General features: G+C 38.3%; 3 protein-coding genes across 4 annotated transcripts; 2 read left to right on the forward strand and 1 right to left on the reverse strand.

Moving 5' to 3' along the window:
* Positions 1–6,888: 6,888 nt before the first annotated feature.
* On the reverse strand, positions 6,889–34,295 carry LOC108679155. Its single transcript, XM_047880959.1, has 16 exons — positions 34,239–34,295; positions 33,705–33,757; positions 28,281–28,408; positions 24,403–24,528; positions 20,603–20,788; positions 18,702–18,870; positions 17,798–17,969; positions 16,661–16,769; positions 15,057–15,309; positions 14,140–14,289; positions 11,744–12,171; positions 11,289–11,505; positions 10,694–10,852; positions 9,233–9,811; positions 7,168–8,215; positions 6,889–6,910 (listed from the first exon to the last, which is right to left on the reverse strand). The coding sequence occupies exons 1-16, from the start codon at positions 34,250–34,252 to the stop codon at positions 6,889–6,891; spliced, it is 3,813 nt and encodes a 1,270-aa protein (XP_047736915.1). The 5' UTR covers positions 34,253–34,295.
* Positions 34,296–60,792: 26,497 nt separating this feature from the next.
* Positions 60,793–66,807, forward strand: LOC108679157 (nucleoside diphosphate kinase homolog 5-like). 2 transcript variants are annotated; one of them, XM_018167739.2, is made up of 5 exons: positions 60,793–61,089; positions 61,455–61,581; positions 61,914–62,099; positions 64,924–65,109; positions 65,661–66,807. In XM_018167739.2, exons 1-4 carry the CDS (start codon positions 60,979–60,981, stop codon positions 65,088–65,090), a joined length of 591 nt encoding a protein of 196 aa, XP_018023228.1. In that variant the 5' UTR covers positions 60,793–60,978; the 3' UTR covers positions 65,091–65,109; positions 65,661–66,807. The 2 variants fall into 2 exon arrangements, with proteins under 2 accessions (XP_018023228.1, XP_018023227.1); XM_018167738.2 differs by lacking the exon at positions 65,661–66,807 and having other exon boundaries at positions 60,794–61,089; positions 64,924–65,526.
* A 1,652-nt stretch (positions 66,808–68,459) lies between these two features.
* Positions 68,460–70,015, forward strand: LOC125178049. The gene is made up of 3 exons (XM_047880960.1): positions 68,460–68,700; positions 69,568–69,724; positions 69,994–70,015. The coding sequence occupies exons 1-3, from the start codon at positions 68,463–68,465 to the stop codon at positions 70,013–70,015; spliced, it is 417 nt and encodes a 138-aa protein (XP_047736916.1). The 5' UTR covers positions 68,460–68,462.
* The last annotated feature ends 2,074 nt before the right edge of the window (positions 70,016–72,089 follow it).

Here is a 72,089-nt window from a genome sequence, read left to right on the forward strand (position 1 = left end):
GTCTACTTCAAGTATATGCCGTTAGCTTTTTTCTTCGCTTGGAAATCACGAGATGATGCGTTTTACTTTTGATCATTTGCATGTTTGGTTATGATTTGAGGCAGAGCCTATGAGATCAATTCGTTCAAGCACATTAAATAGAGGGACCAATTTCTCTCGTTCCGACGTCCACTTACATGATTGCCGCGTATTAGCGAAACTTCGATCATTTCGGAATATTCACATTTTTTTAAACGAGTTTGTTCAAAAAACCCTTCTATATTTTTCTCTTAGCTTGTGGTAAAATGAAATAATCATATTCGTGTATTGAGTATGCATATTCGCACTTTCGATATCCATCTTTATCAATTTACATCCACGAGTGTAATAGTTTAATATTTAATTGTTGCATTAAATCTAAATGTTTTGCCCTACAAAGGCATTATATAAGCGCACAATCATAATTACATAACAGATAACGAATCACGAAGGTATTTACGATCATCGTGTTCCCGATACACATTTTTTTCCCGATACGCACTACAAAATGACCTAAGCTCGGCCAGTCGCTACCCTCGAGCTTGTAGTCTTTGTAATATGATTTCCTAGCAGCCCCTTTTTTGCGGTAACGGGCAGCTTTCAGATGGCCGAGGAATGGCCAGCGGTCGGCTATAACTAATTGGACTAGGCCGACCACTGGTCGCGTATTATTCCTCGCTCCTCATTGAGTTCGTCTTCGCCGTGCCGCCCGTCGTGAACTGACAGCTCAGTAATTTACGACGTCTCTTTCCCCTCATACCTTCCACAAAGCCTCCATCGAAACAAATAATATGCGAATTTCACTGCACTTATAAGCATGCTCGTTCATAACTAGTTTTAGGTAGGCAACATCTACAACAAGGAGGCTGATCAAGAAATGCCGAGTTTACCATTCAATGGAGCATAGAAATTATAACCCGATGACATATAGACTAAAGTGTGCAAGTCACAAACCTGATGAGCATTAATATTCAAGTTTTCTTTAAATTTTCTTTATCATTACTCTTTTTATACAAAGTTTACATATTTTTTTCACTGTCTGCCATTCGTTAATAAATAGCTGGGTAAACATGGAAAAATTCATATCGCCCATCTCATTTACGAGTCGAGTATAGTCCAGCCTAATTTGGGAAGAAGTTCATTGGTTCTCAATACCTTGATAATTCGGTTCTCAATACCAGCCTTAAACCCGTACATAGTAGTTTGACTCGGTTCAACCTCAGGGCTCAAGCAGTCAATATCAATAATGCATCATATTCATAACGCAATTCAAGTTGCCTCAATTGTCTGTTTATTGCATACTTGCCCTGTCTATCTTGTATGAATAAACTTATTCAAAACTGTCGCCGACTTCAAGAACCTGGGTACAATTCATTTGTCTTGTCAATCATCTATTCAACCTCCATCATCGGCCACACATGTGACTGTGTGTTTGTACCTGGGTTTAATATCGTTTACTTTAGAATATGCTTGGCTTTTTATTGCAACAATACCTCACCTACAACTTACGAAGCTTGAAATAATTTTCTAGACGAAATGAACACCTTCATGTCCTTTCTCACGTTTTTTTATAAATATTGAAACGATCTTGTTTTGATTGATGGGACATCGTATAAAAAATCAAGTTGTAAGTAATTTAATAAAAACGGAACGAACTATTCTTGGCAATTTATTTCCCGTATTTTTCTTTTACAGGAACAGCTCCGTGGACAAATGCAAACAATTTATTCCTTCGTAAAACCAATTTGTGTAGCTCGTATCCGAATAGAATAATTTCAATTACGAACTTGATTGTAAATTCAACATCTTTTAACGAAAGGCTTTTAATCACCAGCTCTTTGATAAAGATTATCACTGTAACTCCTTGCATTGACATGCTCCCAATTTTTTCACTTGTTATGTCGAAGTTTGATCAAAACCAGAAAAGCTTCTGGTAACGTCGAGGTAAAAATATAATCGCTATGCCTAATTAATATTCATTCTCCATTAACGCGGTATAAAAATTATACATATTCTTAGAATCTGGCAAAAAAACGGAAAAATGTGTTACCCAAACTAAATTTTTATTCATGAAATCTGCTCACCTGTTTCAAAATCGTCAGTCATGAAAAGATCCGGTCAAATGACACGATTTTAGATCTTCTGTGAACAAGGCACGAAAAGGAAAAGAATCGGCGACAGGCCACATCAGGCCTACACTGCAGCGCCGAAATCAATATGTTATGTTATGTTAAAATCAACCCGTCTACCTATCCAGGAACCCTTCATTGGCGTACGGCCGTTCATATAGGGGCTTGGCCGGTTTCTCTGCCTGCCAAACCATCTCACAGCGCCATAGCAACGCCGTTTTCCCGGCCTAGTCAAGCTATAGGAACCTTTCTATTATTCACTGCATAAATAATAGGTTGTTCCTGTTCATATTAGTCCTTCTTGTGCTTAAATGTTGCGCATAAAACCCGAACCGAGTCTGATTTTCATATTTTTCCCAGGAAGGCAGAAGTGGATACTTGAATTTGATTGTTGTACGTCTTCATGATATGTTAAAATAGGTTGAAATAATGGCCTTAAAATCTTGATGCCGTGTGAGATATTAAAATTGATTTCAGTCGTGTTTTAATACTGAAAACTAAATCGAATCATGACTATTTACCGCAGACACATTATAAAAAATAAACGGCGCATTCCTACGCAGATTTCATTACGTTCTAATCAGGGATAACTATATAGACTTGAATACGAGGAGAAAATCAAGAGAAAAACGAGAAATTCAAGACGTGTAATCAATTATTCAGCTGATTTCCATGCAGTGAATTTGGTCAAATGAAGACAGGTTAACTAACCTATCGCTCTTCTCTTCATACTATCGTGTGAAGGTAAACACGTCATTATAACGTCATCAATTATAGCACCAGGCCAGTATGAATGTTTAATATATTGCAAAGAAAATAGACCCATACTCAAATCATAGGCCTCATTTTCAAACAGACATCAATTCAAAATCATAAATTATCATAATCAAGTAATTCAGTCATTCAAACAAAATTCATACGGTGGACAATTGTTAGGATCGTAATTCATCCTGATTTAGACATAGTATAGACCATGGGGTCATACGATAGTTTCTACGCAAGACAACATTGTATAAAATTAGTTATTATATACATGGATTTAGTAAAAGTTGATGTATAAGAATTATATCACAAGACAAGATCGAACAAGTCTTAAAATCAGGCATGTCCAATGACAATAAAAGCTACGCAGACCGAAGAAAAATAAATTCTAACCGACCCAAATATGAAGGAAATTCCTGTTTTAAGAATTCTATAATCTATATCTCTAACGTCTAGCACCTTTTCTTATAGCTAACTATGCGGTAAGATTCATATATATTACTTAACCAAAATTAACTAATCAGATCGAAATTATAAAAAATAAAATGTTCTCAAGGAGCAGCATTTGAATGAACAATACAATAAATATCCTTCAGGTAACTCTCGAAGAAGCATAAGAAATTGCTAACAGCGAATCAAAAGCTCATTGTAGGAAATAACAGGAAGTAAAAATGGAAAAATTTTGTAAAAGTGAGGCCAAGAAGCAAGGAAATAAAATTATGGACAATCAATCTCAAGAAAATATATAATGGAAATCATAAGAAACTCATCAATATAAATGTAGTTCTGATGTCATTTCATAGCTAAGGCAGGATTCATTCGAAAGTTAAAATAAATTTGAAACATCAAGTGAAAAGTTCTTCACTGCAAATTATTATTATTCGCGAAGGTAATTTTTTTGCTGTTAGATTGGATTTTACCTGTATAATGGCAAATTATATAACAAATAATGGCGTGGAAAATACGGTTTTCTTCAAGATTGTCTATGTTGATAACTGTTGTCAAGGAGTATTTAAGACCTTATTTTCAATTAAGCCTGTCAGTTAAATTTTTTTTCGCTCCGACTCGCTACGTCCGGAGCTAAAACTAGAATTTAGCGTTCAGCTAGAAATGCAAAAAAATGCGCGTATAAAATATCGCTGGTTTTACCAGAACAACAATCGCTTGTTCCTACACCGGATATCTTAATTTCCGCGAATTAAGAACATCATTTGTGCAATCTACAACAGACCCACGATCGAATCCACCGTTCGTTTTTTTCATGTTGTGAACGGTATATCCATTTTGGCCATATAAGCGTGTTATCGCTAAGATCTTTCGAAACCCCTTCAAAATACGTATATACAAATGTAATTTGTTCAAGTCGTCGTTTCCATCAAAGCCGGCGTTTCTCCTAGCAATAACTATTGTGAAAGTAACCACCAATTGTGAAAATCGAAGCATTTTTCAACATAAATAAATCGCAACTTAAAAGCGATGCGCTCGCAACAGTGAATTCTGTTTAATTTTGGCATCAATATTGCACATTTAAATTCCCCATTAAACAGAGGAGAAGCCTTAATTTGTCGACAATATTATATTTATCAATCACAGTTCGTGTTCAGTCACCAAACTTATTTCCTCATTTTTCGCCTGGAAAATACAAATTTGTTCCTAACTTAAAACGTCGAGTAGTGGCGAATTGTGAACAGCGAAACACGGAAGATTACAGAGCAGCTTAATGGGTACAGTCTCTATACGAGTCACTAAACTAACAATACGACACAATTGCTTCGAAATAACAATTAAAGCATTCTTGGTGCACACTTTTATCCACGTAATATATCAACATGCTTTAGCTTGATATCACATCAAAGGTATTGAGAGTATTGAAATGACGTAAGTGAGTGGCTTTCATTTAGTCCTCGGTCACCGGGCTAATTGAAAATGCATCCTCATTTTGACAAAAATTAAAAAAAAATAATTCCAGGAGGCAATCACCTAGTAATATTTAAAGAATATAGCAAACAGATTGATTATATTCAATCTTGCTGATGCTTTATCTACATTTCTTGCCTCTCTTGATGAGAAAATATTAAAAAAAACAGCCGAAGAAGAGAGAAAAAGCTGCCCTGCCAAAATAAATTTTTTTATCCATGTAAAATTTGGTGAACACATTCAATGAACACATACAATGAGGATTTTACACAAATGCTACTTTGACACAGGATTATACAAACCAAGCTTGAGTGAAACTTCCTTTCGGTGGTGGGAAGTGTTCCTCGGTGGGAAAGGATTGAAAGTGATCGGTCGTGTTCTTAGATCTGGATTTGATTCATTATCCGGACTCTGAATACTAGACCAAATTAAGTTACTACTTTCAGTCAGTGTCGACTTGGTGAATGAATTTACTCCACTTTTTGGAGATAATAATTCTCGCCGAAAAATTTCTACTCCTGATAGCGAGGCCTCTGAGCTTTGTCGTGCAGACCCGTCGTTCACGGCAGAAACTGGAAAATGTTTTTCTGAAGATATTGAAGGCATTATTTCTCTTGATTGGTAGTCACTCTTATTTGTATTATTATCCGAAGCGTTGGCCATTATTTTAAAGTCATCACATGTATTATCGGAGGAGATTTGCAATTCCGTGTGCGGTGGTGTATCTCCAGGATAAAAAACACTGTCCGTATCATTCGTCTTGTGATAAGGACTTAAACCTTCAGGAATACTTCTTATCATCGTAGCAGGATGATGCGCAGATTCAAGGCCTTCTAAATTACTTGAATTTACGACTTGCTCCGCTACGACAAGGTTTGCAGATGCAGTGGCACTATTTTCAGATGACTTTAATTCTGTATGCCCAGCAATCGAATGAGATTCTAAACGGACAATATTATTGCTGTCAGCAACTCGCGTGTCAAATTTTGACTTTGCAGCACAAAATGCACCTAGATGCAATTTAAAACAGCCCATGTCTTTCTCAGAAATATCAGTTTGAGTGACAATTAATGTTTTAGCTTCTTTGGTATCTAATGGTCTATTTTGTGACTCATTATTATCTGTTGATCGTTTGATATCCGCTTCGGCGTTTTCTTCTTGTATCGCAGTAGTTCCCTCTATACATCTTCTGTATACGCTTTCTTCCCTTTTCTCCTCAATTTCCATGCAATTGAAGTTTTTTGACCCCAAACGCGTAATGGCATCGTTACCCTCACATGGCTCTGTGATGCTAACGCTCTCGATCCTTCTTTCGATTAGGTGGACATCAGACGAGATGCCTGGCGATGAATCCCGCTCTAGTATAGCCGTAGGTTGAAGTACAGAAGGTGAGGGCAACTCGAAATTTTTGGACTCCTTTGGAATCAATCTACCTTTTGTATCCTGAGAAGTTCTAAGTATGGCTTCCTCCAACAATCGAGAGCCTATTTTGTCAATGCCATTGTTTTCATGCTCCAAAACCTCTGCTGAGACTGTGTCATCAGGGTTCGTATTATGTTTCTTGTTTGCCTTCTCTTTCTTTTTCTGCTTAAGAATTCTCTCGATTACAATAGTATTTTCTTTAACTAATTCTTGTAGAGCAGCCACGCTACCTTTACGCTTCGTGTTACGCCGAGTTTCTAGGAATTCCATGTCTTCAGCAGTCATTGATGTTTTTCTTACGAGACATGGAATAGCCTTTTGTGAATCAGATTCATTTTCGCATCCGGGGTGTTCAGTTAAAGAAGAAAGCAAGCCAGATTGAAAATTTTCTGCTGATGTTGTGAGGATTCCATAGGCTTGTAGAATATCGACATCAACACTGAATGATCTCAAGCCGGCCCACAAGCGTTTACGGATCATTTCAGCTGTTATCTCATCAGACGGACTCGTAACAAAGTCTTCAAAATCTGTCCCCTTGTCGCTAAAAAGAATGGTATCATTGATTTCTGTTTCTTGATAATGTGGAATCTCTATGTTTAATGGCGCAAATTTTACCATAGTCTGTTTCTTAGACTCTAGGTTACAGTCGGATCTTATTGTTTCTGAAACAGTAGAATTGTCAGAAATATTAACTGACTCACCGATCCTACTCTCAGATTTGCTTTTGTCCAGCTTTGACGATTTTTCTACACACTCTTGTGAATTCACCCTCGACTTGGGACCTTTTTGAAACCGCGCGTTCTTTGAAAGGGACTTAGAATATTTTGATCTTGGCTTAGAACGCAAATCACGCTCAAATTTATCTCTAAGACTAAGTCGAGTGCTTGGAGCGTTCCATAATTCTGGGCTGTTGAATCGCCTTTTGAGGTGTGTTCGCTCTATGATGGTGTGATCTTCCACGCCAAAAGATATGATTGCACTCGACACTGGACGCGATGATGGAAGACTGGCACTTGCCAGCTCCTGGAGAGTGGGAACCTCACAGAAAATATCGTCATTCTGCGAATCCTGAAGAGACTGAGTGCGGTTGTACACCGTTGGCAAATCAGCAATATGTTTTGGAGCAAGAATATCATTCAGAGCTCTTTCATGTCTCACTATGTCGTCATCTTCGAAATCGTTGTGCTCAGAAAATTTGGTTAGTTCGACAATTACTTCATTCTGAATGGAGTCTTCGATCTGATTTTGAGGAGCCAATTCCTTCGGTGACGCCAGGACGTCGCGTTCGATGAGCGTTAGGTCCAAACATTCCTTTTGCGGTGACAAAGCTTTAAGCTCGCCAGCAGCGCTAAAGAGCTTGCAGATTGCCCTTGTAGTGCTCGGAGCCAACGTTGGCAATGCCAACTCGAGTTCTCTTGATTCTTGAGTCTCTTCTTTAGGAAATAATTCTGCCGGATTATGACAAGATGGGTTTTCGACATCAAGTGATGATGAGACCACAAGGCTGTTCAACAACTCTTGAGTGCTGGCGCTTAACGACCGCAGAAACTGAGAGTTAAGTGCAAAACTTGACTTGGAGAAAGTAGGACTGGGTGATGGTGAAGCTACTGGTGTTGAAATTTCCATTACATAAAGCTCTTGGGACGCAAGAGGATGCAAGTGCATAGCGGAGCAGTTGACGAAATCTGACGAGGAACTCAAATCTCTGGGTTGAGGAGAGTTGGGATCAGAATGTGCCTTGATTGTGGGCACAAAATTGTTTCCTTCGATCCTTAACTTTCCAACTTCAGCTTGCTCCTCCATGTTTTTCAGCTCGGTCGTCTCGATACCTACGCCAAGTGCATTGGACAAAGGGAGACCGCGGTCTCGTTCCTCGTCTACAAGTTGGGCATCAAAAGTCTCGTGAAAACTTGAGTCGTGGTTCTTCATTTGAATTCCAGATTTGGTTGCGATGGGAATTACAATACCTGCAGTTGTTAGATGCTCATCGATTCGATGACACTTCGGTGTTACTTGTATAGTTGTCTCCACAGAAAACTGTGTACACGATTCATCAACAACAACTCCGTCAACTAATAGGGAATCTGCAGAAACTGACTGCGAATCATTAGTAGGCTCTCCATTAATATGAAGCTTTTCGCTAGCGAGATCAGCATTGTAGCTTGATTGTTTTCGGGCTATTTTTTCTCTCTCGCCTCTCAGTAAAAGATTAGAAAGAAATTCACTGTCAATATATTGTCTAATGCTCTCGGCCTCTTTGCAGAGCTCAAACACGCTGTTGTCATCTTCATAGAGTGAGATCCTGGGGCTTCTAGGGCTGATCGACGAGCTACTGCGGCTTCTTTTGCTCACGCTTGAACTTCTGGAGTGTGTGATGGGACTTTGTTGGGACAATTTTGGGCTTTCTAGAGAAAGGTTCGACAAACTATACCATGTGTCAGAAAACAAAGTTGTTATCACTGGCTTATCACTTTTCAGTTCAGGTTTATACAATGAATTTTCAATAGGGTGAGGAATTTCATCTGAACTTGAAGATCCAATTGCACAATCTAACTGATGAACGGGGAAAATAGGAGCTCCTCTTTCTTTTATATTAAAATTCTGCTGTTGATTTGCTTCGGTCGTTGAATTTGGTTTAGATTCAGTTGATAATCCAGCATGTAATCTCAATTCTGACTGAGGAGGTTCAATTTTGTTACCAGTTTCTGCAGCAGTAAGCAAATCAAATTTGTCATAAGCGGAAATTACTTGAGAAGAATTTTGTATGAGTTCTCTTACATTTGAACATAAATCATCTCTCGGAAATAAGGCGGCAACGGGGATAGTGTTATTCAATCCCATGCAATTCGAATATTTTTTAGAATCGACTACCGTGCTTTCACCTACTAATGCGCTGTGCGTTGTAGCAGCTTTTTGAAAATTCGGAACCTCAGAATTTTGACAGAATTTCAACTCAGTTGGAGAGTCATGCTTTGCAAACTCACATGCATCTATGCAATATTCGTTCTTAGCAGATTCATGGATCACGATTTGAGTTGTGGTATCATTTATTCTTTTCATTTTTTCATCGGCAGTATTCAGTAAAACTTCATCAGATGGCGAGAGCACACGATCTGCTTGATAATCATTGAAATTTTTATCTTCAGGGAAATTCGTAGAACTCGAGGCTTCAACTTCATTTTGTTTGGCTACATGGTCCGCACTCAGCTCTTTAGATTTTTTACGGGCTTTTACTTCACTTATCACGTTCCTCACTTCTTCTGTATGGGGAAATTTTTTCGCTTGTTCAACACTCATAGCATCATTTTTCGATTCAAAATTGTTGTGCAATTTAAAATCGAATGTGTTGGTGACTGAAGTATGAATATCAGCGGTGACAATATTATTCTTGCAGTACAGAATCCCCGGGGCAGTTTCGACAGCCCTGGGGGACCGGTCGCCCGGTGGTGGGGTGCCCCGTGGGGTGACGGCGTCCATGGGCAGCTCAGGCACGTCCTTGTAGTCGTCGTCGTCGCAAAGCTCCGTGGATGTGCTGTCGCTGGTAGAACCCAAGCTCCCCTCCTCTGGAAATTTGTGGTCTCCTGTTAATTGGTTGACATTTCGTTGGAGGTAAAATTACACTGCGAAATGTTAATGATCCAATTCATGAAGGCTGTTGTTGCCATTGTGTCAGGAGGGAAATTTAATTTAAAATATTGAACAACGATTCTAAAACTTTTGCTGGAGATGTAGGTTGATGATTCCCGAATTATATCAAGGGACTAGGAACGATATCATAATCAGTTTACTCCTGTTGGTGATATAGAAAAAAAATTTAATAATTAATTAAATATTAAATTTAAATTAACGTATTTACATTTAGAAAGCCATCACATAGGCTGACCAAGTTCGATCTAGCCCATAGAGGAAAAATAATTTTTAAATATTTAGTCACATCGTTGTATTCTTTTTTTCATCCCAGCAAAATCGTATTTCAGTACCTTAAATTTTTTAACGCTGCTATTTCAAGTAATTTTATTTTCTCGCATTTAGAATAACCCCAAAAAAAGCAGCGGTTTAGCGTACTTGCGAATTTCACGCTCAAATTCCTGCAAGAACTTCAAAGCTAACAACGCCTGGTGAAATACTTTCAAAGAGTTTTATTTGATTAATACTACCTTCAACAGTATCAGGCAAGCTGTCAGCTATATATTATGTTCTCACAGAGTATTTTAATAATACTACCTCCAACAGTATCAGGCAAGCTGTTGGCTCTATATTATGTTGTCACGTAGCTTTCTAATAATACTACCAGTATCAGGCAAGCTATCAGATCATTATCAGGTTCTCAAATGGTTTTTTAATAATACTATGTCACATAGCTTTTTAATAATACTACCTCCAACAGTATCAGGCAAGCTGTCAGCTCTATATTATGTTGTCACATAGCTTTTTAATAATACTACCTCCAACAGTATCAGGTAAGCTGTTGGCTCTATTGGTGCCATCGAGCAGCTTGACGCCTGGCGGTAGCGAGGCTCGGCGAGTTCGGTTGGCGTCCTTCCACAGCAGAGTCTCCGGCTCGGGGCCCGGAACAGCCGTTGTGTGGTCTCCGATAGCGGGAACTGAAGAATAAAATTTAGTTTAGCAATTTTAGCAGCATTTTAGTTGAAATGTAAATTTTTTTTAATAAGTTGATTTATTTTTTCAAGTTCCGAATAGTTACCAACTTCACATAGTTTGGAGACTTCTCCCAATCGTTTTAAAAATTTATATTTTTAAATTGATTAAAGTTAAGTATAATTGAATAATGTATTCTGAATATCATATATATTTAAAAATTTGAAATAAATCGCAAACTATTAGATTACAAAAATATGAGTCGAACCTCTCAGGTACCAAATAAAATTTAGACCGTAGATCTTCAATTAAAACGTGTGGTGAGTGAATAGCTTTCCAATTCTTGCAGAACTTGCGATATTTAAGCAGAATCAAAACCTTAGTACTTATATTTATTTTTGGTCTTATATGTAAAACTTTGACAGTGGATTCATGAATTACTTGTTATGGGCGGGCATGGGTGGCCAGCGGCAGAGAGGCGCGAGTGGACGGATGGTGAGATTGGCAGGTCAGGGTCGCCCCTTGGGGTGCAGCGTGGAAGCTGACGAGAGTCTGATTTTGCGACTAGTGGGCGAACGGGTCCAGGGTAAGTGTAGACTGTGGGGGGCTGGATGTGGTGAGGGGAGATGATCGTCGTCATTCGTCTTTTGCGGTCCACCTGAATAGACCACGTTTTCGATAATTTTGTTATGTTATTACTTTATGTTATGAATAGATAGACTGTCGTGAAAATATCAGAAGAAATGGAACTGACATTTGACATCCTCTCGTTCACGGCATGCCATAAGCTATAAGCAGCTAGGAAAAAATATTGTATTAATTAAAACTAGCCTATTATTGCCAAACGTGACGGATATTTTGAAGTTCAATGCAGACCAACGACGCGAAAAAAATACCTTCTTAGGAACAGGTGGCACAGCTACCAGGCCTCTGGCAACCACTCTCTTGGTTTTGGACGTAAGAGCCGTCTTGCCTCTCAAGAGATGGTTCATCGTCAGCGGCTTTGGGTCGCTTGACGAATTTTTCGGGCTTGCATTCCCAAAATTACAATCAACGGACGCTCTTCTTAAATTGGACCCGAGATTTTGCTGGGAGCTCTCTTTGGTAGGAAAATGGGCTTGAGAACGACCTGTCAAGTTAGAGGCTATATTATAGGAGAGATTCGATGCAAACGATCGAGTGAAGTCACTCATGTCGCTGGTGAGATTGCCAGCCAAACTGCTGGGTTTGCCAGCCGTACACCTGTGATGCTGTTGGCTTGTCGAGCCGCGACGTCTCGATGCACAGCGACCGCCATCCCCCATGTCCATATTTATTTGCGATGCTGCAACGAGCCGTGCACGTCATAGAGGCTTTTTCAACGCAAGTACTAGGTAAAAATAACCGCATGCATAGAGCTTGTAAACAACGAGTTGAAAAAGTGCTGGATATAGGAAGAGTGCTCTGAAAAAACTTCGGACGTGGGTGCAAGAAATTACCGTCATTCATGTAAATAATTCCACTTTAAGTTTAGAAAGTTCATGTTTGTTTGTTCGAAGCTTGGGGTGGTAAACGAACAGGAGTTATTCGAACGCGTTTCAGCAATACCTATGAATTCGGGATACTACATGGACCTGAAATGTTATTTTCTGATGGATGGTTCACGACGCATTTTACACGACGTGGAGGGATTTAATAAATACATTAAAATTTATTTATAATTTAAATAACTTATGTACAAGTTCAGCATGCAAATAAAAAATGTTTAATTAAGTTCAAAATTGCAGCTTGGAAGATCAATGTTCACTGAGTGTCTGAACAGATCTGCCTTTTAATAGCATTAATTTCTGGGACAGTTTTTTTAGTTAAGTAAACGGAAGATATTCCAAGCTCCAAGTAGTTGCAAATTTGTCATTGAAACTTTCATTGCAACAGCATGAATAAGTTGTGGGTATAATTTAGTGTTTGAAACATATTTAAGGGGTTTCATAAGTAATGAGAAACTTGTCCCTAAAATTATTTTTATGCTGTCGCGGTTGTTGAAACATAATCCAGCTGTGCTCTTACGACGCGCAATTGATCTCTAAAGCCCATATAGATTCAGAAAATAAACTGACAAGAACGTGAAAAAATGTCACGAAGAAGAAAATACACAGACGGTTATATGCATAAGATGGTAAAATCAAAATACACGCATCGTGCAGACATCCAAAACAGCGAGCTATTTTTGAGAGCGCCATGTTCCAACAGGCCACCTCATCGGGCTCAAAGAGATGTAAATAAAAATTTTAAAATGCTCTACCATGAATTGGAGGACGATTTTCACGTGAAAAGACGTACGAGCAACGAAATGCATGGCCAATCCTAGTCACTTTTGATAGCAATTTTTAATAGACTAAGGATTTATTATGAGTACAGAAGCGCTGCTAGTCTTGAGCTGACAAGCCGAGAACAACGAATAATTTTAGTGTAAATGTCTTGAACGTCAGTCAATGTCTCATCATTATCATTGTATTCGAGAAATAAAGCTGCCGCTTAAGGAAATATTTTGAGACAGTAAAATTACTGTTTTACACTTCATTTCATCAAAAAATTGTCTAAAAATGTTTTGGATTCGATCGACGTGAAACAAATATGAATTAACTACAAGCATTTTGTTAGAAGCCTTGATAGAAATAATGATTAGAAAGAAAACTTCTGCAAAGCATGTTGTTGACCATGCTAACGAAATAACTATTATGCAACGAAACCATGCTAACGAAATAATTTTGTTATACGTTTGTTGCGTTTCAATAAAGTGAATATTTGAAAGTATATTCATGCTCGGGAAATCGAAAGATCTTGTGAAATAACTTATTCATTAAACTATTTTTAAGTAAACTGTAAATTTTTTAGTGGAAATGCAACTTATTCATTCAACGTGTTTTGTACCAAGTATATATAAAATAAAAAGTGATTCGTTTTGAAAGTGATTCAAAAACACGCTTTAGTGAATTAAGAATTAATAATTCTATTAGCATGCTTTTTATCTGCAATTATTATTATTGGTTAACAGATTTTTATTTTTCGATAGGATATCAGACCTTGAAAGCAACGGATCCCTCGGTTTATACCCCTCTGTAACACTGAGTAGTTGAGTAGTTTAGTTTCTTTAGGCGAAAAGATCTTCAGAAACAAAAAATGTTTCAAAATTTCAAGTAAAACACATAATCCAGTATCACAAAAAAACGTTCGACAGTGAAATGCTTTTAGAACTGAAAACATAAAATTTGTCATAATTGGCAAAAAATTCAGATATTTTTAAAGAATTCACCCGCAAGAATGACATGGGCCTGTTTCTGCCGCTCTCTGAGCCTGGCGTATTGCTTCTTTAGAGCCGAGATGTCCAGGTTTGGGCGCGACGAAGATTCCGCTTGCGTGGCTCGGAGGTTGAGCGGTCGAGGTCCGCTCGAGTCGTTCGAACCTGAAACGAAAACATATAACTCAGTACTCACTGCAGTGATTGACAGAGAGCGCATTTTCTCATCGACGAAAACGTGAAGTCACGGACGGACAGACAGGCGGACAGACTGACGGCCAGACGGACATGGCGAGCACAATAATGCATTTTTTCCATAAATGAAAAAATGCGCTAAAAACAGTACGATCAAAACGATTATTATCCTAAGCCTTAAACGCCAAATTATCCTTAGCCATTCGTATCAAGTTCATGCATGTATGAGAATGTCAATAAAGCCATGCAGACAAAGATCGCGGGCAGAGCTTGCATAACAAAAGTTTAGTTTCATGTTTATCAGTTACAGTCATAACAATTATGAGGAGTAAAAAAAGTAAAATTTAGGAATTTTCAGTTACTCTGGAAGAAAAACTCGATCTATTTTTTATACCACTGAAAATCCTGATTTGTAAACTATTTGAATTTCATAAATAATAATATAAAACTGTCATTAATAATAGGCAATAGGGATGATTTCATTTTGAGTAAGGCTGAAGTTAAAAGCAAGAATTTTTGACACCAAACCTCCATGAATTAATTAGAATATTGCATTCATATTTTAAAGTTCGTTGAAATACAATAACATAAACTTGAAACTCTGCTTACAAGAATTAATAATATAATCTCTCTTATTCATGATTCAAATTTATTCACAAAAATATATCAAAACTTTCGATCTCGCTTGTAATTTCAGGCCTTAGACATTAAGATCTGAAATATTCAGAGCCACTCACTTTTTCTAAAAATTCCAGATAATCCAAAGGCGGCAGCAATGGCCACCTTCTCGTTGGTAGAATCGTCATCATCGTCTCCGCTCTCTTCTTCGTCATCGTACAGTAAATGGAGGCGCCGTCGGGCCGCAGACGAGACAGACGAGACCGACGAGACAGAGGGCACGGCCAGTGACCATGGCGTGATGTTATACGCGTACCGGTCCCTCAGTTCCGTTAATCCCGGTAGCGGAAACGGAGCCATTCCAACGATGCTCTGAGTGCAACATATCGAAAGTTAGTTCAGCCAATATCACTGAAAAATATAACTCAGTACTCACTGAAGTGAGTGACAGAGAGCGCATTTTCTGGTCGACGAAAACGTGAAGTCACGGACGGACGGACGGACGGACAGACAGACAGACAGACAGAGAGAGAGACGGACAGACAGACAGACAGACAGAGAGAAAGACGGACAGACAGATGGACGGGCGGACATGGCGAGCACAATAGCGCCTTTTTCCCATAAATGAGAAAATGCGCTAAAAACTGCGCAATCCCAACGATGCTCTCAATGAAAGGTATTTAAAGGTAACGCCATTTATTACGGTAGTAGAAACGAGGCCATTCCAACGATGCTCTATATACAACATATTCATTATGTAGTGACATATATACCGGTAATGGAAACGGAGCAATTCCAACGATGCTCAATGTACAACATATTCAGAGCGAGTTCAGAAAATCGCTGCAAAAACAGCACTGTCCCAACGATGGTCTAAATACTAGATGTTTGAAGGTAGGGCGATTAATTTCGGTCATGGAAACGGGGCCATTGATTTAAAAGATGTTCCAAATAAAAAATATTCAGATTCAGTTCGACAATCCCGGTCACAAAAACGGGACTCTTTCAGAGATGCTCTGATTGTATGAGTGAGAGTTTCAACTCATAAAATGACACCATTAGACGACATCGAACTGACATTGATTGGTATTTCAATTATATTGAACCGCAAGTTAGATTTTGTTAAATCTATGAGACCATGAGAGTTATGACCATGTTCAATCCAACAAGGGTCCCTGCGGTGCCTTAGCTTCAAACCATGATTACCGATAGGAAAGCCATCGGAGCGAGACTTTGCAAGCCATTATTCATTTACGCTGGCTTAAAGGCCCAGTTTGCACTAATAGCGTAGATCTTTTATACAGAGCTTCTTCGTTCAAATGGGAATGAATTATGAAAACGATGCGACTGCATAAGTAAGGAGGCGGTGAAAAACAAACATTTACAACGACCACAAGACACGATCGAATGTGATCGAACTGTTTGACGCGTACCTATATTCAAAACAGATTTCGGAACAGTAGGCAAACAGGACACGGCATCAGCATTTTCAAACAAATTTAGGACCAGCTTTCCAAAATACGTATGTAAGACAGAATATACTAATTTCGATGAGGAGTTTTGAGGAACAGTGGTCTTTAACNGATGATCTTTAACTCACCTACACGAGGGAGGTTCTTGTAACGATGGTCTTTGACTCATCTGCACGCGGGAGGTCCTTGGAACGATGGTCTTCAACTCACCTACATGAGGCAGGTCCTTGGAACGATTGCCTTTGACTTACTTGCACGAGGGAATTAGGAGGGATGGTTGAGGGTGACGAAAGCATTTCCCTCGTGAGGCCGGCCATTTCTGTGTAGAATTCGTCCGCTGACTGCACTGCAAGGATGCGTCTGAAAACAAGTTTTAGAAATTAAAGCGCACAGGCAAATAGAGTACTGATCCTGCTTCTGCTGGTGGACGAATGTTGACGAAACTTGCGTGAAGCAAAGTGAAATTCTTCGAGATAATGGATAAAGTGGTTCAGAAAGATTCTAGAGGTAATGAAATAAAACGATGCCAATGATCAGAAAGGAAAAACTCAACGGTTACGGTGCTAGGGTACGCACACAGTGAAAGCAGGTTGCCAGCGTGCTGGTTACCTGCTCAGGCTGGCGCCTGAAACCATAGAATACAGAAGCCTATTCGTACAGGTTTTCACTGTGAACACTTACATTATTATCCTATGTTCATTCTTGTGGCAGGTTGGAGCAGGTTGCAAGCGCGGGCAAACCTGCTTTCACTGTGTGCGTACCCTTACGTCATGGAAATTTGAGTTAGGAGCCAACAGCATGATAAAATAATTTTGAATTGAGATCTGCATCTGGTAATTACTGGTTGGTTTGCGATTGAGAATTCAATGAATAATGGCAAATGAATGAGCTCGCGTCTGTTGTTCACTATTTGAATTAGCGAAATTGAAATTTAATTTTTTAGACTAGATGTTTAAATCCACCGATTTTACCAATCAAACTATTCGTCGATTGTTGAGCATTATATATACAGCGAAAACTTCGTTTAAAGCCATGAAACCACATATCATAACACTTAATTAACTCTTCAAAAACATAATTAGAAAATAAACAGAGTGTTGACGTATCAGAATGTTCTCTAATACTGAAAGACCAGTGGTAGCATTCAAAATTTATTTTCCAAATGTCTTGAATACAGTTATTTGTCCATTCGAAAAAAATAATAGAAAAATGAGATGCAGTAACTGCCTTGTTTATAAGGATTCGGTGGGAGGGAAGTAATATCAATTGTAACGTGATATGGCATCAGCACATAAACCATTGAAAACATAGCCTGAAATTACGGATCGTATGATGCGTAGAAGTCAGAATTGTTCTCCATCTAAGACAGCTTCTTATTATATACCCACGGAGCAAGTCTGTCCCAGAGTGCGAGAGCCGTTCTGAGCAGGACTTCATTGCCTTGCAGGAATGTCAAGTCCCAGACTCTCATGACCGTCCCCTTAGGCAGGCAGTTGCTGAACAACGTCAAGAACCACTGCATTGTAAATACGTTCGTCAACGGGGGTTCGTAACACGTTCCTGTTGGTTGTGAAGAATAATGTAGGCATTGAGAGTGTCAAGTTTGATTGAGAGTGAAAAGTTCGATTACAAGAACCTATGCAGTTTCAATAGGTTTTTTAACGGAGGTTATTAACACGTTCCTGTTGGTCGTGAAAAACTATCTGAGCCTTGTGAGTATCAAGTGAAAAGTATAATTATCAAGCAATGAATGTCATGTCAGCATTCGAGTAGAACAAAAATCAACCTACTTTTTGACTTGGAAGTAATTGGTGATAATCCTGTGATGATCTCCCAAATAAATGTGATAATCTTGCTTAATATTAAAAGTGAAAACGAGTATTTTCTTGAAATTTACTTCTTAGCTAAGTGAATCGTGAGTGGGTTATTTTTTAGTGACCCGGATAATGGTTTCAACGTGCAAATAGATTGTAAAGTGCTAGTTTAGAAAACGAAAACGTTTATCAAGCTACAATCGAGTCGTTTTATTTACAAAAAGATTCATTTCAAAAACAAAACCATCAATTTTTTTCACGAGGTCAATATTATAACACTGTTCATTAAGTTCTCAGTTTTCACCAGATACCAATATTTTCGGACTGCACATTAAATTTGGATTACCCTCTGGTAATCTCATAAATATAGCTATAGCTACTCACAAGTTACTTCAAGTATAGTTTACAGTATTTTCACTGTTAAGTTTACATGTATTTCGTGAGGAACACTCTAACATAATGCAGTAAACTGTCTCACCCGTGGACGAGTCGGCCGCATTTTGTCTGAGGTAGTCGAGGTGTCTGGACAAGGTCGGCAACCTCATCCGAAGAAGGTCCCGGAAGACGGCCATGTCAACCGACAAGCCACGCAAGTTATTCGCGAAATAACTTTCCGGCAGAACCCCCTCGATGAGGTAGATCATCACCTGCACAAGATGGGGCTAAACTGCAACAAACACGAAGCATACTTCATTGGATATCTAACCTGCTCTTAGATACTACTAATGAGCTCTTCAGAACCTGCCACCCAAGCTACGTTGAGCCGCGCAAGGGAGACCAGCAGATTCATGACATGTGTTTCGTGTGGTAATATATAACGAACGTCGCCAGGTAGCTGAGGATTTTTTCCTCTCAAGAACGGCTTTGGCGTGTCTCTTTGGCTAGTAAGTAACTCGGGAAATCGAGATGAATTTGAGGTCATATTGCGGAACTCTTTGCTGCCTCTCATCTTCTCGACGAATCCAACCAGCTTTTTAACGAGAATATTAAGGAAAATTTTGAATATTGTGTCCACATTGATGACTATTAACGCAATAATTAGTCCGACAAGAACTGCTGCCGTCATGACGCCCGCGCTTGCAATCAACATGCTACGTAAGATGGCCCATAAGATGTTTGTTCCGTAAATGTTTTCTCCATCCGCGGTGTGAAAATATTCTTCCTCCATTGTCGAAAATTGTCAGCATTCGAGTTTGATCGTGATAGATTCCAAATTTCTGGCATACTAATTGTTGACCGCTCCGATATCTTGGTCCATGAAGTATCATGCACTTTATTCTCAATCACGCAGCTTCAAAAATTATTAGTATGAACTTAACTAATTATAAAATTATAACTAATTAATAGTAATTCTTCTTATGAAAACCCTTGATTCCAGCCCGTCATCCATAAGTTGAGAATAGAATTTTTGCTGAATTCCACTCGGCACAAAATTGTTGAGGTCGTCAATTTTTTTTGCAAACGAGGCCTAAACAATGTAGAATCTGGGATTTATTTATTATCTGGAACACATGCAATTGAAACGCCTAAAAACTCAATAAATAGCCCCATGTTAGCCCTTAGTGGCGTCATTCAATTAGTTGTGAAAAATCTAAACCTCGATATCTTAATAAAACCTCAAATAATGAATTATATTATGAATGCATTAACATTGAGAACATGTGCCTCCTAATGGTAGCAGGGGTATTTTATCTCCCACTTTGAATGCCAATAGATAATTAATTATATTAAATGCATCATATTATAGGACATGAGCGGTGTAACTTGCGTTGGGCTAGTTTGGTTCACACTTACGATTCTCGTAATAGTAGTTGGGCAAGTTTGGCTCTTTCTTTCAATGCCAATAAATAATGAATTAATATTATATGCTTCAGATTTCAGCACCTGAACCTTGTAATGGTAGTTAGGCGAGTTCGAATCCCAATTTCAATGCCAATTAATATTGAATCTACATTGATGACAATCAACGGCGAGTTCGAATCCCAATTTTAATGCAAATTAATATTGAATTATATCATATACATCAAACTCGAGCATATAGGCCGCGCGATAATAGTTAAGCGAGTTCCAATCAGACTTTTAATGCCAATTAAAAATGAATTATATTAAATACATAAAATTTAAGCATACCCCAGTGAAAATTTACAGACGCGTCAGCTTCTGATTTGGATTACCAGAAGCTTGGGCGACTCTATAAATTTTGTTGGGGTAGGAACCGCACAATACTACTTAAGCTAGGTTGGCTCTTACTTTTAAGGCATGGCTCTCATTCTTGTCGACCTCCTCGAGGATGATAGCGGCCAACATGTTGATTGGGCGATTCTAAATTTTGTTAGGGTAGGGAACGCACAATACTAGTTAAGCTAGGTTGGCTCTTACTTTCAAGGCATGACTCTCATTCTTGTCGACCTCCTCGAGGATGATGGCGGCCAACATGTTAAAGCCTTGGCAGTATCCCACTGCTTTGTTCCAGCGGCTGTAGGCCAGCAGCACGCGTTTCAGCATCGCTTGGTTAGCGGTCGCGTCGTCGCCGGTGAAGAGCGAGCAGCCGGTGCGGTGCAGATCCTGCTTGTAGGCAGCGCTGTTAATTTATATATCAAACAATCTTACTTCCAATGGGTGTATTTTTTTGAAAACCTACTAATGTCTGTTACAAAAGTCAATCAAAACGGAATTTCCGTGTAATATATCTTACTTCCAGTCTATATATTTCTTGAAAACCTACAAATGTCTGTTACAAAAGTCGATCAAAACGGAATTTCCGTGTAATATATCTAACTTCCAATCTATATATTTCTTGAAAACCTACAAATGTCTGTCAAAAATTTCAATCGAAACGAAATTTTCACGTAATAGGTCTTCTGTGTTGCATGCACCCCTTGTACTTCGCTTTGATAACGTTTCTAAAGAGTCTTTTTCTCCAAGTTTCCATGATGAAACGTAGAAAAAACACGAAAGCTTAAATAGGTAAAATGTAACTGAAAATTTTGAATGTATTTTGTTTGTTTCACATAGTTTCTTACATCATCAACAGTGCATACAGGACTATTTTACAGAGAAGTAAACATACATTAAATTTGCGCAATTATGCAATTTTTCCTTATCGATCTTCATTATGGTATTGGATTTGTTCACGTAAGTCGCGCGGTAGCGGAAGACGGTAGCGGTTGTAATAATAGCGTAAATGACACGTTACCTCCAAGTATACATGAAGTTTGCGTGTATTATTGTTGTACCAACATGTTTCCTGATTCAGCTTTTTATGTTGCCTACATCTGAAGATCTCAAAGTTCTTGCGTGACGCTAACATTCAAAACATAGATTATAGCCAAGACCATATCTATACTACTGTCATATAACACAACCATACTACTGTTAACAAATGCCAAGGAGATTCTTCGCATTATGTCCGCTAATGTACTATTATGTCTATAGTCACCGTCACCGTAATTAGGTACATTTTTTCAAAGTATTTAATTGCAACTCTTAGTCACTTTGCTTTTGATCAGTGATCAGTTTCCGCACTGATTTCTGGTGGCATCAAGTGCAATTAATTCTCAACGCTCGTAACTTAACGTCGTCATGGTTGGTGCGTTCATTGAAGCAACGTAGCACGTCATTGCACGTACCTTGACGATCTGGTCGCCTAGCTCGTCGTTGTCAGGGTTGGTACGTTCATTGAAGCAACGTAGCACGTCATTGCACGTACCTTGACGATTTGGTCGCCTAGCTCGTCGTATTTTTAATAATACTACCTCCAACAGTATCAGGCAAGCTGTTGACTCTATATTATGTTGTCACATAGCTTTTTAATAATATTACCTCCAACAATATCAGACAAGCTATCAGCTCTATATTATGTTCTCACATAGCTTTTTAATAATACTACCTCCAACAGTATCAGGCAAGCTGTTGGCTCTATTGGTGCCATCGAGCAGCTTGACGCCTGGTGGCAACGAGGCTCGGCGAGTTCGGTTGGCGTCCTTCCACAGTAAAGTCTCCGGCTCGGGGCCCGGAACAGCCGTTGTGTGTTCTCCGATAGCGGGAACTGAACAATAATATGTATTTTAGTATTTTTAGCAACATTTTGTACATCTCAGTCCCTTTTTTCCCATAATCAATGAATTTTTTCGTTATAATTCGAATATATTTCTAACAAATCGGATATTTTGAGTTTCGAAAAGGTAATATACATGGGTATACCCTAAATTTAGTAATGACTAATGCGTATGATATTTTCATTCTGTCTTAGTGTCACTTTCGACTTGCATTAAACATAGACTTAGCACTTAATCATTAACGTCCGATAAGTTACTTCAACGAACTTTCAGACAAATTCCCTATAAATGCATTACCATAGAGAATACGGTCTTGACACCACGCTGCCTGATCGGCCTAACGAAATAAATATGGGGTAAAACTTATTAACTTGTAGTAGACACAAGGCGCTAAAAACTCAAGTGAGAAATTTCGTCCTTGAAACATAAACAATAGCACATGAGATATTGTCCTTCTTTTTTTACAATTTTTGCCATTCTTCATCACTCGATTTATAGTGGGTGTCATTCCTCTCTAACTCAGAAAATATAACCTTGCAAACTGAAGTCAACAATAGTTGACGAAAATGCGTTTAAAATACAAGATACACACCTTCCTATCAAACACTATAGTTAAAAGCATTTAAAAGATTTGTTCATGAGTTGGTTTATTTTTTTTCAAGTTCCAAATAGTTACCCACATCACATAATTTGGAGACTTCTTCCAATCGTTTTAAAAATTCATATTTTTAAATTGATTCACGTTAAGTATAATTATATAGCGTATTCTGAATATCATAAATATTTAAAAATTTGAAATAAATCGCAAACTATTAGATTACAAAAATATGAGTCGAACCTCTCAAGTACCAAACAAAATTTAGACCCTAGCCATACCTTCAATGAAAACGTGTAGTGAGTAAATTACTTTTAAATTCTTGTAGAACTTGCGATTTAAGCAGAATCATAACTTACGTACTATTCTATTATTTAAATAGTACTATATACTATTTACGTACAGAATCATAACTTACGTACTATTTATTTTTGGTCTTATATGTAAAACTTTGACAGTGGATTGATGAATTACTTGTTATGGGCGGGCATGGGTGGCCAGCGGAGTAATATATCTTACTTCCAATCTATATATTTCTTGAAAACCTACAAATGTCTGTTACAAAAGTCAATCAAAACGGAATGTCCGTGTAATATATCTTACTTACAATCTATATATTTTTTGAAAACCTACAAATGTCTGCAATAAATTTCAATCAAAACAGAATTTCCATGTTATAGGTCTTCTGTGTTGCATGCATGCTATGCACTTCGCTTTGATAACGTTTCTAACGAGTCTTTTTCTCCAAGTTTCTATGATGAAACGTAGAAAAAATACGAAAGCTTAAATAGGTAAATTGTAACTGAAATTTTTGAATGCATTTTGTTTGTTCCACATAGTTTCTTACATCATCAACAGTGCATTCAAGACTATTTTACAGAGAAGAAAATATATAATAAATTTGTGAAATTATGCAATTTTTCCTCATCGATTTTCATTATGGTATTAGATTAGTTTACAACAGTCGTGCGGAAGCGGAAGAAGGTAGTGGTTGTAATAGTAGCGTCAATGACACGTTACCTCCAAGTATAAATGAAGTTTCCGAGTATACTATTGCGGTGCCAACATGTTTCCTGATTTAGCCTTTATGCTGCCTACATTTGAAGATCTCAAAGTTCATGCGTGACGATAACATTCGAAACATATATTATAGCAAGACCATATCTATACTACTGTCATATAGTAACCTTGCTAACAAATGCCAAGGAGATTCTTCGCATCATGTCAGCTAACGTACTATTTTGTCCATATTTCCATAATCAGCGTCACTGTAATTAGGTAAATTTTCGCAAAGTATTCAATTGTAACTCCTAGTCAATTGATCAGTGATCAGTTCACGCACTGATTTCTGGTGGCGTCAAGTATAATTAATTCTCAACGCTCATAACTTAACGTTGTCAGGGTTGGTGCGTTCATTGAAGCAACGTCGTACGTCATTGCACGTACCTTGACGATCTGGTCGCCGAGCTCGTCGTCGTCAGGGTTGGTACGTTCATTGAAGCAACGTCGCACGTCATTGCACGTACCTTGACGATCTGGTCACCGAGCTCGTCGTCGTCAGGGTTGGTACGTTCATTGAAGCAACGTCGTTCCACCTCCGGCCAGTCAATTTGTCGCGCTCGTAGTTGATGCTCTGCCAACGTCAGCCACAACTGCGCGTAAAAAAACGGCCGTTGCTCATCGAGTTCAACTGTACACAATTGACTGGATAATAAGACGAAAATATGGCTGATATTTTTGTTATTGTTCCTGTCAGTATGTTATGTTACACAGGTTTCACACTTAGAAGCTTTAGGCCCGCAACGTAATGAGTTCAGTAGCTCAGGTTAGTTTAATGGATAATGAATGGATTGGATTGGATATAAACATTGAGAGTGAAGCATCTAATTAGAAAAACCTAGCAATTGGATGGGGTCGAATGGCTATAATTTCTATCCGAACATGCCTTTAAAAACGAATGCATGCAAATAATTACGCCCAAATACACCTATTATCCCATTCCCAACACATGTGTGCAATATGAGTGTTTTTAATCGCCCCTATTGATTGAATGCCACTGGTTTCCATATTCATACAATAATTTACATAAGCTACATGTAGGCATAATTCAGCTATATTTATTTTAGAATCCAACGCAAGAAATTGTTTTATTTTCTACAAACAGCCCACATGAAGCAGTACCTCATTGTAGTGCGCAGGGCGATGTTGCGTTGTCTCGCCACACCCTCCGACCACATTTATAACGCACTCAAAGAAATAAGGAGATTTTGCTCCTGACCAAAATTAGCCAATAAAATAGCGTATCATTGGTATCAATGATATGTTAAGAAAGTTTATCACTATTTGGACTATACGACAATATTTATAACGCACTCAAAGAAATAAGGAGATTTTGCTCCTGACCAAAATTAGCAGGTAAAACAGCGTATCAATGATATGTTAAGAAAGTGTGTCACTATTTGGACTATACGACCCATTAACTCTTCTGCTTCTAACAAACTCATCAGAAGGATGCGCGTGTGTCGAAAGGACCACGTATTTCTTACTTTAATTTGGTGCAAGATTTCGAGTTCTTCCGACCTGGCGCAAAATGAAGCTGATTCCTGGAACAGGAAAACTGGACCGAGACTTACACTGTGAAAAATTTATGTCTCATTTATTAAAGAAATATTGGCATACTTTCTGCTTATAGCACTTGTACCCATTTTCTCGGGACCAACCTGGGTCAGGATGACCCACATAAAGGCAGTAATTACATCGCCATTCAGACAAAGTCTCACTCATTTCACTGAGAGTACATGATAGATTGGAAGCCTCGAATAGACGATAAGCAACGCAAGTGTATTATCATAGCGATGTCGGCGCTGAATAATAGGCCTGATGTGGCCTATTCGTACAAATGTGGCACAGAAAAACGGTTTTAGGTTCATTAGACGGTTTTAAATCAACGCTGAAGACGTGAGCATAAGCCAATTAATATTGAATCTACATTGATGACAATCAACGGCGAGTTCGAATCCCAATTTTAATGCCAATTAATATTGAATTATATTATATTCCTACATCAAATTCGGGCATATAGGCCGCGCAATAATAGTTAAGCGAGTTCCAATCCCACTTTTAATGCCAATTAACAGTGAATTATATTATATACATCAAATTTGAGCACAGGGGCCGTACAATAATAGTTAAGCAAGGTTGGCTCTTACTTTCAAGGCATGGCTCTCGTTCTTGTCGACCTCCTCGAGGATGATGGCGGCCAACATGTTGAAGCCCTGGCAGTATCCCACTGCTTTGTTCCAGCGGCTGTAGGCCAGAGATGGGGTCGAATGGCTATAATTTCTATCCGAACATGCCTTTAAAAACGAATGCATGTAAATAATTACGCCCAAATACACCTATTATCCCATTCCCAACACATGTGTGCAATATGAGTGTTTTTAATCGCCCCTATTGATTGAATGCCACTGGTTTCCATATTCATACAATAATTTACATAAGCTACATGTAGGCATAATTCAGCTATATTTATTTTAGAATCCAACGCAAGAAATTGTTTTATTTTCTACAAACAGCCCACATGAAGCAGTACCTCATTGTAGTGCGCAGGGCGATGTTGCGTTGTCTCGCCACACCCTCCGACCACATTTATAACGCACTCAAAGAAATAAGGAGATTTTGCTCCTGACCAAAATTAGCCAATAAAATAGCGTATCATTGGTATCAATGATATGTTAAGAAAGTTTATCACTATTTGGACTATACGACAATATTTATAACGCACTCAAAGAAATAAGGAGATTTTGCTCCTGACCAAAATTAGCAGGTAAAACAGCGTATCAATGATATGTTAAGAAAGTGTGTCACTATTTGGACTATACGACCCATTAACTCTTCTGCTTCTAACAAACTCATCAGAAGGATGCGCGTGTGTCGAAAGGACCACGTATTTCTTACTTTAATTTGGTGCAAGATTTCGAGTTCTTCCGACCTGGCGCAAAATGAAGCTGATTCCTGGAACAGGAAAACTGGACCGAGACTTACACTGTGAAAAATTTATGTCTCATTTATTAAAGAAATATTGGCATACTTTCTGCTTATAGCACTTGTACCCATTTTCTCGGGACCAAACTGGGTCAGGATGACCCACATAAAGGCAGTAAGTGCATCGCTATTCAGACAAAGTCTCATTCATTTCTCTGAGAGTACATGATTGATTGGGAGCCTCGAATAGACGATAAGCAACGCAAGTGTATTATCATAGCGATGTCGGCGCTGAAGAATAGGCCTGATGTGGCCTATTCGTACAAATGTGGCACAGAAAAACGGTTTTAGGTTCATTAGACGGTTTTAAATCAACGCTGAAGACGTGAGCATAAATGCTTCATTAGACCGCCATGATTGTGAAAACTGGCGAACTAATCGGCGATTTGGCCTTGGTGTTAACTAAGGCTCTCTAAAATGACTGTTAAGAACAAAAATGCTCGATACTCGTGCAAGACTAAGTTAATTCATCATTGTGTGACCAAGGTTTATCATTAGTTCAATTTGGTACTACACAGTCAAATATATGTAATTTTTATATTGAAAATTTCATTTAACGTCCCGTTCTGTCTAATGATTACAGTAAATAAATTATAATCCCAAGTAAATTATAAGTTTAAACGGAATAATCTGTGCATTGGGAACTCTTACAGCACCACAAATTCCTCACAATTCAACTTTTCTCCTCTGATGAGAGTATTTATACATCGAAAACACCAACGGAAGTCGAACGTGTGGTTAGCAATCGTTCGAATGAAAATCAAAATAGTTACAAGTTCGTAACTACGTCAGCCAATCACTGAAGACTTCCAAGCTAAACCCTCCAATCACTGACGATAAATCGGTCGCTACGTAACCTTATGACGTTACGTGTACTATAGCGAGCTTGGATAGTACGGTCATTTATCAGGATGCCATATATATGTTCCTCGTCAGGCTACCGGTGCATCACAAGTATCTGTAAATATGATTATTTGATATCAAAATCCGCGTCATTTGACTCTTAGTCACGCGTACTGCAACTTCATTCTCAGTGGCGAACTTGCATCAAAATCAAAGTATTTACCTTTATTATACCTTTAAAACCAAAGTATTTACTTACCATTTGAGTAGGTACTGTCAATCATTTTCGTATACGTACCAAAGTATGAAAATGAGTCACAATAGGGACACAAGATCGAGAGGCAGAGTGATGGACAAATGAGGCGTCGAATACAAATTGAGGACCAAGCTACCAAGCTACCAACATTCTTGCACATCACCTTAAGTCGCCGACTTACTCTCTTCCTGAACTCTGCCGGGATACCCTCTGGCAGTCTGGCACTGTGAAGCGTGTATCAACATTAAGTCGCCGACTTACTCTCTTCCTGAACTCTGCCGGGATGCCCTCTGGCAGTCTGGCACACATGGTCATGGCACTGTGCCACTGGCAGAAACCTGAGTCGCCTGGGGCAGGGACCACCGAGAAACGCATCCGCGTGTCCTGACCTGAAGCACTTCTTGTATTAACGAAAAAAATCTAGAATGCCTATAAAAATATGCCTATAAGAAAATCTCTATCAATCTGACAACAATGCCGAAAACAAATAATCTATATTGTCTGTAACAAAATATTACTAATGCCTAGAACAAAATATTCAAAATTTCAGTAACAATGATCAAGAATATCTATGACAAAGTATCAATGATTCCTTTGATACCGCAACGATAGATCAATAATAAAACCAATAGAAACAATCAATAACAGCTGCAATAGAATATCAATACTGCATTCAACAATAATCAAAAATACCACTGATTGCTATCAGAATATTTTACAAATATCAACAACAAAATTAAAAAATATCAGTGCAGAATAGCACATATAATTTCTCGGAAAAAAATATTCAACGGCAGCTCCATTGTTTGTTATATTACATGAGTTTGTAGGTTATTCTTGTTCATCAACCATAGATATGATATAGTTTAACGCATGTGCTTTATGTCTTGCGTAGGTCGTGTAAAGTGATAGAACGCTGAAAATGAAAATGAAATTAGAGTAAAAAAATTATAGGTATAAAAATCAATAGTTAAATCGATTACATGCATCTATTTAACGTACAGTCATCGTCTTAATATTTTGTTGCGTTGAAATAATTTTATAAATATTCTTATCAAAGTACTCGACGAATTGATATCAGCTGCGAAATTTCACCAATTTACATGTGACGAAATTGAAACAAAAAACAATATTTTTCCAATAGTGTGGCACCAGCAAACTACTGAAACGTTTCCATTTTTCTAGTATTTAATCGGTTCTAGGCATAGACATAATCGTGCAACCCGGAAAAACAAATTTACCATACCCACCCTCAAATTCAAGATTTTTCTCAACATCATTGTTAAATGAGAGTCTAAAATGCAAAAATGACCTACTCAGCGCGCTGGATAAAATTATTTTCTTGTCGTCATGCAGCCTCACAAGCCAAACTACGAGCATGCCAATACGAAAACCGAAAAAAAACAATACCACTGATTTGAAAAACAATACCACTGATGATACACAAAAACAATACACTGACACGCGTCTAATTTTGAAAAAAAAGGTATGTTATTTTACATACAACAACAATGGCACATGAACAGGCGTGAAAAGCTTCAATGAAACAAAAACATTTAATTTTAAATCTCGTCGAAGCATCTAAATCAATACAAAACATGCAACATCATGTAAACTGAAGGCGAACAGGAGTTTGATTCTAAATATTAATTCAATAAATTAAATAATAAATATTAATTCATCATTCTCACCATTATTAAATTTTCGAACTTACCGTATTTTCCTCCAGCCATGGACCGCAGCGACTGCAATATGGCCGTCATTTCAAATATTTGTTCAACAAAAAATTTTAACAAAAGTATAGTATAACTGTATACTATACTATTATTTAGTAAGTATAGTAAAGTATTTTACATGTTAATTACAAATGGTAAATTAAATGGAGTTTCATCTTAAAGGAAATCGCGTTCATGTCATTGCAAATGGACATAAACTGTTGCATGGCTGCTGCAAATTTTAACTTGTTCTACGAAAAACCTGTGCAAAAATCGACACATATTTTACCTTTACACAACTATACATTGGTTTTATATAGCGCGTTTCTCTTCCTAATTTTCACGTTGGATTTTCTCGAGAAGTAGACGCATTCACAACATTGCTTCCTCAAACTGCTAAAACTAAAATTCAAAAGTTCAATAAGCAAATAATCACGGAAAAAATAGTTTTCGAAACTCACTCATATTAATAATGACACTTGATAACTTTTCGAATTGAGCAACATTCCAACCGATGCTTGATTTGAACTAAAATCATTATTAAATTGTTGTAACTACAGCTTACACATTTCGTAAGCGGAAAACAAATGCGATTCAAATTTTTCTCGTTGAATGTCCAGTAAAATTTAAATTTTTGCCAGAAAACTTCTCTTGCATTGACAAAAAGACTAAAAAATTATTAGCTCGTGTAACGCTCATAGCTTCTGACTCGTTTGTGTTGAAATGACAAGTTTTAAACATTTTCTTCTAAAAAATTATATCAATGATCAGGAAGAAAACAAATGTTTATTTGAAGAAAATAGTACATCGGCGTCAATTGAGTGAGACCGTTGGCAGAAGCACCAAATAAAATTGAGAATAAATATTAATCATTTACCAAAATTAATTTTTTGAAACATGGGATCAGCTCTGTTACAATGCCGCAATACATCTGATTATCATAAATACGGCAAACTGTAATGCCCGAAAAACTAACTAACAATATGCATTTAACGAGTTTCATTCCAATTATTTATTATTTTAATTACGCAGAATCAAATCGAACTATCGGGCATCTGTAGGATGGTCAGAAAATGGTCGGAAAGTCTACGGACTGTGAGCCAAATATTTGCATATCTCTCCTCGGGTAATTTTTTCACGGTAATCGTTTAACTAGTGCCATGAACCAAATAGAGTATTGCATTTCTCCGTCCTACGTTCTATACATCACTTATTCGTCAAACAAAGACCTCTCTCTTGTCCAAACTTCTTCACGTACGAATAAATTTTACATGCATAGTGGTTTATCGAGAAAATTCGCGCTTTGACAAATTCAAAATTTGACAATCGTAAACATAACAATTTTCAACGAAAAAAAAAAAAACATATTTTCCACGCATGCACGAATATTCTATTTATCAACATGTATCTCGCGATGTATTTATCAAAATTTGCTAACCAGAATATAACTCGAAACAAACATATATGAAGGAAAACAAAGCTTGACCTTTGACCGCCTCTGTGTCAAGAATTCTCGAGTGGCTTCAAGCTTGACTTTCCATTGATCCACGACGCGTGTGTTTCGCACAATTGGTTATAAATCATAACCATAGTTTTATTCAACCTTATTTTGGGCAAATCTACGGTGGACAACAGATGTTTCCGTTAGAAAATGCTGAATAATAATCCGAAATTATTAAAGCGAAACTTGTTTTTTAGCAAAATTTATAACCGATAACGAGCGTCTTGAAACGACCATTAGCTCCCAATAAACAGAAATTTATTAAAAAATTTTATGATGAAAGCAAAAATTTTAACTGATCGCTGCGTAACACTAGCAAGAAGGCAATATAAGTTACCGCTGCACCATACGGAGTATTCCAGACGGCGGCCACTGCATTATCCACAAAGAATTTGAAATATTATTCCAAGTCAGAAAACTCGAATCGCTAACAATTCTAGTCGATAACAAATCATTTGGATCCTCATACAGAATAAAATTGGATGAGTGTTTCGACCAAAATTTCACGGAGTAATGCCGATAAATCCATCAATTTCACACAGGAAACATACGAGGTAATTGATGTAAAATTTTGTAGGTAACCTCTCCCTATGACCGTCCGACAAGCACTGAGCCAACACTGCTGCCCAGCATGTGGCGGCGATCGATGGCCGTCAGCTGCTTGTCGCGAACACGCCACAGAGGGCGCTGCAGTTCAGGCGCCAAAAACTCCTCATGTTCGTTTCATAAAGTTTCGAAAATTTTTATTTAAAGTCGTGCTTTTTATAAATGTTACAATTTGATTCATGCTGCTTAGTACAAATTTATTGAAGAAGCATTTATAAGACACAAATGAGCGCTCGAAAAATAAAAAACTAAAGAGCCAAGCAAAATAGGTAATCGTGAGTTAACTTGCCGTCGCAACGAGCAGTATTTTTGGAAAGAGTCTATTCCATCCGAGCTGTGCAATTTGGCTTGAAAATATTCAAAAGTGGAATGAACGGTATCCTCGACAATAATTATTGTATGCGTGACAACGAATCAGAATTTTTTTCTTTAATATTGTAGTGGTGTGAAGTTGCATTCAGTACATACTGACCTTATAACGCTATATCACCTTAACATTCAGGCAACACGAACATTTGATAAGTAAGCTCCACAAATTCAATAAGTAATCTCACCACACCGAAATAATAGGCACATAATCGTTTAATTATTGAGTACTAACCATTATTATTGACATCAGGTCTTAAATTTCCTAAAAAATTAAACAATGCATCAACTCGTCTCCAGCTCCATAATTCGGCATAAAATGAGTATAAATATCCTGAAAATACTATGCATGTAGAATATAGAAAGTTTGTTTCTTCTTCCCTTGAAACTTTAATTTACAACCATAAACGACCAGCAAATAATACATCGCAAAATTTACTTCATAGTTCCCAATAACAGTCACACTAAGCCTCAGTTGTGCAGCATTTTGCCAAATTTCCTTTCACCACAATTAAAAAAATTTGTAATAATGTTTAGAGGTACAGGCACAAAAAAAATACAATAGCCTTACATTTATTTTTAGTTTATCATAAAATTCTTCTCTAAAGAAAACGAAGAAAATATTTTAAGAAAACGAAGAAAAATTTCACGGACATCCCATTCTAATCATCACTTGTTTTAGGAGTCCAATTAATTGTGCAATGTCTATCAAGCACCTAGACTTACCAATTTTTGAATTGCTATATGAAGTACAATTTAACACATATAATGTATGATTGTCTATTTTGAGAAGTACTACCAACTTAATATCCGATTTCTATCACATTTTCTAGCTTAACGGTTAAATAACGGAAGTGAATATGATGTCTAATCTCTATCATGTACGTGTGACAATCGTAAATTCTAAAGTGATATCTACATTAAGGATCTGTGTTATGAGACTTTGCGCACAAATGTTTGAAAAAATATTTATGCGATAAAATTCAATTACCAACGCTCAATGCGATCAAGCTGAGAAGATAATTTGAAATTAGCACGGCAAATAACATAGTAGTTGTTCTTAATAAATGATAATGTCACATAAGGGAGAAAAAGTAAAGATTTTTTGCAATATTTAGGCATTTTAATATTATTTCCAGCTAAATGAATTCAAATTTGATAATTTGAATATAGCTTATAATAGTAACATTATTCGCAGAATCAATGCATTGTAACGTTATGAAGCGATAAGCTTAGTGATAATGCGGATATACTCTTAGTCCACCTGTTTTTTTACGACGATAAAGGACCAACTTTTATCTCTTTTATGCTTCAAAAATATAATACATTGTCTATCTGTTCGTTTATGGCTCCCAATTTGTGTTTAGTAAGAAGATGACTCAAATTTTTCATCCCCCACAGTATTATATCCCCTTGAAATGTGTCGTGCACAGTATGAACCTGTCATACCGAAACCTTTTAATTAATTTATAATTCTGTTAATTTTATTTTACTTACGACGCTTCTGCGAAAGTGCGTGCAGTAACGCCGTAATCATGTCGCAACGCTGCCTGAAATTAAATAAATATATACCGGATTAATTATGAAATTATGCTCAAATCTAGAGAGAAGAATAGAACAACAAAAACTCAATTCAAAACTTAATTCAAAAAGTTTATTCGCATTTATTCCGGAGCAGAAAAAACACTGGCGTCTTAATCTACCGCAAACATCGCCAGCAATTATAAGTAAGATTTTTACACAATAGATTAATTCGGAGCCAATTGAACTTAAATTAATTAATCAAATAATTTAATTCCAAAAAGTTACTTAACTGTACAGCAGATGTCAGCAACAGATTAGTTATAGAGAAATGCAATCGAGGGATATTGTTTTTCGCAAAAGTATTGATATTTACATATATAGTACCCTAACAATTACCAAAGTTGATGATCCATTCAGATGATAAAACTACAAACTAATGATGAAAGAAACGATAAATGACGTACCCATGGTTGAATTAATACAGTATTATTTCAACCATGGACGTACCTGTGAATGTGCATGCTTCGGTCACGACGTCGTAGCTCCTTGAGCAGTCGTGCGCCTAGGCCGGCAAGCCCCGACCGGTAGGAGGCTAACATCACCTGTAGCTCCTGGATGCCTGAGCAAGAAGCATAATTTATAACAATCAAATTTATTGAGATCCTAATGGTGAACAAACAGTTAATGCTGAATTTTATAGAGCTGGGTACTATAATTTTCAAAACAAGAAATAAAAATTGAACATCCATTTGTCTATATTTTTTACTAGTAACGCACTATGCGTATACGGCTGATAAGACCTCAGTAGTAATATTAATTCGCAGGATATAAAACCGAAGATTGGATTTTGAAAAATCCTGCCTATCTTGCTCGGATTTTGTTCAATGTTCGAAGTTGTGAATATTTTAAATTAAAATTAAAATTTTTAAATTTCTAATAACATTTTTTCTCACTTGCTCATCGAACGAAAAAATACTAATTGAATTAATAACTTTCTGGCAAATTCCAAAATAAAAAGGGTGATTCGATCGAACTAAAAAATTGCAAGAAAAAGCAAGTTAAAATTCATGGAGCACTTTGAGGTTATTTGCACCAGTAGTAAGCAACATAGTTTTCACAATTAATTTTTAACTTGCTCCTTATCTCTACAGGTGATAAGTAGCCGCAGCTGCTCGTTATCTTGCCAGGAGACTTTATCACCTCACACTAGCAACAAACGCGTGAACTTGAAGCAGTGACGTAGCTGCAACATTTTTTCTAAAGTAATATTCAATAAGATTATAATATTTCTTATTATGCTGAACCTGACAAATTGCTCTTATTTTCCATTTTTGGTCAATAAAGACTCAAAGGTAATTTAAGATGCAATCAAAGAGAAATTCCAAATGAATGTTCAAAGTTTTCCAGGAATTTTCATTCATAATCATGACTTAAGTACATATCAACATATAAAGGGTCCTCTAATAAACTGCAGAGTTCATCAATTTTGCAGGAAATTAATGCAGTACAGGCATCTTCAGCATCAATCAACAGGAACTATCAGTTTGATTTATCAGTTTCACTTTAATTTATTAGTTTAATTTAATCACATCACTCACTGTTACTCCACAGCTTTTGTTTCCTCTTAGGCCTGATGGCCAAAGCTTCATGGGTAGATCTACGTTTCCAGTCCAAATCTGAAGTCGTGGAATATTCAGTTAAGGTTCCTGCATCTTCGGAATCGTCAGCAAAACAACTGCTGACCGAAGGGGCTCTTTGCAAACACCACGAGCAGTCGCACCAGTCAGAAACATCCGAGATATTATTGAAAGAAAACCGACGACCCAATTGACTATCATCATTCTGACTTTCGGGAGTTCGTGAGGAAATGCAATTGAACTTTGGATCAAATTCGTTTATAATGTTGTGGTGCGAGTTTAAGGAATGAATGTCACTTGAGTTTTGTGATTCGTTGATGCTACTTCTTCTACTCCCGTCACAGCTGTTGCAGTCGTTCCTACTTGAGTAGCGTTCGCAGTGTCTGGCTCTTGCGGGACACATGGAGTCTCCAGATCCACGGCGTGGGTATATGCTGCCGAGCAGTGATTCAACGAGGCTTCGACGTCGAGCAATGGCCGTCGAATCTTTTGTGCACCTGAGACGAAAATTACACATAAATTTGTAAATACTTCTACTATGATATGAAAAACAATTTTTTTTTATTTTTCAGAGAAACTTCAGAGTACAATAAAAACTAGAAAACATCAGAGCATTTAAAGCCTACAATATTTATTATATTTTTTTAATGTTGAACAAATTGTTGATATTACGATGGAAACAACTGAATTGAAGCTGAACTCGAGCATGAAAATTGATAAGCATTAAATACTTTAAATTTATGGGACCGAAACAGTGGTGAACCCTGACCAAGTTAAGAGCGAGGTTATGACACTCTGGTCGTTGATACGTCGCGTGAAAAATAGTAACTAATGTGTCCCTGAAACTATACTTCGAATGTAAAAAAATTAACTGATACGTCTCCAGAAGAAAAAAACTTCGCTTGGAAAACATCAACTAATGCGTTGCTATCACGATACTTACGCTCACAAAACATCAATAATATTGAACTCTAATAATATTGAACAAAATATTATAATAATAATATTTTATAATATTATAACTCTAATAATATTGAACAAAACATCAATAATATTGAACGAACCATCTCTATAACGATGCTTTGTTTGAGAAGAATACCCTGATGCATATCTAGAACGATACTTTTATGGGAAAACATCAAGTAACACTCCTCCATAACGCTATTTCACTTCAAAAAAACATCAACTGATGCGTCTATAGAGCGATACCCCGACTGAAAAACATCAATTGATAAGTCTCAATAGAGGTACTTCACTGGAAAACATTGACTGATCGTATTCAGAACGATAATTTGCCTGCAAAACATCAAATAATGAGTCTCTACAACGTTACTTCGCTTGCAAAAAATTGACTGAACCATCGCCTGCACAATTCAGTAGCTGACATTGAAGGTCATTGACGCCAACAACAGCAATCTTGTACCAGCATAACCAGACTATATAAGTGCTTAGCACGTCCCGAAAATCGTTAATCATCAGAGAATGCCGCATTTTCAGCGAAAAAATGTTGAATGGGCAAATTAATAATCAATCCATCAACTGAAATTGAATATGAAAGAGATCAAAATAGCCTATTTAACTACTTGTACGAAGCGAATCCATATTCTTTTCTAACTACCAACACTGTACGTCGCAACTTTTGAAACCGCATATTAAACCAAATTGCTCTTTTGGGAGCATCTGTATTTGATTTGGCTTTTTATCATCTGTTCAATAAGTTCAATTTCTGTTTTTCTCCAGGACCAGAATCTTATTGAACTTTATATATTGAATTTTGTACGAATAAGACCACAGCCTGTGGATTGCAAGCCGAATTCGTTTGCGTTTTCCTTTAGGTAGGAATTTGCAATTCAGACGATGATATTTAACAAACGACCGAAAGATTAAAGTAACTATATCGACTCCTGAATGGATTTATTATGCTGTATTATGAATTTATTGCTTAATTTATCTGTATTTGCAGTGTAATAATAGATAATCAACGATAATTTATTTCTGAAAATAGGAATGTTTTTCGACTTTTGATCATCCTCAGCTCGTCCAATTTCTAAATCATTATTAATAAAATTACAATAAAACAAGGTTCACACTGATCGAGATGAGTCATCGAGATCTTGATCCCTGCTTTGCACGTTCATGCATAAACAAAAATCGCGGCAAACAATGGCGTCGATCAACATCGAAATCATCCGTGTCAGAGAACATTCATTTAAATTATATATTATAAGTGCTTAGCAAACATAGCAAAAAAATGTAACTCAGTACTTACTGCAGCGAGTGACAGAGAGCGCATTTTCTTGTCGACGAAAACGTGAAGTCACGGACGGACAGACAGACGGACGGACAGATGGACGGACGGACATGGCGAGCACAATATATGGTGCATTTTTTCCATAAATGAGAAAATGCGCTAAAAATGTATAAATTTTTAGTTTTTGTCCGTGGTTTTAATTTATGCTTTTAATTCCTTATCATCGTACAAAATCGTAAATAAATATGAAAGTTAGTGTGACATGCATATATCACAAATAGAAGGCAACCCCAAACTGAATCTTCCCTATACTGTATGTAATAAAATCGTCTTCCACAAGAGACAAGTGATTTTAATATCGCGTGCGTACTGCATTTTTACAACATATTTAGATCGGTACCACCAAATTAATTGGCTACTTAAAATTATTCATCACATGTTATTGAGCCAAGAAGAAAGTGATATAAAAATATTGATTTTACAGCATGAAAGGCTGGGAGTTATGCAGCGTCATACGTCAGGTGTTGTGGACACCTGTGCTGGTGCAGGGAACATCTGCCCTGTCTCGCTACTTGACGTGCTTACGTACGAGCCGCCTAAAGAACTTACTGATACAAAATATTATTGAAGCTTTCGTACATAAATAAATATTATTGAAGCTTTAGTACATAAATACATGTCTTAGTGTAGGCTGGCAGACTTTCTTCTCTTAAGCAAGTTTTGTAAAAAAACTAACAAGTAAAAACTAAAAAGTAAAAAAACTAACAAGAAGCTAATAAATAAAACTAATTCTCTGGTCTTTAACAAAACTTGTTTAAATACATATCTTTGTACAAAGACATGTACATAGTACATGTTCTTGTCAACATGGACGGGCAAAGATTGTTGATAGCCAAAGATTAATATTTTAAAGACGGGTATGGATGTAGAAATTTTCTACCCCTTAAAAGTTTATTTTCTTTGAAAAGACTTTGACTGCGAGGCGACTTTAACTGAAAAAGACTGCGAGGTGTAGTGGCGAGGAAGGTTCTGTGTATGCTAATTATTGGCGAGTAAGAACTTCATAGATTACTTCAAACGGTCTATTTAAAAAAATTAAGATTAGCGTTGCTGCACGAGTGTCATGGGTAAATTAGGTAACCATCAAGTTTTCTCACGTAGGCTATATATGGATTTACCGGTAACGATGCGGTAGCACATTGTGAACTGTTTGAAAAAAAAACACCCAGCAGTAACAGCCCAATAGCTGGAATTCAAAACTGGAAAGTTATTCTTCAATTTTAAATTTAAATATGAGAAAACTCTGAAGAATCAAATATTTCCGTTATAACTACACTGACGGATTAAATATTCCAAGCAGTAAAGCTTCAAGAACTCTCGGCTTCTGAATATTTGGATCCGACAATTTCCATTAAAAATCTTATATGACCTTAATTGTTGCAGTAACTTCAATATCATGATAGAAATAATGAATAACTCAAGCGACATTTAGAGCCTTTTTCTCAGCATTTGAGCGAATTATTGAGTATATTAATACTGTTATAGCAAAGATGTCATGGAATGGCTATAATTTCCTCGCTGCGAAAAAAAAGAATGTCGAAAAAGCAACTCTTTCTTGCAGGATAAATAATGCACCGCCTGTAAAATTAAGCAGGAACTGCAATTAACAATATTTATTCAAAAACATCCAACATTATATCCGAAATTTTCGCATAAACATTTTTGCAAAATTTTAAATTTGCTTCGAGCGAAATCAAGCGAAACCAGTTTTGACAACACCACCGATTTGGTTCCGGAAATGGCGCTTGACATTGATTTAGTGCCAGTTTAGCTTCATTAAATACAAGAATGTGCTCAAACATTCTTCTCAAATTTGAAACTAATTTTCATTATTTTTAAGAGCAAGTATCAAGGATACTCCCTAAACAAATGACGATGGTTCCCTGGTTAAATAACTATTATCACACAACTCTGAATATTAACTATTATCACACAACTATTATCACACAACTCAAGCACAGCAACACCAGCGGAAACGCACCGTTTCTTATCAGATCTGTTAGCTCTAAGCGTTTAGACACAACAAGTAGAGTAGTATCTAAAACGATCGTCTGAGCTCGTGATTTCAATTTCGTGCTATGTTAGGAATTTACTGATATTCTTAATTTCAAAGTCATTCATGCCTGGTATTGGTCGACGCACAAAAATTATTTCCTTAAGCGAATTAGGCATATCCTCACAAATTTACTTCAAATTTTTAAAATTGTATAATGGTTTGAACCTTAATTACGAGTCTTAACGGACACCTCGTGACTCAAGATGTCACGTGAGTGTCCCATGAGCAAAAATAGATAACGTAAAAACTTTAACAAATAAATAAATAAATAAATACGTCCCTTGAGAGTCCTGTTAGCGAATATGTAGATACTGTAAAAATTTATGCTCTGTTATCGTTGTTTGTTTTCTATGGGCCCGAAGAGTAATATAAATCAACAGCTTTTTCTTTGAGAACGTCTTCTTGGGTGGCTGCACTAAGTAGATACATATCTTCAAAACTTGCTACCAATCTGTTAAGGAATTTCTGTCGTGTAATTGCCATCCCCAGGCAAAGGCCTTTTTAAACTTTCAAGAACAGAGCCAAAATTAGATTGTTTGTCATATCGACTCTCGATCATAATCACTCAATCTTTTACATATATAGATCACAAGATTTAACTAAGTTTGCCCATCCTTTTTCACATTCTTCCAAATTGCACTAGAATGTTGTGCAAAAATGTGAAAAAAACGTATCCGTGAATCTCAAATCCATGTCTGCTTGGGAAAACTATATATTTGTTTATATTTTTACAGTATCGTTTAGAAATTTCTCATACATTTTCATAAATCAGTTGCGTATTGATAAAATAAGTAAATTTCAAGAATATATACACCACAATGACTCACTATAATATTAGCATTCATTACTGTGTACATGAAAATGAAAACCCCTTTTCTACTGTAGAATTACCTTAGCCGAAATTTTGTTTTTTTTACCTCTAAATCAAAATAAATCGGCCGAGACTCGATTAAAATTTTAACAATTAGATAGTGTAATCCAATTTCTCATGGATTAAAAATGCCAACAACATAGACGGACAGTGGATGACGAGAATAATTTTTAAATGAAAATTCTTTGTCTTTTCGAAGTTTCTTTTCTCTTCAATTGATTGTATTTTAAGCTTGTCTAACTGACGATTGAGCTAAACTCTGATATAATTTCTATTTTAAATACGCGGAGAATTTTAATGTCATTTTTCTTGCTTTTCAATTACAGTATAAAAAATTCCAATATACATCGAGGGCAACAAACAATAAGGATTAAAATACCTCACCTGACCAACGTGTTGGAGCTCGTCTGCATGATCCAGCTGCTGTCTGAGTCTTCTTCCTTGCAGTTTACCCGGAAATCTCGAACTTGATCAGGAATATGGATGTAAGATGGTTGCTCGACAAAATTAGAGAACGATGAAGATGTAAGTTTATGCATTTCATGGGTTGCGTCAGCAGTGTAATTGCCGATATTTTCTTTGTCCACCTTTTCACTAACGGACATCGAACTGGTAAGGTTCGAATTAGAGGCCTGAGTTTGATATTGATAAACATTGTTTGTTCTGGTCAAAATTTTATTTTCAACTTCTGGGCGGCGCGGACGAAAATGAGAGTTGGCGACAGTTAGTTTCGATTTTTTTCCGTCGTTTTCCATGTGGCTTGCGACACAATTTTTGGGGGGTTTTAGTGTTTTTATTTTAGGCCTTATGTTTTTCACTGGTTTGGGAGTGCATAATTCTTCCGGTTCATCAATTCGACCGACAATTTGGAATGGAGGAAGATACGTTGGCCTTGCATTTTGGAGGGTCGTATCGTCATCCTCAGACGACTGGCCATGGGAACATTTCTCATTCGATCGCTTGTTTCTTCTCTCGCGCGTAGGCAGTAATTTAGAAGTGAATTGACCCCAAGTTTTTTTCTGGAATCCTCTGCCTTTATCAGTTCCTGTTTTCTTGCCTGTTGATGATAGATCCACTTCAGTAAATTCGTTCAAGGATAACTTGTCAATATCTAGTCTATTCTCTGAATTTCCATCCATGAAATCCGGCATTTGTAAAGTATGTACTGTAGACGCGATTCTTCTTTTAGAAAATCTCGGAACAAACCAATTTTCTTCGTCTGAATCCGATACTTGAGTAGACCACCAATCGAAAACTTTTCTATTATTCAAGTCCGACTTAGCCGCATGTGACTCCATTGATTGCAATTCACTAGTGTTCGAGGGTACCTTCTCTTCGCCTTTATAATGAATCAAGGACTGATTTGTAAATACGTCCTGCAAAGGATTTTCTATAATATTTTCTTGTCCGTTGACACTTCTTGCAATTGACCAATCATTGTTAGCATCTTGCAATTGACCAGATTTAGCGGAAACAGGCATCTTTGACATAATGGCTCATAAATTATTACAGGCACTAATCATTCCATTAAATTTTGAAAAATGATGTCACCGTTGCACAAAAAGGAAAATGAAAAAAGGATATCCGTTCCTATTATTATCTAATACCTGCAAAAAAAAATAAATACGAAATCAATATATGACATAGATTAAATCATAATTTGTTGAATTCTACCTGCGAGCTAAACATTATACATTGGGCTCTTATGTTAAAAATCGCGTTCTCAAATACGAAGTCTGAAAACTCAGTTGCTCCGCTCCGATGTAGTTTACCTTCTATGCCAATATTTTCAAGTTACGATTCAACATAAGCAATTAAAGACATAAAAAAGCATTGCTTTATCCTACAAATGAAACGACAAGGATCGATACCTATGCGAATTTGAATTTTTCAAGTTTGAAATGCGAAAAAAGCTCATACCTGGATACCATTGTATGCAGTACAAATTACTTTTAAATCCATTATGCCCGCGGCAGTTTGTGCCGTCTTCTCTGCACAAACATTTCATACTATCGCATCCTTCCCCATGATGTCCCTTCACCGCAGACATCCAACTAACCATCGTGGATGATCAGTTTTCATGCCATCCGAAACCTAGAGTCGCCGAAACCTAGAGTCGGAATGACTAGCCACGAGTTCGAAACATAGAGTCCCATCCGGAACCTCGAGTCGCAGCCTACAGTTTCATCATCATTATCAGATAATACAATTTATCCTTCAGTTTCATCTTCATCATCGTCGGATAATAACACTTTTTCTATAGTTTTCATCATAATCCCCATCCGATCATCCAACTCATACCTATTCGGCTATTCCCTACCAGACATCCTAATCTCTATTACTAGACCTCTAATTTCAGATTTCCCATTTAAAGTGAATACCAAGTCACAACGCGCCGAAAAGTTATATTCCCTCTATAAAATTGGAAAAATCAGAAATCCGAATTCAACATTATCAGTGACTCAATTATTCGTCAAACACGACTCACGACAATATCTACCAATCTATTCGCAAATCATTGTATCGAGATACCGACAAATCCTTCTTTCGTCGAGGCAATGCCGTAAGTACGTCGACATATTTATTTACACAGGTCTACATAATAATTATTTGCATTAAATTGGTTTCGGTCTTTGTGTTGAATAAACCAATGCACCTTACTACATCATATTTCTCATCTTTTGCAAAATTTTAAACTCGACTGTGACTTTTCATGTTATTTTTTGAAAAATATTAGAAACACGTAAGAACGAATGCAGGTGGAATGTAATATTGATTTCTAGGGAAACTTCACATAATATTGCAATTTTTTTCAAACAGAATGAGTTGGGAACCTCTTCATTCTCATTAGATATTATGTTGTACGTAAGTTGAAATAAATTGAAATCGCAAGTATAAATGAAAAGCATTTCTTCGTATCATCACTTCTGTCGTTGTCGTATTGTATGAGCTTATTAATAGTCCACTGAGCATGGATCTACACATTGCAATAATTATGAAACGTGGCGGTTTTACATCAGAACACACTTCAGAACAAAGTTAACATCCAAAATATAGTCAAGTGGTTTGATAAATGTACGAGTTATAGCCGTTTCAACTTGACATGTGCACTACATCCCGCACTCAACTCCCGGAGAACTTTATACCAGGAGAGATTTTTACAGCATACTCTCCTCCCACACACCTGGCTGTGCACTGGCTGAGTTGTTTACTGCGGAGACTTTTGCCAGTTGCCACAAACACTCAGACTCTGCGCCACGCTTTACTTCACGCGTTAATTAGGCGCCATCTAGCGATGGTGCCGGTATTACCTTGCTAATTAGCATGAAGTCTATGCACCTGTTGATTCGACTCTTTTATTCAGCTGGTGTAACCGAATTACTTCTTAATAAACCTTAGACCTAAATTTCTTCAGCTGGTCTAAATTTAATAATGTACGCACAAATTTTAAGGAAGAAATAGTACTTATTTCTACACCATATATGTAATTATTTTCATAGTAGTACGTATACTGGTACAGTTCGGTAGAAATTGTTCCTCTACACACTAATCCGATGGAAAACCACAGAATGGATTTAATTACAATTATCTTATTGTTTTTCCAAGGATCCGAACGACAAAACGAATAAGAAATTGCAGCTTCCTAATCAGTATTTCCTCGGACGATTGAAAGCTGAACGGAATTTTTGCCGTGATCATAGCCAGAGCATCCATGAACTTCCTGAAGGCTGAACTTCAATCGGTATAACTTATCTTCTTGAGTAAATATAGTAATGACCACAATGAATTTCTAAACATGCGCAACTTATGTACCCTATATTGAATGCGCATTTTACGCGCTTTTGAGAGTAAAGTTATACCAGTTTGGGGCGTGAACTGTTTATAATAAACAAAAAAATTGCAACCAATGTAGTTGCAGTTTCGTTGAAAATTGCGTTACAGCGATTGTAGCGGATATTCCATTGCAATTCTGAGGACAGTGACAACATTTTCCCAAAACTGATGAACATTAATGGCTAATGGAAGAAAACCTCATCAGTTGGTTAAGATTGGATAATAATTTCTGGACATTGGTCATCAGCTGAATTTTAGGAATCTTGAAATGTTCAGAAAATGATCACTGCTACCTGTTAAAAATTATACATCAATTTGAATTGACTTGAACGTGAATATGTGTACATTTAAGTTTAAAATTCAGACGTTGAAAGAATGCACGTGTACTAAGCTTCGCCTGCGCGCCACTGTTACCAAGATGTCTACGAAGAGTCGAAGACTGATGGCAAAGCAGCTAATTATGAGCGTCACCTCTGGGCCCGGATGCAGATTAGAGATGAGTTTCAAAACTCGCTAAGTGAACGTAAGTACGTACGCTCAATTTTCTTGTCTATGATTGGTGGATTTTGCTTGAAAGGCCGTCAATGATTGGCTGATGAACTTACGATCTCTTAACTTTTTTGAAAGTATAGTGAACGTAAGTACTTACGCTCAATTTTCTTGTCTATGATTGGTGGATTTTGCTTGAAAGGCCGTCAATGATTGGCTGATGAACTTACGATCTCTTAACTTTTTTTGAAAGTATAGGCCCTGGTCTTGTTCATTATGTGCAGGTGATGGCGAGCCATGGTGTGCTCAGATAATGAGCATCAGGTCTGACAGATATCCCGTACAAACGCAGAAAGACACCTATGATAAAGGCTGAACAGAGATTACAAGGGATACTGAGGTCAGTAGAGACCCATGATAAAGGCTGAACAGAGATTGATTACAGACCTCAGAGATTGAGGTCTGTAGAGAATCTAACTTTTCCTGAGGGTGAAACAATGAAATCAATAAAAATTTAATTTTTGCCTTACAGATGGTTACAAGTTGAGGAAAGTAGAGTAGATTTGCAAGTAGAGGAAAGTTTGGTCTGAACAGAGATTGCAAGGGATACAGAGCTCTGTAGAGAAACTCACTTTTCCTGAGGGCGAAATAACGAAATCAATATAAATAAATTTTTGCTTTACAGATGGTTACAAGTTGAGGAAAGTAAAGTAGATTTTTAAGTAGAGGAAGTGGGGTACAGTGATACATTGGGCACAGCGGGACACGTAAGTATTTTATATAAAAAAATTAAGTAATGTTTCATATTATAAAATAAAAAATAATGTTAAATATTATATAAATAATATTTAATATTGAAATTTAAAAGAAAAAATTATGTATAACAGTACTCAGTGCGATGCAGTGAGCAAAATTTAATTTTACGACAATATTTTTCTTTGTGTATTAAATGTAATAGGGGTACCTATTTTGCACAAACTAAAGCTTCACTGCGCTGTTTCACTATTAGATAATACGTTAAAATATAAATATTTGAGATAAATACTGAAATAGTAACTAGGTTCATCAATATTAAAATGGCGGCCAAATGTTTCCGGAATGTTAATTGGTTTAGCGTAAAATGGTACAGTTCGGTTCCAGCCGGACACTGACCACGTCCCCGAACAATATGGACAAGAAATTGTTCGTTCGCCACCAAATATTCGTTGAAAGAGATACACGGCGGCTGTACAGACTCCTATAGCATTTTCATCCGAAGAATTAAATATTTTACATTAGTCCGCTAATTTAATTGACGAAGAATTACTGGTGGAAACAAATTCAAGAGAGTTCAAAAACCAAATTTGAGAGAACCATGAAAATTTTCTAGTAGAATTTGGGAGGTCACACTTGAAAGCTGAAGGCGCTGAAATGCAGAACACGCGACGAAAAATGTATCGATCGAATACGGCGGAGAATGGATGATTCCGTAATTTTAGGAACTGACGCTGTAATAGAATATCACTATATAGTCTATATATCATAGGAGTCAAACGAATCCAGCACTTTTAGTATCGAATCTAGAATCTGTAGGATATCAAGTTTCCTGTATGCTTAATGACTAGACACGAAGAATAAGCACGTTTTAAAAGTTATACTCCATTAGCTTTCGATTCTCAGCCGTAATTACTAAAATCCAGACCTGTGCCATACGCTGTGAAAGTAGCTGATGCCGTGTTTAATTAAAGATGCGGTTATCTATAGAGTGGATTACAGTGATTGGGGCAACCCCAATTGTTTGCGTTCCTTAATTAAAAGGATAAATCAGTCCTCATATGTGGCGACTATAGAATAACTGCGTATCCAGTAACCATGCACTAAAAGCTCTTACCTCTTCCCCAACTCCGCCGACATGTTTGCCCAATTGGCTGGGGGAGAGAAATTTAGTCCTTGATTTGTACATGGCATGGCTACCAACTAGAATTGGATGAACAGTCAAAAAAGCTTTTGACCATTAATACTCATAGAGGACTATTTGCTTATAATCGGCTAGTTTTTGGCTTGTCTGTATCACCCTTGATTTTCCAACGTGTAATGGATTCCCTGTTTGCTGATAATGAGAATTGTATGTGCTATCTGGATGATATTCTTGTCACGGGTAAAAATGGTGCTGATCATTAACGCACGTTGCAAAAAGTATTGGAGAGGTTGCATGATAATGGTTTCAATTTGAACAAAAACAAATGCCACTTTATGAAAGACTCGTTTGAGTTCTTGGGTCACGTGTTGGATAAGCAAGGAATCCTCACGTCAGCAAATAAAGTGGAAGCTGTGACGCGTGCGCCTGTTCCCAAAAATGTCACTGAATCAGTCATTCCTTGGCATGGTCAATTATTATGGCTCATTTTTGCCCAAAATTTGTCTACAATGTTGTATTCAATGCCCAAGCTTCTCAAAAAAGGGGAAAAATTCGTGTAGATCTCTGATTGCCAGAAGGCGTTTGGAATCGTTAAAGATCAGCTAAGTTCAGCTGCCGTCTTGGGTCATTATAATCCAAAACTGACATCACGCCTAGCATGCGACGCTCTAGCCTATGGTATTGGCTCAGTTATTTCCTATGTGCAGGCAGATGGCAACGGAAGACCAATACCGTATGCTTCCCGTACCTTGAATGTTGCGGAGAAGAAACATTCTCAGGTTGAAAGGGAGGCTTTTACAATTATGTTTTGTGAAGCGAAGTTTCATAAATTTTTGTATGGTAGATCTTTCGTGTTAATGACTGACCATAAACCGCATGTGAGCAATTTTGGTCGTAAGTAAGGCATTTCGGCGATGGCAGCTGCTCGTCTTCAACGTTAGGCGTTAGCATTGTCTGCTTATGATTACACCGTTCATTATAAGCCAGGTTCGGCAGTGTCGAATGCGGATGCACAGTCGAGGCTGCCTGTTGAATCTAAACATGAAGCTTGCAAATTCTCAGCTCGTTTCTTCGATGAATTACCTATAAGTGAAGTGTACATTCGTAGCGCGTCTGCGAACTACCCTGTTTTAGGTAAGGTGCGCTATTATGCGACGCATGGTTGGCCAGCGGAGGTGTCACCGGAGCTCGTGCCATTTAAGAATAGATTGGACAGTTTGTCTGTGGAATATGGATGCCTATTAACGAGTAATAGAGTAGTAGTGCCATCTGCACTGAGAGCTAAGATGTTGAAAGAACAACATTTTAACCATCCTTGTATTGTTCGCATGAAGCCTTAGCTCGTGGCTATGTTTGATGGCTTTAAATGGATGCCGACATTGAATCACAGGCTAAAAATTGTACTAAATGTCAGATATGTAGAGATGCACTATCTGAGTCCCCTTTGTTTCCTTGGCCGGTCACCAGAGCGCCTTGGGAGCGCATCCATTTTGATTTTGCCAAGAAGGCCGGGAAACGTTTCTTGTTAATTGTTGACCCTTCTTCAAAATGGATTGAAAATATTCAGATGAAGAATGCGACGACGCAATCAACCATTTGTAAATTGCGTTCTCTGTTCGCGTCATTTGGTTTGCCAAAGGAGCTGGTGTCGGACAACGGGCCGCAGTTCACTAGTGCAGAATTCGCGGTATTTCTGTCAAATAATGGAGCGAGACAAACGAGAACGAAAGCTAATCTAGTACAACTTCCAAAACCTGCTTCTTCGTGGCTAGTCAGTAGGCAAACGAGAAACTTGATATGCTACAGAATCTTCAACCATAGCGTTTGAGACAGATTTACCCGTTGTATGCTTTAACATGTACGATCTTATCGCTTGTAGTTACTCGTTTCTAGTGAAACCTTATAACAATCGCTTCAGGGTCCACAGGTTCAACGCTTATATTTAATAACATATTCAACCCAGAGAGTGCGAAGTGGTGCAAAAGGAGAATCAAACGCTTTTTAAATAAAAATCACCACTCTGCACTCGAAAATATAACTTAGCATTCGCTAATGCCTAGTAGTACTAACAGCGATAAGAGTTTTGTTTGACATTTACAGATTCGCCCGCCGGAACAATATGAGCCTACTGTGGTTGATTATGAATCGAAGATGAATCAGATGATGACCAATCCGCTTCGACAGACAGTAAGGGAAGTTTCGCGTGGGATATATTTCCAAGATTCGACCGAAGACAGGCATTGCATCTCTGTGAAAGATTATAGAACGACCGAGTCTGGGTTCCAGAGGTTCGACGCTTACATCTCAAAAAATATTAAGCCCAGAGAGTGCGGAGTGATTGAATATAAGAATTATCAGTCACTTATTCAATATAAATCAGTGAGAAGAGTTGAGTCTCGAGGAGTGGAGCTTGAGAGAGGGAGGGTGGGAAGGCAAAGGTGACCGTGCCGAAGGTTTTAGTACATCGTTTTTTTAGGATGTCGCATAACGAAATGTTTTGGTTTTGTTTTAGGATTGCTGTAAATACGTTTTAATTGAACTTTTTGTTAAGATGCGATTGTCACGAACTTATATTTTTTGACGCTAGTAAAAGAGCTTTTAAGCAGAGTGTATGACCGGTTTAAAGGTCGTGACCAGAGGTCAACACGCACCCAATTCCAATTCCAGGATGATGAAATATGTTATATACCCATTATAACACAGAAAATATATATATTATATATTTTATGTTGTATATTTTGTGCTATATATTATATATATAATATATATTATATGTTATACCCATTATAACACAGAAAACTTCAGAACTCTGTTCACAACGCTCCATCAAACCCTGAATGATTTTCATTTGAGCATGATTGAGAATGATGGTTCGGAAAAAGGGTAAACCGGGCCTAAAAAGACCTTTGAGGACTTTTTAGCCATCATCAATGGTTTGTCTGGTCTTCAGAATGACCAACGCAGCGACATGGGAGTCCCACAACTACTTCGTGTCCTGTTGAATGCTATGAAAGTCCATCGGAGAGTCATTGTTGGCAGCCTTAAAGCAGACACCATAAAGCGTCATTTAGGTTCAGTGAATCATTTTGCGACCTACGCAAATCACTTTGAGCTGACGCCCGAGGAAATTGGCAACTACTCTGTTGCAAACATTAAATATTTTGTGCAGCAACAAGGCAAGATCTCAACTCGTGACCTGCAGACCTTCAGCCTGTATGAATCAATCGAGGAGCGGAATATTGAATATTGCAGCCATGATTATTTCCATGATATTGGTTCGATGATTTATATTGCCGCCTTAATGATTTCTATTGCAGCAGGTAACCCGTCGGACCTCGGCCTGCACGCACTGTCTCAGAGTCTGCAGCCGAGGTCAGTGAGCGCTGCATCTTCCCGCGCACTCTAGCTGGAGCGATACCTCCTCCTCCTGCAGGAAACAAACGCAGACAAAAGCGCAGAACGTGCAAGGTCACTTTCAATAGAACGTAAATTTAAATTCGACTTGTCCTTTTTCCCGCAGTAATAAGGCTATAACCTGACCATGAACATTTCTTGTCAATGAAAGAGGCCAGAGGACCGTCTTCCAACAATTCTTGTCTCTCACCTAATCAACCGGCAACCACAAATTATTTAAGATAGAGACAAAATTATTTGATTTTGAACAGACTTGCTGCCAGTAAAGAACTGTAATAAAATGGCCTAGCATCATCAGCCAACATATGAAATTATTTCACATCAATCAGGCCCAGATTGCAGTAACGTTCCAGCATTCATTAACTACACCAACAAATCAGCATCACTCATCCTCTGCATTAATCCAGCCTCCGAGCGTAAAGGCCCTTTACCACTACGGGACAGCACTGATTCGGAAGGATTGGGACTGGCCTGAGACAAATAACCCACATGGCAGGGCCTCAAAACTGGCGTGCGCGTTTCCACTACGCGTATGTGGAAACTGGCGTGCGCGTTACCACTACGCGCATGTGCTGGATCTAGACAGAGTTCAATCTGGGCTACCGCTCTGCCGCGCGCGGCTGAGTATAAGTGTATAACTTACTATTAGTCAGATGTAAATCCGCGACCGGAGCTAACCGACGTCTCGCATTACAAGGTGAAGTATAGGAGTGAAGTGGTATTTTCATCTAGACTACGACTTCCATTCGTTTCACGAGATCATTAACGATCTGACGAATGACGACCAGCGCTGCATCTATTCACCAGTATATCCAGCAAATATATCTATATACTAATATCGTATATCTAGCAACGACCATGGTATATCTAGCAAATGATCATTGAGCTAAGATTAGGAAGCTCGTAGCACACTAAAAATTATTTTAAAATCATCTAGCGCTCCTGAACAGCAATTCTCAGCAAGATGGACGCTTCCGTTGTAACTGCGAACTACAGTTCGCAGCTACCGCCAGAAGTCTCGTGGTTGCGCGATTGGCTAAGGCGGCTCCTCATCCGCCTTTTAAAGCAGTGGGATGCCTGTCGGAGCCCACCACTGCTACTCTTGAAATGGATCATCTTGCTCGTTTCCCTCAAGAGCGTAGGCTCCAACACCTCCGGACTGAAACATTATCAGCCGCAAGCCACCAGACATTACATCTTGAAGTAAATCAATTAGCCTGCAGGAAAATGGCCGGCCGTAGTATGGCCTAGAATCGTCTGCCAATGCATAGGTTACAATTTAGCTGCGTAGCTAAGCTTCATGCTGTAACCCAACATATTTCCTCTTCAAAATATGGAAAAAGTCTAGGACATACTTCAACATAATATAATAAAATCTGCTTCAAAAGCTAAATTAATACTCAGAATATTCCGAATTTATGTCGTCCTTAGACCTTGCGATAATAAAATAAATTTTGGTGATGATGGAGTCTATTTTATCTAGTGTCCGGTGTCGAATTGATTGCAAGTTACGTGCCCGATTTTGCGGCATCTCGCAAGTTCACTCGAGGTTGGCTTCAAAAGCTCGAAGAATATAAATGAGGTTCCAAACGCAAAGATCATTTCCCTTACCTGTCAACTTAGGTCGCTGCCTAGGAACCTATATGTGCTAGAGCAGCTAGATGCACTAGTCAACATTATTGCAGATTTTACAAGTCAAACAAGAGGAGTCTCTTAACTGCCATCGCAGAGGAGAGAATCTATTAGAAGCCTGCAACGAATTGCAACGAGATGGCTGCACTATGCTGTCTACTTGAGTAATGCCTATCGCGCATTCAAAAGATATCCAAGTAAATCTACCTAGGGTGCTAGCGAAGAATTGTGCGCAATCGAAGTCAGCGATATGATGTTGCTTCGGTCGTAGTAGAACAGAATCTAACTGGACTTACTGGAGTGCTGTCTCTGTTGTTGTTAGCTTTGTTTGAGATGTGTAGATGACCTCCTGCGGGCCAACTGTCACATCTGGACATGGCAGTGTTGATGGCTTTCTTGGGTCTCTTCCTCAGCAGCAGACAAGTTTCATTGCTGTCTCTGGAGTCTGGACTACTTGGTAGATACTGAAGTCTGCCTTAATCTTTAAACTTAGATTAGAAGAAATGAGGATGGTTGCCCACATTGAATTATACAGAATTGCACATTTTGACTGGCCAAATTTTCAACCAAATATCTACGATTTGACTTCCGACCAAGATCACTTTTCTATCGAAGATGACGGTCTTTCTAAATTTCAAAAAGGGATTTTCCACTTTCCTCGTCCCTCGGTGTACTTACAACGTTGCATATTCACTTTGGACCCGTGCTTCGTGAAAATGGCTGAATTCCAATTTTATGTAAACGAATCTGATGCAAATTTGCCTCAAAAGTGTAGATAATCTTAGAGCGAGTGCATTAGTAGCTCTTCTATAATGTTGACTTGGGAAAGCGTCTTCTCGCAGCGTCAAAGCAGTGCCTCGCGCTCGTCTTGAAGCTCGCACATAACTCGCCTGTCTCAGGAACAAAAATCTCTCATCGTAATACAACAATGAAAATCGCCGACAAGTTTAATTGGCCGGGGATGTCCTCTGATGTTGGACGATATTGCAAGTCATGCGATGTTTGCCAGAGAACGGCTGCGAAAGGTAGGATTGAGGTGGATCATGATGGCAATTCATCTGATCCTGATATTGGCACACATGGAAATGACGCGTTGACTTAGAGGTTGCAATTGGCGAAAATTTGACACCCGAACAAATCAGTCAAGCGAATAACTTTGTGCGCTCTTTTGGGGACGTTTTTTCAAACACGCTCGGCTACATCAACAAAGTCGTTTACGATATATAATTGACCACTACAGAACTGATTAGGAAACGCTCCTATCCGATCTCTGTTCATTTGAGGGAAGAATTCGATAAAAAAAAATTAAAAATGCTCGAGATGCGCATCACCCAAATTTCGGAGCACTTAACGCTGTTGCCATTTAAGACGCAGAACCGATCCCGTGCGTCGAGGATGACTTACATAAATTTTCTGGAGCAAAATACACTTCTTAATTAGACATAACGCGCACGTACTATCGGATAGGGCTGGCTGAAAATAGCTGAAAAATATACGGCGTTCGCAACCAATCTATGCCTAAGGGATATAAAAGAATGCAGTTTGGGCTTGCAACAGCGTGCGCGTCCTCAAAGCGGCTAATGAGAAAAGTCCTCGGGGACTTTCGCGGCTCGTCTGTTCATTTTGATAACGTTTACCTGAGCTCCAAAACTTGGGACGAACACATTAATTTGTGGCCAAACCGTTATCGAGCGATTGCGTATGCTCTGCTCGACGGCCAAGCCATCTAAATTTCACATCAGATTCGCGGAGTTCGCGTACCACCTAGGCTTCGAGGTAGGTCGTAAACAAATAACTCTCAGCCCAACCAAATTGCAGCTTTTGCCAGGTGCAGCCTCCCGGTCAGCAAGAAAGCTCTCAGTAGTTTGTTAAGGTCCACACGCTCAGTTTTCACAACGATTTTTCTGCGCAGTTTTAAGTCGGAATGAAATCGTTGCAATTTTTAGAGCGTCCACACGATGCCGACTTATCGGAGTAGTTTGCTCAGTTTTGCGTGATCTCGTCATGGAGACGTCTCTGACAAATTTACGGCCGTTCTCCCCAAATTCGGTGAGCATGGAATATCTCCCAAAGTAATGAACGTAGCTCGATAAAACTTGGTACACGTATTCATTAGGACTTAACGGTGATGTTTAACTCGTGAACATTTTTAGATTTTTACCTTCATTCATGAGTTATATGACGATACGTGTCGAAATTTGCAGTGAGCATGATATTTCTTCTTAACTACTGTACAGATTTGAACGAAACTTTGAATATAGAAACCTAACCTCCCAACGGCGATATTTAGCTCGTGACAATTTTTTAGATTAGATAAAGCCGTATAACTCGCAAACGAAGGCAAAATCGAAAAAATGTCACGTGCTAAACATCATTGTTGGGTCCTAATAAATACGTGTACCAAGTTTTATCAAGCTACGTTCATTACTTTGGGAGATATTCCATGCTCATCGAATTTGGGGAGACCGGCCGTAAATTTGTCCGGCACGTGCCATGGAGAAAGAAGTATTTTGATAAATTATGGCATTGTGCCTTATTAAAAAAAGATTGGATCATTTAGGGAATACGAGGAATCAAAATACAAGAGAGATGGCTTGTAGATGTCTTCTCTAGTTCCAGATGGAATCGATTTTTTTTTATTCCCAGTTATTTACGGTAAATGCTTCTCAACTTTTTTTTACAGCCGTTTCTCTGTTTGCGCTTTCATCGATTTCTTTGAATTTTTCTACTAAGTCTCCACCTTTTTTGTGCCTGTTACTGTTACTATAGTCCTTGAATTTTACTCACCAAATGCAAGAAAAACTTTCGTATAGAAGAGCAATAAATTCCCGAGAACGTACCGAAAGTCCGCCATTGTCGCCAGAATCATTGAAACTGAGCATAAATTGAATAAAAAAACTGTGCTACCGTGTACCGTCCACACGCTCCGACTTGTCTGCGCAGTTCATCGAAATCTATGCTCTGTAGCTCAGATTTCGATGCAACTGCATTTTTCCCGCCGGCTTCAAAACTGCGCAGTTTTCCCGTCCACACGCTGCCACGCAACGTTTTAACTGCAACGATTAGGACTGCTCACTGCTCAGACAAATCGTTGTGTAAAACAGCGTGTGGACCGGCCTTTAGGAATGCTTAGTTCTTACAGAAACTTCGTCCCGAACTTAAGTTAATGCATGATAAAGCTGGGCGTTGACTCGAGGGCTTATTTATGAGTAAAATTTGTGACCTGCGGTAAAGCGACCAACGCATCAAATGACTGTTTTCACATTTTAGCGAAGTCAAGTACCACTAAGGCAAGTGGTCCGTTTCTAAAATAAACATACGGCCATACAAGTAATAATTGAATTTACTGACGGCTCAAAATATTGCCAATCATTGAGTATTGAGCTGCAAATATTCTCCCTATCTAATAACTTGCGGCTCGCATACGCAACTGGAAGATACTGAATCCCAAGAATAAGATACATCCCAATAGTGCAATACTGAAGAAGGTTAGAAGGATGGAGCCCAAACCACAATTGGACGCGTTGGTGCGAGGGCAGAACGGCCGTTGTAAGTCGGGTAACTTAAGGATTGGCGGTTCGTGAAGACAATTTCTTCATCAAATTGTTAAAACTAGCTATGTTGTCGTCAGACCTAACATCTTCAAAAACAGACTAGACGAAGCTATGCAGGAGCATATGTTCAGTCTTAAAATGCCTAGCAAATTACGGACCAGGCAATAAGTCCAGCAGCTATCTCAATCAATCGTCAGCTCTGGAAAGATCGTTTTCCAAAGGCCGGATCCCTTGTGAATCAAGTCACGAAAAGTTCAAGAATCGGCAACAGGCCATGGGCCTATGTCTTCAACGCCGACACTTCTATTCTAAGTGTTATTTAACACCGTTCGATCTTTTTGTCCGATCTATTTGACACAATAGATCAGACAAAGGTGCGGTTGCACAAGTTAACTTAGCCTCAGTCTCTCAGAGCTATAAGCCATAGTTACCGCCTTTCTAACTTCTTGCAGCCAATGAGGTAAGGCTGGCTAGGTCTGCTCTGGACCGCTCAGCCGCTCAGGTTTATTTTGGGTGGAGAAAGGTTGCAGCTCGTATAGCCTGCATAGTGGCAAAGCAGAGAGTTTTTTACTCTCCTTCAAGTTCATTTTTGAGTTCTATAAGTAGACAAGCAAAGTATCATGGATACCAGCTTTATCATACATAAGAAATTGGTTTAAATCTTGAGGAAATTAAAAATAAACCGATTCTAAAAAAGCTCTGGTTTGTCACTATGCGTATAGGTTGGGCCAGATGCAGTATAGCCATCTAAGCCATGCTTACTTTTAGCAAGCTTAATTTGAGGCAGTGGCCAGTGGACATTCGGCGCTTTGGCAGCTTTGCTTTGAGCACTTGACTTCATCGGCTGTTATGCCCTCTAGCGTTCTTACCTACGGAAAGAAGTATGAACTAAGTGTGAAGTATAGCAAAGCTGGCCGCCTGGCCCTGATCCGGCATGTCACTGCATGTGTCCCTTTACGGCGCCCCGCTTCGGCGCTTAATTGTTGTAAAGCTCTTGCAAAATTGTTATGTATATTAAGTAGAATTGAGAGATTTTTTGCCTTGAGAGCTGTGTTTCTTTACATTTGTGTACTACTACTACTGAGCTGGGCCAGCACAGTTGGATAACAATGGCTTTTGGCTTCTGCCTCTGGATAGTGGGGTATGCTCATTACCTCGAGTCTGTTCTGTTCCCCAAGTCTGTTCCCCCCCCCCCTTGAGTCTGTTCTGCTCACTGTTTTACGACCCGTCACCCAGCGCGGTAGCACATGTGACCAGATGCTGATTTTGTCCCTTTTGTTGCAGGTACGCTGTGGGCCTGCGTGGTGCTGCTGACCCTTTTGCCTCCAGAGCTATGGGCCTATTTCTTCAGCCAACACTTCTATTCAATTCATTTGTTCCTTGTTACTCCACCAATGCTGTCCGGCCGCTAGGGCTACGCTTCTCATAGTGACCTCTTTGATTTCATGTTTGGTACAGAACAGTTCACATTTGCAACAATGCAGCATGGCCAGCAGAGTGAGCAGACCATTAGGGACTGTGCTGAAGCATTGTTGGTTTAGAGTTTGTGTGGTGAGATGGGTCAATTGACTACAAGTGCTTAGGTGCCAGGATGACAATATCTATAGCATTTAGATAATTGATTTTGGCCCCAGCCCCCAGCCCCCAGCCCCACGGGCCACGGCTGACTTGAGAGGTCATTTGCTGGTCTTTGGCTGTGCACATGACCAAGCTATGGAGTATGGACTCTACTCTCCAGAAGCATATGTTCATGTTCATTCTTGAAATGCATAGGCTAGCACCTTACTGACCTGGCAAATGGCAATAAGCCCAGCAGCTATCTCAACTCATTGTCAGTTATTGAAAGATTGGGTTCAAGAGGCTGGATGGATCCCTCTTGGCCCTTGTGAATCATGTCATGATAAGTGCAAAACTAAATAACAGGCCATCATCCCACCATGGGCCTCTTTTTTTTCAGTGCCAACTCTTCTTTTATTAATTAATAGCAATAATTAAGCCCTGTTTAGGGCTTCATCAGTCATGGACCAGTTTACAGTACTGGTACTCCCATTATGTACTCCCAACTCCCAAGACACTATGTATTGATATAGAAGACATCCAGACTCCAGAGAGTCAGAGACAAGCAACAAAACTCTTGGCATCATTTAAAAGACAAACCCTACTCAGATAGGCTTAAGAGTTGAGATGCTGAAGTTACCATGCTTGACACCTCTGGCTGAGGGGCAATATGAATGAGGTTTATAAATACCTGCATGGCTACTATGACATCTCATGCCCGAGTTTTGCGATGGCTACAGCAAGAGCCCTCTGACTCCGAGGAAATTCTCTAAAACTCCAAAAGAGCCACTTCAGACAGCATTAGAGTCAACTTTTTCTCTCAACGAATTGTCAGTTGTCACAAACTGGAACAGCTTGCCAGAGAATGTCAGGCATTGTCAGCAAAACCATCTGTGGATACTTTCAAGAGTTGTCTTGATAAACATTGGCTTTATCTGCCTACTCTCTATGCTCCATCATGCCAGAACTAGACACAAATTTTTTTTCCAACCCATCTGCCCTGCATTTTGCTAATAGTACAAAAGTTAGCATAGTCTCAGAAAGATGAACAGGCCTCTGAGGCCCTAAGAAAGGCCTCAAGCATCTAACTTGTCAACAAGTCATAAGAATAAATAAGAAGTAAACTTATTGACACCTTGAGCCTGCAACCATGAGCCTAAATAACATAGGGGATGACCCCTAGTTCTAAAAGAAAAAGAAACATAAGCAACATTAAAACGACAACTTGTACACAATGTATTTCACTGGCAGAATTTTTCGCTAACACTCTGACATCATGACATGACATAAACTGGAAGCCATCATATGGCAATAATGGCATCTCCACAAAAAATTCCATATGCTAGGTAGGTAGTTGTAAGGTGCTAGATGGCAGATGCAAGAGAAAAGTCTCCCAAATACCCCTGGTAAGAGGGTAATTCGGAACACTTGAAATAAAACCTAATTTTAAAATGTTTGAAGCTTGCTGAGTGTACCCATCCATTACTTTCAGGATTAGGCTATCATACCGTATACTTTCCACATTTATTACCTGATTCTGATTAATTTGACTATTTGAATTGTTTACTTTGTTGTAGCAGTTTGATCTGCTGGAGTTCCAAAAAACCCATGTGGATATGAGCCCCCTCACCCTGAGTTGGGCCTGAGAGACTATCCATTGATGGACAATCAGGTGCAGATAGGCATAAGTTTAAACAGGACTAGGCTGGTGCATGTCTAGTATTTAAACATGACCATGTCATTTTCACTGGCAAATACTAGACACGTGTAATGGTAAGGCTAATAACAAATATATATATATGTCTGAAACAAACACAGAAGAAACACATACATTATCGAAAACAAAATAGAATTTAACCACTCCTTCTAAGGGAGAAAACCAAATGATATTAGGAGGCATGGCCTTGAAGTAAACAAAACACTATGATACAATGTAGCTAATGTTCTGCGGCCCTCTTCAACGTTACCGTCAGTCACAAGATTAGAGAACCAATTACGTGAAGTGTTTTTCTGTGCTGCGTGTGTTTACTGTTTGTGCAGTCTCTTGTTTCCTGTGTTCTGATTGGAGAACCAATCACATGAGCTTGTTCACTAAGCTCAGTTGAATTTGACAACTTTTTGATGTGCAGTGGCAGCTTCCCATCTTTAGAGAGAGTCAGAACATTGCAGTGAACTGCATGCACAGTTTCATGCATTTTCAACTTCTGATCAACTGGACACTTTTTGGCATGCCATTCTGTCAAAGAGCACCTACAAGAAGCTCTGGAATGTAGTGCAGATGCTCATGCTTCTGTTTCATGGTCAAGCCACGATTGAAAAAGGGTTTTTGTTCAAGGATATCATGACACACAACATTAAAGAGCAAACAATGGTTGCCCTGCGTGCTGCGGTTGATCATGTTGCACATGTTTGTGGCCTGTATGAGATGACCATCACAAAGAGGATGCTGCTTGCAGCTGGCAGTGCCAGAACAGCCTACAATAATTATTTGGCAGGAGAGAAAGAGCAGAATTCAAAGGCTCAGACAATGCAGAAGAGGAAGGATTTATTGAATGAGCTAGATGAACTGAAGAAGAAGAAATGGCGTACGGAGGAGGGCATCAAAGCGCTTGAGCAAGCAGCAGATAAATGTGTAGAAGCAATAGAGAGAAAGAGGGGTTTGAAAAATCACCAAGTTCAACTCCATGAGGCAATCTTTGAAAACAAAGCAAGATGAGCTAGACACTCTTGAACTGAACATTAAAGAAAAAGTTGATGAAATAGCTGCCAGTTTTATGTTAGGGTACCAGTAGTGGTGTTGAAGAGTGTTCTGAACTTATGTTTTTATGTCAATTTATGTTTTTATCTTCGATGTGAATTTAGTTTTCTAATTGATTCTGCTTTTCTTATAGGTTTTGAACTTTGAACTGACGATGGAGCTGGACTCCGAAACGTTTTCATTCTTAAGAAATGGTTAATATTCTGGCTGTTTTCTTTGCTTTTAAATTCGTGTTCTGAACTGTATTGACCAGACATTATCATGTACAATCATGTGTGCATTACTCAGTATTTGTTGTGATTTGACACTATTGAATTCATAATAATACCAGTGTGGGCTTGATTTTCAGATTTGTGTCATTTCTGTTCCTGTGTCTCATTTACACGTTTTAAGTCAACACCTGTGTGCAACTTTCATGAAAGTTATATGTTTTAATATGGCAAATATTTTTTTACTATAGACCTTAGCAGAGGTACACACCGTACTCTTCCAAAATCTCACTTATCACACTTTTTTCAGGGATTTTTTAAAGGTAGTTAATTTATGATTTCTTAACTTGCTTTATGCTACATAGAGTAAAAATATTGAACTTCATTCCACTATTTTTAGTTTTGCAATATTCTGATAAGTTTAGCTGCTACAAAATTTCTACAAAATGTGGGACGACTGTCCCAATTTACTCCGCCCATCCCTTATTACCCTGTTTGATAGTACACAAGTTCAAGGTCCGTTACAAGTTCTATAAAATTCTGTGATAAGAGAATTATCATTCCAATATATCAAGTAGAACCTTTTAGCAGCTCAGGACAAAGTGCAACAAAATTGTTTCTTCTCTGCCATGATTACTATAAAAAACTGCTAATTATTTTGCATGCCATCAATTACAAGGCTGAAAAATTTTTCTAAAGCCAATCCTAAGATTGTATTCCATAAATAAATGTTTATATAGTATTGTAAATGGCTATGTTTAAATTGCTTTCTTGGTCTTTTACCACATCAAGTCTCGTGTAAAATTTATTTACCACCATATAAAGTCTTGTGTACAATTAAGAAAGTGAGTCTCTGGTTGTTTGTCTGAGCATGATGACCTACTACATAGTCACTCAGCTGTTCTACTTGCTTTCTTGGCTCTTGTTTTAAATGAAGTAGGTACTATATTTCTGCCTACATTATTTATCTGGGCAGTAAAATTTACTAAGGAAATACAGTTATAAGTTTGGTAACAAGATCTGGTGCAATGGCCAATGCAGGAGTTCAGCGCACTCTAGCTCTCATCAAGCCTGATGCTGTCAATAGAGCTGCAGAAATTGAAAAAGTGATCACAGAGGAAGGTTTCACAATAGTTGAGGTTAGTTATTATCACAATTACATTCAATAGAATGAATTTTCATGATAAAATTGCTTAAATCTGTCATGTATTTAACTTCTCCACCAATGGAGACTATGTACCTTTGTGCTGATAGTTGCAATTTTCATTGAAACTCACAAGTAGTTGCTGTTCAAACCTGTAAGATAACAGGTGTCTTCATTTTTCATCAATTATACCTCACCATGACTCAATTACAAAAATAATTTGTTTGAAAATTTTATCTTTTTTTGTAGGTTTCATTGATTCTGTAATAGGAATTGCAATCAAACTTGTGTGAACTGTTCTAAAACAGCCTTCTGCTTACAAGGTTAAATAGCATCTTTATTTGTTAATTGTTTGTGCAGCGGCGGCAGGTGACTTTGTCACAAGCAGATGCCGAGACATTCTATGCTGAGCACAAAGGCAAGCCCTTCTTTGAGACCCTCATTGAGTATATGACATCAGGAGATGTGATTGCTTTCATTTTATCAGGTAAGTGGAATGCTAATCATTTTCATATATTTTTCACTCTCAATTCTTAACCTCTAGTTCTCAAGCATTTGTCATCAACCTATTGATTTGTATTGCAATGACCATCAACAAAAAATTGGTTCTCTGAAAACATATACTGGTTTTTGTAATTATTGTTTTTCATCCATGATTTTAATGTTTGCATGAGAATGGTGCTGAATCTGAACTGAATTTGACCAAAAGGAATGGCATATTTATTTTCTGTCATATAAACAAGAATTGCTCTCAGTAGATGAAGCTTGAGACAGCAAATGCTGAGTTGACTGGTTTTAAGATTGTCCCTTTGCCTGCAGGAGATGATGCGGTGGCTCGCTGGCGCCAGGTGCTCGGTCCCACGAAGGTCTCAGTGGCACGGCAGGAGGCTCCGTCTTCACTAAGGGCACGCTTTGGAGACCCTGGCAACGACTCTAAGAATGGGACCCATGGCTCGGACTCTCTTACATCTGCTCAGAGGGAGATCAAGTTTTTCTTCCCTGACTGTGAGTGAAGACAAACTTCACTGCTGACATCAATGCTATCTGGTTTATTCTATTTTATGGCTCGTGCAATAGGCTGGAGACACTGCACTACAGTGTCTCAAGACATGGCTAACAGACAATAAGAGTCGGCATGATATTACTTCTCAAAAGAAACAGAAATTATTCCTAAATAAATCTCATTTATTTCATTTTCATTACCTCATCTATTTTCAGTACAATTTTCCACTTTTATAAAAAACATCCACCTTTCTGCATGAAAATTATTAGGGATCAGGGAATGTTTTGAGTGCCAAGAATTACCTTTAGGCTTTATTTGTGCTTCTGCATCAGACTTATGAATACCGGTACCTTCATCATGTAAAATTGCCCAATCTATTAAAAATAGCTAAGAGTTCCAACTCCATCACCCAATAACTGACGGATTTTCAAGCTAAACCCACTAATCACAGACGAGAACACGGCCGCTACGTGTGCTGAAGCAAGTTTTTGTAGGACTGCCCTAGATTATTACCTCCACGGTCATTGCTGATGTGTTTAATTAACCGGAATTTCTTTTAGTTATTTGCTAACTAATGATTCGAGTAATGGAGGTTCAATCGGCTCTATTATTTTTCCTGTTGATATTTGTACTATTGGATGTATACTCATTTTGATGCATCTTAGGATATAACGGTCGTTGATGTTAGTTGAATAAATTCAAAATTTAATACTTTGATATTTTTTTTAGACTTGCAGGGACAAAGTGTGACGCGATAATCCTTCCTTTTGCTGTGGGGAATGACCCCAGAATTTGTGACCCTACTATCACAATGCAATGTTGCATGCCCGGTCCTGCATAGATTATATTGATTCACATTTATTTTCATATTTTATTTGTGCGTAGAATGTTGTAAGGTTTGTTGTGCAGTGACAGAGACATATTCAAGAAACTGGATGCTGAAAGAGCAGCATTCTTGATTTTAGTTTATGCCAAGTCTAATGGATTGCTTTGGTGCCTTAATGCAGTTCTGAGCTTCGTGCCATGTTATGTTTAATTCTGGATAAGGTGACTTCAACAACTACTAATGTAAAAACTTGTCGTTCAGATTGTAACTTTAGTTAGTATAACATAACACAGTGAAGTCGGCACTGAAGAGTAGGCCTGGTTGTGGCCTGTTGCCGATTCTTGTACTTTTCGTGACTTGTTCACAGAAGATCTAATAGCAGGTCCTTCGACCGGAACTTTTCCAAACTGACGATAGTTTGAAATACCTAGCTAGGTACTAGACTTCCGCCTGGTTCGATATTTTGCTAGGCATTTCAAGTCTAAACATATATTTCTCCATAGTTTTATCTTGTCTGTTCTTGAACGCGTTTACACTTGGAGCATCAACGATGTAATCAGGGAGGCTGTTCCCCATTTCGGTGATTCGAAGCGAGAAGAAATGTTATCGCGTGGATGAGTTGCAATGCAGTTTTTTAGTTTATAGCGGTGGCCCCTGGTGTTTGTTCTTGTTTCGAATTTTATTAAACTATGATGAACTCCAGCTTTTACTAATAGTATTACTTGTGTCATGGTTCTCGAAGCCAAATATCGATATAAGGCTTTGATTGGTTTTTCTGCTATGGGCAAACACATTCAGTGCACATTTACCGCAATTGTCTTGATCACTACAGGATACTAATGTAAACGATCCATGCGCTTGTAGTACCTGTGCTGAGGCTCCTCACATACAATTTGTTCTATCCCATCATGTTGGACTGATAAGTTAAGCTCTTGCCAAGTGTACAAATGGCAGGTATCGCAATGATTCAACAAGTAATTGAAACCCTCATTTAGGCCCGTTTTTTAGTTATGTCAATGTTGCCCTAACATTCACTTCTAAATGCCTACAAATCTGAATCATTTCTCGAATTATTCTGTATTAATATTGAATAACAACAATCGATTTGATTTCGTTTGATTATTGCCTCATTAAGTTTATATTGGTAGATTGCCAAGTTTGCAATGTTCATTTGTCAGCTACTCAAATTTATGTGCATTTGTTATTGTCAACCGAATTAGGCACTGAGGATGAAGTAGAAGTCGTATTGTTCAAATGCACCGTGCACGTTGTCTATATTCTGGTTCACTTTCATGTCACTTCATTGGTACGACGGCTCCCTCTCACGTGACGCTCTTGAGAACAATTATTGGTTGTGTTCGTGTGATGGGTACAGACCCATAGTTTTATATTACAGAAGGACCCTTCAATTATATAATGGCCTCATGAAAGTTTCAGCGCTAAATTAATTTGTTTGGTCTCTAGCATGGTTGTGTTAGGTTCTAGACTGTTCGCTGCAAAACCTTGGGCTTATCCCAGGCGGTTGTAGTACAATTCGATTCATCGTAGACGACAGGTAATGAACGTGAGAGTTTATTGATCTGTTCTCTTTGTCAGTCGTATACAGCTTCTATTCCTGTCCTATATCAAACGGCAAATACAGAGAATAAAGTTCATTCTAGAGTCTGGGGGGCAAGCTTTCGAAGGCCCGATGAACCGGAGCCTCGTGCGCGCTCGGCTACACCACGTCAATAACCGAGAAGTTTTCCGAGAAATAATACCATGACTTACCACCACGCTTGAATGTAAGACGACAGGGCATTTCGATGGATGACGGCGAATTCTTTGTAAATCGTGTTTTTTTTTTTACTTGAAAACGTTTTTTCTTTGAATTACGTGTCCTTAAATTGTGGCATCATCTGAATATTTCAACAAGTTTTCTTATACATCAATATTTCTTGCATTAAGTTGTTCATTATGGCAGGAATGCTGCGTGCCATAACATGATGTGTTGATGTCAGTAACCCTGGAGGCGGCGCTGACGGGGGAGGGCGCCAAGGAGTACCTGAGCCACACAGTGTCGCCGCTGCTGGTGCGCGGTCTCACCGAGCTCTGCAGGGAGCGGCCTGAGGAGCCTATCACGTGGTTGGCTGACTGGCTGCTCGCCAACAACCCCAACAAGCCCTGAACCAACACCTCCTATGCAGGTTGCGGTGCCGGGCTACTATTGTTTAAGAAGGTTATGTTTAAGGAGTCTATTATTTTAAAAGGATATGTTTAAGGAATCTTCAATTTTATACACGAAGTCATTCATGCCCTATGACTTGACGTATTCGGAGTTATCTAAGTCAGGCGCTGGTCAACCTAATTTAGTTTATCTTATTTGTTTGCTTATTTTGCACTTGAATTAAGTTTGTTCGGATCCTGATGAGCGTTAGTCTATGACTGGGCTACGATATGTTTGATTTGTCTAAAAAACCTTATTAATTTGTCATCTGTTGTAGCTTGTCCAGTTTGCATGAAAAAATTCATCGTGCTTGTTTATTCAATGCTAGTTTTAATTAATTACTGGGGAAATGCCTCGGATTAATTTATTTTGCAAATGACCAATCTTCTCCATGGAATTCGCAGTGAATTCTTGGAGTTTTGTTAATGGTGAATTGATGAGACTGCTTTTTAGCGTGTACCTAACAAATTTAAAATGTATTTTTGATCAAATTTTGAGCTCACGCACATCCTCGCATCACTGCAACTCCAGGGGAGGCTGTGTTGTGATGTAGCACTGCAACGCCGCCCTCACATCACTGCAACTCCAGGGCGAGGCTGTGTTGTGATGTTGCACTGCAATGTCGCCCTCACATCACTGCAACTCCAGGGCGAGGCTGTGTTGTGATGTTGCACTGCAACGCCGCCCTCACATCACTGCAACTCCAGGGGAGGCTGTGTTGTGATGTTGCACTGCAACGCCGCCCTCACATCACTGCAACTCCAGGGGAGGCTGTGTTGTGATGTTGCACTGCAACGCCGGCCTCACATCACTGCAACTCCAGGGGAGGCTGTGTTGTGATGTTGCACTGCAACGCCGCCCTCACATCACTGCAACTCCAGGGGAGGCTGTGTTGTGATGTAGCGCTACGAAGAAGCGCTATTCACGTTTGGACGAGAGTTCATTATTTCAACCATTAAATTTTATTGAATATCGAATAGACTTTGGTCTGCTTTGAGCACTTCGACTAACGATTGTGGGTATTTTTTTCAACCTTATCATATTATAGGTAAATTTATTTTACAATTCTTTTGGGCGTGAAAATACGTAGATTTATGAACAACGGTGAATCAGTATCGTGGGGGTGTGCGCAATATTGTTGAATTTGCACTTTTCCTAAATTTCAATGAATATTCAACTCCCCCAGTCCATTCAGGTTACTATTTTACATTCCAGTTGGCGGCTGTTATCATTTTTTACAGTAAATCTGTCCTCATGCCAGCAAGTTCCTGCCGAAACGATTATGTAACCCATACGTAACTCATAGTTCAATTAAAAATAATGTAACATTCATGCCCGTATTCTGGTAGTAAAGAGCAGCTGCTTGTATTAATATGATTCGAACTTGAGTAATTGTATTTCTCTGTATTATCATCCGATGCGTTAGTTTTGTATCTCGGCTCTTCTGACTTGTCTCAGCTGGTGTGTGGAGTGTCGCTCCTATATGATTTTATCGACTGATTAAAGCATCGAGCTTAGTTTCAGCTAAGTACAACTTGGCCCAAATTGTCTTCAATTCGGTCATATTCACTCCAGTGTATTGCATTTCTCTTTTTTTCATTTCCCCAATGTACCGTTATTCTGTACCTGATATTATCATGTGATGCTGAACATTTTTTTATTAAATCGTTTAAACTGCGTTGTTTTCTTTTATATCCTCTGAGCTAAAACCTTGTAGTGACTCGAATGCACAAATCGCACTATCATTTCTTGCGAACGTCATATTTATTTTTATTAAATCCTCTAGCTCGTTGAACACCATTTTTGTAGCTTCATGTAACCCTATTAACTAAAAGTTCAACTATTTATTTCAGTGTTCTTTATTATTCAAGTGTAACATAATAAATCAAAAATATCAATTTTCAAGCATGAACAACATTCGTCTAATTTCTGAATTACAAAACTTCAGTAAACGATAGAAATACTTTTACGCTGTAATAATAGGGTAATTAAAAAAAATTGTGAATTCTTTTTAGAGTGTGCCATCGAGCAACCTTGGCCAGTCATTCGTTTCATTTTTTGGTCAATATCGACGCGTGAACAACTGCTAGGTGTAAACTGCCAAGTTTTTCTCTAGAATTTAATTCTTACAATGTAATTCAATATTTCATAGAGTAACTAAAACTTAATTACCACTTGCTATCAATATTGCTTTATGCCATGCTCTGTCGTGTCTTTATTCTAACGCGCACGCATCACCTACACAGATGTTGGTCGACGGCATCATTCATCAATCCTTCAATAAACATTGAATCTTCACATTCCTTCTAAGTAATACATATTTACATTAATGAATTAAAAGAGGAAACGCCGTTTGTAACTTCTGAATTCAATTCAATCTCAGCACCTTTAGCAACCCTCATTCATCAACTTTTTTACATTAACGTCCTAGAGTATTTCAGGTTGGTTATTCATTAATAGAATATAATAGAAATGTCGGCACTGAAGAAATTGGCACATGGCCTGTTGCCGATTCTTGTACTTTTCGTGACTTGATTCCACCAGGCATCCAGTTTTTGGACCCGATCTTTCCACAACTGACGAATTGATTGAGATAGCTGCTGGACTTTTTGCAAGGCTCGTAAGGTGCTAGGCATTTCAAGACTGAACATATGCTCCCCTGTAGTCTGTTCGTGCAGGCGTTCATACTCGGAGCGTCAACGATGCTATCAGGGAGACTGTTCCACATGTCGGTGACTCGAAGCGAGAAGAAATGTCAACTCAGTTTTTTAGTTAAATCCAGGAAAGGCTTTTCTTAATTCATTGCGATCTGATTTTACATATTTATTAGTCTGTCACGAACTCTTGTCATGTTTTATGTTGACTCCTGCGTTCCAGGCATCAAAGAGTCGCGATTTCTTAAAAGACGACGAATGGATGTCAACACGAAGTCATAAAAGATCGATTCAGCAGTGTACTGGTGTACTGACTTTATCAGATGTTCAAATTTATAATTCAGTGGCTAGATTTTATCAATCTTTGATCAATGCAAATAGAGGTCTAGTCGCAGTTCGTTGAAGGCACTGCAGTACTTATAAAAGGCAGCACAGCTCTGCTCAGTCTTTTAGTCGAAGCTTTTTTGACATTCGGCCACGGTTTTTGCTTCTAAATTTGAGACGTCGCTGAGTTACCTGGCTGAGTATACTTACATATCATGTTCACCTGAGGTATAAATAGAGATATTTACTCTATTATTTCGCATGACAATCGCATTTGGAAGATTAATTCACAGCTGGCAATCTTGTGGAAAATATGCAGCTCTTAATGCATTTAGTAACGCTTCTATCCGGCGTCATGTGCAGCGAGATATCCAGCACTTTGTTCATAACTGTGCCAGTGAATATCACAACTGTCCTCAACTTCCCGCATTCCCTGGTGTCCACATCGAAGGAATGTTCATGCGCTGCCCTAGCGGTCAGCTACAGCTCCTTGCTCTACTGCTTCCTGGGCCTCGAGTGCCTGTTGGTGACTGGACAGCTGAACCACGTGCGAGGTCCGCAGACGGGCTCCTGGCATTGCAAAACTCCTGCCGGTGAGAACAGAAGAACTAAGAACAATTTGAGAAAACTATATACAAAAATAATGCAGATATTGTTTATGAGTCAAATTGCATTGTGAGGTTGTTATCCGCACTACAGCGAAGAATAGCACATTTCGTTAGGTATAGCCAGGAAATTTAGATCATATTGTCTCATGTGTCCCTGCGATACTGAGCTATATTAAGCTGCAGAGCGCTATTCCCTGGACAGAGCGGAGTCTCTACTACCACTACCTTCTCAGTTACAATAGGAAGGAAATAAAAATCTTAATCGAGCTGACAATTCATAGATGAGGTTTACCTAACTAATCGCGCAGTTAGTTTTTCGTCAGGGAAAGAGAGTTGAGGTGACGCCTGGACAAGTGTATTTAGTTAAGGGCAGACAGTTTTGTAAAGATTCTTTATAGTAAAATAACCTTATTAAAACGAAATCCATAATTACAATTCAATATTGAGTATTGTTTAAAGTAATTCATACAAAATCTGTACTTTAAATAATAACAATTGCATCAGTTTATCACAGCAAACTGAAAAATAATCTCGCAACCAACCACCTGCCTCACAAGCTTTGTGATTTTAATTTTTGACTATAAAAAGCTATATACTGAACCCAATGGGATGCACATTGCATAGTTGAAATAAACCTGAAAGTCTTATAGGTCTCAAACAAAGGTGGCTAGAATGCAGCTTTATTCAACTAAATTATCACCTGAAAAGAGAAGGTATGTAAACATTAACACCAGCATATTCCTAATATACTATACACTGAAATTTATAAACAAATTTCACATCAATAGTTTAGCTAGCAATAAGATGAAGAGGATCATAACCCTCCATAAATGTCACTAAACTTGTTGCTAGCTTCCTACACCGACGGCTGCACCCTCGACAACGGCACCAGCATCAGCCTGTACACCACGCACCAGAGGTTCTGTCCCGACGACCTGATCTGCTCGCCTACAGGACTAATCCAGGGTGAGTACAGGACTAAAGAGGGTGAGTACAGGACTAATAGAGGGTGAGTACAGGACTAATCCAGGGTGAGTACAGGACTAAAGAGGGTGAGTACAGGACTAATAGAGGGTGAGTACAGGACTAATAGAGGGTGAGTACAGGACTTATAGAGGGTGAGTACAGGACTAATAGAGGGTGAGTACAGGACTAATAGAGGGTGAGTACAGGACTAATAGAGGGTGAGTACAGGACTAATAGATGGTGAGTACAGGAGTACGATCTTATCGCTTGTAGTTACTCGTTTCTAGTGAAACCTTATAACAATCGCTTCAGGGTCCACAACTTCAACGCTTAAATTTCATAACATATTCAACCCAGAGAGTGCGGAGTGGTGCAAAAGGAGAATCAAACGCTTTTTAAATAAAAATCACCACTCTGCACTCGAAAATAAAAATCACCATTCTGCACTCGCTAATGCCTAGTAGTGTTAACAGCGATAAGAGTTTTGTGTGGCATTTACATATTCGTCCGCCGGAACAATATGAGCCTACTGTGGTTGATTATGAATCGAAGATGAATCAGATGATGACCAATCCGCTTCGACAGACAGTAAGGGAAGTTTCGCGTGGGATATATTTCCAAGATTCGACCGAAGACAGGCATTGCATCTCTGTGAAAGATTATAGAACGACCGAGTCTGGGTTCCAGAGGTTCGACGCTTACATCTCAAAAAATATTAAGCCCAGAGAGTGCGGAGTGATTGAATATAAGAATTATCAGTCACTTATTCAATATAAATCAGTGAGAAGAGTTGAGTCTCGAGGAGTGGAGCTTGAGAGAGGGAGGGTGGTAAGACAAAGTTGACCGTGCCGAAAGTTTTAGTACCTACGTAGTTTTTAGGATGTTGCATAACGAAATGTTTCAGTTTCGTTTTAGGATTGCTGTAAATACGTTTTAATTTAACTTTTTGTTAACATGCGATTGTCATGAACTTTTATTTTTTGACGCTAGTAAAAGAGCTTTGATGCAGACTGCAGAGTGTATGACCGATTTAAAGGTCGTGACCGGAGGTCAATACGCACCCAATTCCTGAATTCCAGGATGATGAATTATGTCAACCGCCAGTCAACGGAGGTATAGCCTTTGCTTGGACTATCGTGCCAGTGGTGATGGACCTATTCCCGAGATACCAGGCCCAGCTTTCATTTAGCCTATTTTTGCTATTTGTATATTATTCATAATTTCATATATTGTTTTTTATTGATATGAATAAAATATTGAATTTAGATTGTATTTTATAATTCATTGGATAACCAATTAAATTGCAATCAAATCATTAAATTTATTAATGAAGAGATTTACATTTCATTAACAAGTTTTGGCTCATTCATTCCAAAGCTCTTTGCAAGGGCTATCACATGGCTTATCCTAAAATATTCTATATGCTTTCGTAAGGTGCCAGAAGCAAAAAAAAGAGTGTCCCAAGTAGCCCCGTCAAACGGGGCTACCGGCTACTTGGGACACTTGGAATAAAACTTCATTTTAAAACATTTGAAGCATGCGCCATGCAGAGTCAGAGTGTAGGTACTCATCCTGGCATCCATTACTAACAGTACTCTGAAGTACTCCTCTTTCATTGTGGATGATGTAGAGCCTTAGAGGTAGAATAAATGATATTTTCTGTGATTTTTACTTGTTTTTCCTTTATTGATATAATATTACCATATTCATTAATTACCGTATTATTGATGCAATAAGCAGCAATATTACCGTATTATTAATGCAATATTACCGTATCCATGAACAGGCCATTGAGCAATGAGCATTTACAATAACCTTGTCCACTGCAATCTTCATATCAGCAGCCTTATAGGATTTTTTCTGTATCTGTAAGCTTACAGGACGGCTTGTAATTTTACACAATTTTAATTAGGTTAAGTGAATTTACTATAAAAAAAGATTGTGAAAAACATACCTGAAACAGAAAGGAATGTTTTAGTGACAACCATCATATGTTTTGGAGAAATAAATCATAGTTTAGGTCAATTACTTTTCATTCCATGAGTTATTCAATCGCAATAATTCTATGTTACTAATAATATTAACAAATAAATAAAATGGCGAAACATCCACTTCGTGTGAAATAAATACATTCACGCGTGCTATGACTGTAAACAGTGGCGTGTGGACGAATCTTGAATATATTGTAGAGGTAAACTTATAAATGAGCTACTCAGAGGCCAGCAGTTCAAACGCCAAACGTCAAAATTTCTTTTCGACTCGATGCAAATGTCTTGTTGATCTGCTCTATTCCTGTCGTTAAATTATACTTTAGAAAACCTGAGCTGTTCTCAATCGTCTGGCGTGATGAAAAGTTTCCAACAAGCTTCACCATTCAGCAGCTGGTTCCAGCGCCTTTCTCGGCTCAA

This window comes from Hyalella azteca, unplaced genomic scaffold, assembly GCF_000764305.2.
Source record: "Hyalella azteca isolate HAZT.00-mixed unplaced genomic scaffold, Hazt_2.0.2 contig6677, whole genome shotgun sequence".
Classification (NCBI taxonomy): domain Eukaryota; kingdom Metazoa; phylum Arthropoda; class Malacostraca; order Amphipoda; family Hyalellidae; genus Hyalella; species Hyalella azteca.

Coding starts and splice junctions, on each gene's coding strand:
- LOC108679155 (XM_047880959.1), bottom strand. Junction 28,409..33,704: donor CGCACTTTCGCAGAAGCGTC/GTAAGTAAAATA, acceptor GAAGTGCTTCAG/GTCAGGACACGCGGATGCGT. Junction 16,770..17,797: donor CTCTGGGACAGACTTGCTCC/GTGGGTATATAA, acceptor ACTTGTTTTCAG/ACGCATCCTTGCAGTGCAGT.
- LOC125178049 (XM_047880960.1), top strand. CDS start 68,463: ATGTGCAGCGAGATATCCAGCACTTTGTTCATAACTGTGCCAGTGAAT. Junction 68,701..69,567: donor GCATTGCAAAACTCCTGCCG/GTGAGAACAGAA, acceptor ACTTGTTGCTAG/CTTCCTACACCGACGGCTGC. Junction 69,725..69,993: donor GAGTACAGGACTAATAGAGG/GTGAGTACAGGA, acceptor CAATCGCTTCAG/GGTCCACAACTTCAACGCTT.
- LOC108679157 (XM_018167739.2), top strand. CDS start 60,979: ATGGCCAATGCAGGAGTTCAGCGCACTCTAGCTCTCATCAAGCCTGAT. Junction 61,090..61,454: donor AAGGTTTCACAATAGTTGAG/GTTAGTTATTAT, acceptor TTGTTTGTGCAG/CGGCGGCAGGTGACTTTGTC. Junction 61,582..61,913: donor GATTGCTTTCATTTTATCAG/GTAAGTGGAATG, acceptor CTTTGCCTGCAG/GAGATGATGCGGTGGCTCGC.